Source organism: Athene noctua, chromosome 1 (assembly GCF_965140245.1).
Source record: "Athene noctua chromosome 1, bAthNoc1.hap1.1, whole genome shotgun sequence".
Classification (NCBI taxonomy): Eukaryota; Metazoa; Chordata; class Aves; order Strigiformes; family Strigidae; genus Athene; species Athene noctua.
The window spans coordinates 47,441,291-47,513,379 of NC_134037.1; the positions used below are offsets into that span (position 1 = coordinate 47,441,291).

The 72,089-nt window shown below is 38.2% G+C and overlaps 1 protein-coding gene across 1 annotated transcript; it reads right to left on the bottom strand.

The window, feature by feature from the left end:
- Nucleotides 1-31,421: 31,421 nt before the first annotated feature.
- MCHR2 (melanin concentrating hormone receptor 2) lies at nucleotides 31,422-53,164 on the bottom strand. Its single transcript, XM_074895061.1, is given in 7 exon segments — nucleotides 31,422-31,633; nucleotides 31,636-31,742; nucleotides 32,827-32,946; nucleotides 34,897-35,091; nucleotides 40,217-40,314; nucleotides 44,845-45,052; nucleotides 52,983-53,164. Coding segments are annotated over 7 exon segments (1,122 nt in total).
- Nucleotides 53,165-72,089: the final 18,925 nt, after the last annotated feature.

Here is a 72,089-nt window from a genome sequence, read left to right on the forward strand (position 1 = left end):
GGTCTGTTGAATACATATTCAACATGATATCTCACTGACAAAAAATTGCTCGCTCTTCCTATTTTGGTGTTTAAATGACAATGTAATAAAAATATTAAGGGAAAAAGGTGTAAGTTAAGCAAGAAAAGAAGTAGCAAGAGTACTCTGGCTTGGAAGCCTTGGGAGCCTAAATGTCTCCTTCCAAATTCTGCTATTGATCTGATGCACATACACACAGCCATATACCACTTGGTAAGACTGGTGTGCCACTTTCTGTCTCTCACACACACATGCACACACACAAAGACATGTGTACTTACCCTCTATTATCTGTAATGATACAACAATCTTTTCCAGTCTTGCCTGAGTACTCTTGGTGTTTCTCTAACACCAATGTAACATAATGTAATAAGAGCTATATGAGAAAAGGTTCTTACATTTTGATGTCTTGTTTTACTGTGGTTCTGAAGGCTCCTAACACTCCAGAAGAGCTGTTCACCTAATTCTAGAGCAAGTTGATGAAGGTTGATTTAGGATCATGTCTTTTTCCTTCAGCGCATGGAGAAGCACAACACAGTTTGTTTTCCTTCACACTTTCTTGTCCACAGAACTTATGACAAAATAATAAATCATTACCCATAGTAATGGCAGAGCATATATGCATGCTTGCAGAAATTATTACCAGTATAATGGTAGATATAATTGTTCTCATTCCTCATGTAGCTGTCTGCACAATAAAATAGATACCTTCACTGTTGTTCACATAACAGTAAAAGAGTGATTATGTAAAGTTGCTGACATGATGATTCACGTCGAGTTGGTGGGCCAAACTACCACCTTCAGCTAAACTCTACCACCTCTGCATGGATGCTTGCTAGTGAAATGGTCTCTGATCTGTTTGACTTATCATGCCAGGCTTTAAACTTCATCAGTTCAGGAGTTGTTTCAAAAGAGGATCAGTAGTTCAGTCAGTTGGAGGATAATGCACAACAAAATGGATTAAGCTTGCCAGCTATCCCCTACTTAGACGTGCATGGAAAACAAAACAAATTTGTTCTCTTCCTCAGTGCTTAAATGATACAGAGCATTTATCTCAATGTATCATTTAAATATATCAGATAAAATAAATGCATCTGATTTTTACAGAAGTTCCGGATATCTCCTTTATAAAAATAGGCTTTAAATGGTAATGACTTAGTTAAAATGACAGATTTATGCTGAAGTTTAGTTATCGGTCTTTTATGGAACAAGGTGTTTTTTAAGGTTTCAGCAATCAATAGGCACACATTGAGACTGAGACTCTATTTAAGCACAACATTAAGGGCATAATGAGAGTTGTCTAGCTGAAATCAGTGGGATTGCTGGTGTTTTTTAAGTGAATGTCTAGTGAGGAGTCTGACACACAGCCCATTCAAATTCAGGGTGAGCATTTAATAGATTTTTTTAATAAGTGCTTTGCTAAACAGGAGGTTTTAGCAGTTCTGTACTAAGTACAGGAGGGAAGAAAAGCTTTATTTGAAAAGGCTTGGGGGAAGCATTGTGTTGCTATAAGGGAGGCCAACATAAGCTGTATACCAGCCGTAAACAAGTTAACTTCTCTGATCCCACTGCCAGGAAAAGGGTTATAAGAGCTTTAAATCAACTCAGAATTTATAAGAAGGACACCAAGAGATTGGGTAGACTGCCTGACAACGGCATCATTCTTCTTCCCCTGTACAAACCTGTGGGATAATTGACCCTTTTCTCTTTTGTATGTAGATAGATATATAAACAATTGCTCTTCTGAGAATTCAGTATCAACAAAGTCTCTAAAACTGCTTTTTGAAGCTTTTCTCTTACCTTTACTCCTACCTTTTCTCCTCCTCCTTCTCTCAGTACCTATAACCTGCTTTGCAACTCAGGAATAACTACTTGCGCCTATTAAATTCTTACTTGTCATCATGTTCTACCATTGATAACTCATTGGGAGATCATTATTGACATTCTATACCTATTTTTGCCCCATCTTGTCATGCTTTGCAAAATGTTCATCTAACTTCTGATTTTCCTGTTGCATCTGCAGTCCAACTCACTTTATTGAGAAGTGAGCCTTGCCAAAAGCTTGTCTGTACATGAAAAATTGCTTCCATAAAGTCTGAAATAATTACCATCTGTGTATTCTGAAATTCACACAAGCTACGATTAATAATTATTTAAACTGGACTTTGGATTCTTGTACTTTGTATTTTTATACCAAACATATATTTTTCTAAGTCTTTAAAAGTTCAAGTTCTTTTGCGAGACATTGGATTTTCTGAAAATGATGAAAATCAAATAATCTTTTTGAAGTGAGTTTGATTTATTTGTGTTTCCTGATCAAAAACTACTGGTCTGGATACATACTTGTGGCATACAAATTCTTTTAAACTTCTCGTATCCTCAAGTTACAGAGCACAGTAGGGAATACTCTTCAGTTTTCAACAGAAAACTAATATAACATTCTTATTTTTACATATGTATTAAAAGTTATGCAGACTGAATATGAAATGAAGCAGCTAGCTTGCTTCATTTATACATATCAATGTGAATTCGATATTAAATGCAAACAATGCTTGTAATGCTTTCTAGATAATCTTAAATGAGTTGGACAAAAATTTCTCAGCCATTTATGTCAGGATAGCTTCTTGCAATTTTTGAATCACTCCCTCCCCAGATAGCATGCACTTCCAGTCTTTTAAGAACACATTCGCTCTAAGTCATTGCACAGTGATTTATATCCATAAATACATATATTTTTATATATATAATATCCCCCAGATAATAAGCAGAAAACAAATGTGGAAATAATCAGAAGCTGTAAGTTATGAAATACAGAAAATTGATAAGGGAAGCCGCAGAGCTCAGGAAACATACACGGTCAGCAGGGTTCCTGGCAGTGAAAGAGTAGGGATATGAGTTGAAATGGCCATGAAAGGTAAAACAAAGTTCTGCAGTTCGTTAGAAGAGATAAGAGACACTAACTATAGGGGGGAAAACTGCTGCTGAGAGTGCTTAAGAGCAGAGATTTCAATTACTGCAGATTCATCTCTAACTTTGTAGAAAACAAAAGTCTGTCTAGATTTGCCATTACCTTTGCAATACAGTTCATCCTGTTCTTAATGTTAAGCTTAAAAAGTTTTTAATTCGATCTAGCTCTCCATCCACTGTTCTCAGAGGGGAGAGCCATCACTCTGACACTGCTCAGACATGCAGATACAAAAGGCAACGTTGATCCACAAGTTCTATGCAGACTTGAAGGAGGCTGACAGGGAAACTGAAGATAGGTGAGGGCATATTATGTGAAGGAGACATCTCATGTCAGAAAGCTTAAACTATTAATTCTGGGAAGTGTAATTTTAGGTCTTCCATGAATTTACAGGGACACTGATGGTTGGGTTAAAATAGTATGTCATCATCATCTAATAAAAATGGCAAGTAAACCAAAAAAGACCCATGGGTAACTCACAATTTTAAGGGGGTGACACAAATGACATGAAATTTACTTTTCTCCTTTTCAGATATTTTTTTAAAGCTAGCAGGAAAGAAACTGCATGTATTGGGCTCTGTCATTGTTTGGAGCTATATGAATACAGATACATAAATTGTATCTCAGCTTCTAACAACAACCAGAGGGATTATCTTATCTCATAAATAACTTTGGAGTGTTGTAAAATGAGAGACCATATTCAACTTTTCATCTTTTTTCTTATGCTACATTCCTTTACCCTTTTCTATTTGCACCTGCCTTTTCCTTTAAAATCTTGACGAGAAACCAGTTACTGAATGGCATGGGAAGATTTCCCTATCCTACAGCAGCATTTTAATGCAGTAAGTGCATTAAAAATGGGGAAGGTGTTCCAGTGCTGTTGAAGTATGGATCTGAGCAAAGATCTAAGGTGGAAAGCCTTTAGCATGGATCTAAATGTCTGAGATAAGTTTGTCTAGTTAAAAATAACGGATGACATAATTAAAGAGGGATGTTTGCAGCAGATGTCTGCATTTCAGATGCCACTGGGGATGCTATGAAAATAGATGGTCAAAACCTTTTTTTTGGTTTCAAGTAAAACACTTCTAGCTTTTCAGTCAACCTTTTCCAGTTCTCCCCTGGCCCTTTTTTTTTTTTTTTTTTTTTTTGTATATGAAACCAGCTGGGTATTTCTGTCTATTCTTTTGAAACCTGAAAATTGAGATCTTTTTATTTAAAAATCCTCCTCTCTTCCTCCTGCAGAAAGTGATAATAATAGAGATTTTTCTTTTGTCTAACAAGTTACAAAAACTTCCCATAGATGTTTAGAAAAAAATAATTTTATACTGAAAGACGTCTTAACAAGAATGTTTCAACCATTTCTGTATCGTAAAAATACAATAGAACTAATTTGCAGGTGTAAGACTGAACCAAGGCAAGACCTAAAAAGTAGGTGTCTAGTGGACACAGATAGCTCTAAAGTCTTACACTTGTTTCCTGCTGCCACAGAAATTCCTTCTTTGATTTTACTCAGCAGCATACAGAGCTGTAGGAAAGAATCACTACCATAAAATTGGCAAGATTTTTCTCAGCTGTATTACAAAGATTACAAGGTATGTTCCACACCTGTAATTTTCAGTCATAGAGATTTTAATCATATAAGATTTAATTGTTTTGGCTTCCAGAAAAAAGAGTTTTCAAATCTACTTTGTTAAGGCTGCTATGCAGGCTTATATAATAAATCCTTCAAATCTTCTGCACCGACCCAGGTCCGTGGTTTGCTCTTTGAAGCTGAAGATGTCTTCAATGCAAGTGTTCAAAAGGATTGTTCATATAGAGATGTCTGTTTTAGAGACCGCAGGATGCATTGTTACTAGATTTATGCTTTATTGCAAGAGACCGCAGGATGCATTGTTACTAGATTTATGCTTTATTGCAATACAGATTTGTCCAAAGGTATGACATCAGTTTTTAAGCACATTGGAGAAGTTGTAGCAGATCCTGAAATTCCTTCAAGGGGACTTTTTTCTCAACGTTAACCTTGATTTGGCATTTATTTAATCTAGATAACCATTTAATTGCATTTGATAATTGAAAGGATTCTGTCATATCTCTGTATGATGCACTGTTCTTAGTGGGTGAATAGGGAGGCCTCCAGAGAAGCTATCACAATTTGTGGCAGAGTGATTTAAGAAATTATGAGTGTGACAAATGCACTTGAACATTAACTGAACTAGCAGTAGTTTGGTACAGGGTCCAAAGGAGGTAAACGCCTGAGCCATAGCCAGGCCAAGAACTCCTCTAGGAAACCCACAATGGAGCAGAGTGACAAGGAGTCTCATGCATACGTCTCTCATTGTATGCAATTTGATTATGAGCCAAAAACTTTATCCCATAAATATGACAGTGAGCCTTATCTGAGCCTTATCCAAGTGAGCCTTATCTCAGATTTCCCTGCTAGTGTGGCTACATGGTGGCAATCTCCTTTGAGCTGGGACACCTCACGGTTGCTCCTCAAGTCGAGATTTTTCTCAATGACAGATTGTTGGATGAGCCCAATTTGAGTTCTCCCTAACTGCATGCCAGGCAATTCTCCCCTTGAGCAGGGACACCTCTCAATGTTGAGATATTAGTTGTTTAGCTTAAATAAGTAGGTTTTAAATAGAATGAATCACTTAGAGTTATAATGTTGTGTGATTTAGTGTGCTGTTTGCTTAGCTTCACTCAGCATGAGTAGCTAGATTTGCTGAAGCCTTAGGTCACAAGCTTTAAACTTTCACTTAGATTTACTGAAGTTGTACCTACTTAGTCAAAACAGTGGCCTCCAGAGCCAGCGTGAATCAGAAGATAAGGAGTCTTCAAGGCTACAACTTTCAACAACAGCTGCAACTTGACAAGATAATGAATGGCCTGTCTGGAGACAGTGAAGGAATCCAATAAGGTGTCAGAAGAAGCTCCGACAAGAATCACTATTGGACCAAAAGGGCAGGTGAATAGTCTGTAGGGGTGTAATTGCCCAGGGATTTCTTTTTTCAGTCTCTCTTTTCTCCCCTCCTGCCTCTCTCTCTGGAAGCACCCAACTCAAGCTGATCCTGCTGCTGTACCACTCTATTAAATTATTTATTTTTATGAGATTTGGTGCCTGATACTCTATTTTTGGGAAAGCTAGGATTCAAACTTTGGAGTGAACTAACAGCAAATGCCTGAATGAAAGTTAAGTCATTAATAGCATGCTAAACTTTAAAATCCTAACTAAGTGATATAAAGCGTTGATTTAGCCATACACCATTGACCAAGTCTGGGACTGAGTCTGGATCCAGCTGCACCTAGACTCCTCTCTGAGAAAGAGTTTAGAAAGCAAGGGGGTCCATTCTGAACCTCATGACTCAATGGGAGGTTTTCCTTTCCTTTTGAATCTCTTAGACATAAACCATTGACCAAGTCTGAGACTAGGTGCGGATCTAGCTGCACCTAAGCTCCATCAGGAGTATAAAAAGCAAGAGGGTCCATTCTGAACCTCATGACTCAATAGGAGGGTCTCCTATACTGTCTTGAATCTCTGATCTCTGTGTAAATAATTCTAAATAGATTCTAACTCAACATTACTTGGTATGTTTCTTCCATGTAGCAAATAATAGAGTGAACTTTGCCACTGAACTCTGTTAAGTTGCACTTTTACAAATCATTCTTTGCTAATACCTTTGACCAGGGTTCTTTAAGAATCCTAAAACAGGATCCGCCACAATGATACTCCAGTTTGCCTCCCTTTGCAGAGTGAATAGAAGCAGATAAATGTACAAATGTCTAATGCTCCATGAGTCTCAGCCTGACAGTGATTTGAGTTTAATGAACACTAGGAAGTGTGGCAATAGAGGACTGAACACAGGTCTGGTTTTGATGGTTCTGAGATGGCTGAGGAAAAAAACTTTGGCAGAAGAGTAATAGATACCACCTTGGAGGATCTTCTTTAATTAGCCCAACTCGTCAGGTGGCACTTGAAGTGTTTGAGCAGTTTTAGCTGCCAAAGAAAATATCCAAAAATCAGGGTAAATAAAACCTCAATTATCATAAGCAGAATCTCTGATTTGCCTACAGAAGTTTGGCACGGGGACTTCCCACAGCTTTCATGAAAGTAGTGCTGGCAGCTTCTGTGGATTGAGAAATAACCCAGATGTATTTGTTTATGGATGATATGTTCTCCTGTTGGGTCACAATCCTCAATAGGAACAATTTTGATATCTTTTTACATTTAGAGCTCAATTTTTATTTTTTTGTCTTTAAATGTTTGATTGACTTATCAGAAAACACATCATCTTGCCAACTTCCGCTATTTGTCTTGCATAGGATTGTCATATGTTATCTATGATATTTACACTAATACATATCAGTCGTATAATAAAAGACTATCTCACAGGGCCTGGTAGTTATTGCATGGATTATGAGTTCAACTTCTGATCTCATTATGGGTAAGAATCTTCAGACATAATGTTTTACTCTTGGAAAGTGCTGATTCAACAAAACTAAAAAAGATCTTGCAGGAACTTAATGACGGGATAAGTGTTATCTCAGAGAAACTCTATAGATATGCTGTTCCTGTTGGACAGAAATTGTAACTTTCAGATGTTCTAGAGCTGCTTTTCCTAAGATTATCTATATTGCTTTTGACAATTTATTTTGGCTAATATTTTCAAAAAATTCAGGCAACTTTGCCTAATTTCAGACAGATAAAAGTTTAAAACTGAAGTGTGTTGAGTCCAGAAAACAGAGACACCAAACTAAGTGGAACAGTTTTGAAAATTAAATCATGCCTCTTTTTGTATATAAAAGTGGAGTATGGACTTTGACATTTCAAAGAAAGGAAATATGCATTTTTGAACATTTACTGTTTTGTTAATGTTGTTAGCCCATTATTTTTTAATTATTTAGCTTAGGAGAAAAAGAAAGAAAAGCAATTTGGATTATTTCTTAGGCACTGATGTCTGGCCTTTTTATTGTGCCTATGTGTATAAACCATTACATTAAAACCTGTATTTTAAAGAAGTGAAGACTCGCCATGTTCAGAAGCTAGCTGGAGTCTGACAGGTCCTTAAGTCACCGTTAGAATACTTATTTTAAACTTCTGTGTATTTCTATGCTTTGCACAGGAATGAGTTTTACCACTAAAGCAGTTTAGAGTGAGTGGGAAATAATTTTGCATTTGAAATCATATCATCATAAATACATGAAGAAGCATGATGTATATTAAAATACAAGTTTAATATTAATTTTCCCTAAACTTTGCATTGTTCCATGCAAGGTCAGAAAAACACACCCAGAGAAAATATTTTGCCAATTTCTGTCCTCATATGCTTTCAAGAAGGGCAGAGACATTTCAGATAAAATTGTCTTTCTGCCATTGGCAAAAAAATTGTTGCTGTTATGGGCTGACCTAAACCCACTTCTGCTGTAGTTTGAGTTCAGAGGGTAACTGAGAACCATGTAGATGCTCGCTCTCCCCTTCTCGGCCAGCACTGGGAAGGAGGAAAGCAAAAGGCCCAGAAAATTGAGATAAGGACAGGGAGGGATGATGTCATCCTTTAAGGCACAGGCAAACCCCAGACTAGTTAGGGAAAGAAAAAAAGAACATAAATTTAATACAACCACTAACAACAACAACAGCAACAACGCTTAATGGAGACAGTAGGACTGTGAGAAGCATTACCACATATTGAAAACTTCTTTCCCCATCCCTCCTTCCTCCTGGGCTCAGCTTTGCTCCTGATATCACAGAATCACAGAATCATCTAGGTTGGAAAAGATCTTGAAGATCATCCAGTCCAACCATTAACCTAACACTAACAGTTTCCAACTACACCATATCCCTCAGCGCTATGTCGATCCTACTCTTAAACGCCTCCAGGGATGGGGACTCCACCACCTCCCTGGGCAGCCCATTCCAACACCTAACAACCCGTTCTGTAAAGAAATGCTTCCTGATATCCAGTCTAAACCTTCCCTGGTGCAACTTGAAGCCATTAACTCTTGTTCTATCGCTTACTACTTGGTTAAAGAGACTCATCCCCAGCTCTCTGCAACCTCCTTTCAGGGAGCTGTAGAGGGTGACGAGGTCTCCCCTCAGCCTCCTCTTCTCCAGACTAAACACCCCCAGTTCCCTCAGCCGCTCCTCGTATGACCTGTGCTCCAGACCCTGCACCAGCTTCGTTGCTCTTCTCTGGACACACTTGAGTCATTCAATGTCCTTTTTGGAGTGAGGGGCCCAAAACTGAACACAGGAATCGAGGGGCGGCCTCACCAGTGCCAAGTACAGGGGTAAGATCCCTTCCCTGTCCCTGCTGGCCACGCTATTGCTGACACAAGCCAGGATGCCATTGGCCTTCTTGGCCCCCTGGGCACACTGCTGGCTTCTGTTCAGCCAGCTGTCAATCAAACACCCCCAGGTCCCTCTCTGACTGGCAGCTCTCCAGCCACTCCTCCCCAAGCCTGTAGCACTGCTGGGGGTTGTTGTGGCCCAAGGGCAGCCCCCGGCATTTGGCCTTATTGAAACTCCTCCAGTTGGCCTCAGCCCATGGCTCCAGCCTGTCCAGGTCTCTCTGCAGAGCCTCCCTACCCTCGAGCAGATCAACACTCCCACCCAACTGGGTGTCATCTGAAAACTGACTGAGGGTGCACTCGATCCCCTTGTCTAGATCATCATCTAAAGATGTTGAACAGGAGTGGCCCCAAAACCAAGCCCTGGGGGACACCACTCGTGACTGGCCACCAACTGGATTTAACTCCATTCACCACAACTCTTTGGGCCGGGCCATCCAGCCATTTTTTTACCCAGCAAAGCGTGTGCCCATCCATGCCAGGAGCAGCCAGTTTTGCCAGGAGAATGTTGTGGGAAACAGTGTCAAAGGCCTTGCTAAAGTCAAGGTAGGCAACATCTGCAGCCTTTCCCTCATCCAACAAGCAGGTTGCCCTGTCGTAGAAGGAGATCAGGTTTTTCAAGCAGGACCTGCCTTTCATAAACCCATACTGACTGGGCCTGAGCATCTGGTTCTCCTGCATGTGTTGTGTGATGATACTCAGAATGAGCTGCTTCATCAGCTTCCCAGGTACCGAAGTCAAGCTGACAGGCCTGTAGTTTCCCAGATCATCCTTCTGACCCTTCTTATATATGGGTGTCACATTGGCCAATTTCCAATCTGTCGGGACCTCCCTGGTCAGCCAGCACTGCTGGTAAATGATGGAAAGCAGCTTGGCGAGCACCCAGCCAGCTCCTTCAGCACCCTTGGGTGTATCCCTTCTGGTCCCATAGACTTGTGTGTGTCTGTGTGATGCAGCAGGTCACTGACTGTCTCCTCCTGGATTGTGGGGGTTCGTTCTCCCAGTCTCTGTCATCTGGCTGAGGAGGCTGGATTCCCTCAGTACAACTAGTCTTGTTATTAAAGACTGAGGCAAAGAAGGCATTAGGCACCTCAGCCTTTTCCTCATCACACATTGCCATGTTTCTTCCTGTGTCTAGCAGGGGATGGAGGCTCTCCCTGGACTTTCTTTTGTTGTTGACATACTTATTGAAACATTTCTTGAACACAAACCCCAAATATTTAAAAACATTTAGTAAATGAATTAGCAGAACAAATAAGATACTGAGCATTAAATCAGTGTAGCAAACTCACCTCATCAAGATAAAAGTTGAATAGGTCCCTCCTTGTTTCCTCACCAATATGCTCTCTAGACATAAATTTGGAGAAATTGTCTGATCTAATATGATAGAGAGTACTACACTTATGCTGGATGATCAGCTACCCCAAAACACTGTCCTTTTATTTATAGAATTAAAGGAGTGTTTTTGGCTATATTACAGCCTTGATCACTGATTTAGGGCACATGGGATTATGAAGGACAACAAAATAATTTATCTCCGAATTGTACATCTTGCACAGATGTAGGGATGGAAATGGTGTAAAAATCTTACTGCATCTTGCTCTACTGGTGGACATGGGGAAAGTGTCTAATTAGTAATTAATATCCTAGAATACAATGGTCTTATTTGAATAATAATATAAGAAAATAATAAGAAAAACATATCTTCTTCTTTAGGTGCATTCTTAAGAATTAAGATCAAAATACATGCATCTTTTCATCAAAAGCTCACAGGCTCTAGATACTGAAAGAAGTATAAATTTCTGAATTTAAATCTATTGTTCATTTTAGCATTATGCAGAGATACATCATTATTTAAGAGCTGTAGAAAGCCCCTGCAGTGATGATATTGATGATATAAAGCTGTTATGCAAAGATTAACCTGGGGTTTCTGAGAATGATAGATGTCCTATGGCCATTTTGGACCAGCTGTCATTTCCCATCTAACCTTGCAAATTGTTATTTATTCCCTTCACTGCTACACACCTTCTATAACCTGCATTCTTGAACTTGCTTGAAGTGAACTTAAAGGTTTCTGACACTGAGCACAGAAAATCCACAGTTGTCCAATTCCTACTCTTGCTATCCAGACTTTCTGAACCTCTTTTCTCCTCTGGGTACACTATTGGCCAAGAAACCTGCAGCTGGCATGAGTAAGAGCTATAGCATAAAGTAATTTATGACTGAACTCCTCCTAGACTTTTGTTAATAACCAGAAGAGTATCTGCCATTATATGATTTAAGATTCCTTAAGCAAACAGGATGAGATAAAGTGAACTCAGGAAAGTGTTTCTGGAAAGGCAAAAAGGAAATGTAACAGCTAAAAGTCAGGTGAATCGAAAGCTGAAAGAAATGTTTTATCAATGCCAAAAAGAAAACTGGAAGGACGATTAAAGGTGACCAGAATAAAGAAACTGTGATTATATGGAGACTTTGAGTGTAAATTAACTGAATATTCATGGAAAGCAGAAATACAATGTGTTCCTGAGGCCCAGCAAGCCTTGCCAACATGTTGCTGAAATTTTGTTATAGGGGATGGTTCTGTATATACCCAGCATGTCTTGCAGTCTGGAATATGGCCTCTTTTAATCTCAACTACTAAGACCTCACTGCCCATTGCTGTGAGAGACGAGAAACCAGGCCTGTGAGAAACTAAGACAAACAACCTGGGAAAGCAAAAGTTGAGGCTGATTGAAGAAATGCCTCAAACACTCGCAAGACAAAACTCTGAGTCACAGGGTGCATTCTGTGGAGGCTGAAGCTGATAACGCTGCCCGATGTAGCTGGGGGAGAGAGCCCTGTGGAGACAGGACGGCTCTGCCCTGGGGCACCTGGGCAAATTTCAAGGGCCATGTGTCCGGTGAATGAACTTTGCTTCATTATCCACAAAATGCATATTAAAGTTGACACCCCTCAATATGCTAACGAGGGCTGTCATGATCATGCTAATGACATCATCCCATGAAACACCTTACCCCTCCCTGTACATGGGATACGTAGCTATGTGGGTCGACCTAGGGGACGGACCCAAGGAAAATGGGTATAAATCAAAGGGGGGAAGAAAGGGCTCTCTCTCTCTCTCTGCCCTCCCCCCCCCCCCCCGACCATCTGGAGAAAGCAGTGAAGGGAAGAAGACGAATGCCAGCGAAGAAGACGGCCGCCTCCTGGAACCCTTGCCGGCAGGATCAGCGCAGGAACCCAGACCGGTGATCTGTATCCCCCCATTCCCTCTATCTCCCTCTTTTCCTTTTTCTATTAAGAAATGCAAAGCATATTATATTGCTCACCACAACTTGCTCTGTACTTGGCCAATTATCATGTGTTCAATTAGTGCATTGTAGGTAGTTAATAAATGCTTGAACTTGGAGACTTGTTGTCCGCTCCAATTGGGGATTTGTGAATCTGAGTCACTTGCCCCCCTCATCGGAGCGGGACGTGACAATTGCAAAGGTCTATCATTCTGGAAATTGCCTCATTCGATACTGAATCTCCGATTTTTCTCAGGGTCTATCCAGTTGTTTCTATCCTGTATTGTTATAATCACAGAATGGTTAAATGAACATTTGAAGGTCATCTGGTCCATCCCCCTGCTCAAGAAAGGCTACCCAGAGCAGTTTGCCTGGGTCCATGTCCATATGTTTTTTTAATATGTCCAAAGATGAAGACTCCACATGCTCTCTGGGCAATCTGTGCCAGTGCTTGGTCACCCTTGAAGGAAAAGAAGTGTTTCCTGAGGTTCAGATGGAACCTTGTGTGTTCTAGTTTGTGTACATTGCCTCTGGTCCTGTCACTAGGCACCACTGAAAAGAGCCTGGCTCTGCCTTCACACTCTCCTATCAGGTGTTTATATACATTGATCAGATCTTCCCTGAGCCTTCTCTTCCCTTGGCTAAACAGTCACAGCTCTCAACCTTTCCTCATACAGGTGATGGTCCAGTCCCTCAATCAACTGTGTGGGCTTTTACGGCACTGTCTCCAATACATCCATGTCTCTCTTGTACTGAGGAGCCCAGAACTGGAAAATGTACTCTAGATGAGGCCTCAACAGTGCTGAACAGAGGGGAAGGATCACCTCTTTGACTTGCTGGCAACACTGATAAAATTGAGTGTCGGAAACGTGATTGTTTAAGCCCCTTTTACATGTAGGAAGCACAAGTTTATCCTAATAAGAAATCAAGAAACAGTATTTCAAGACCCATGATGTCAACTTTAATGCAAAACCCATCTGCCACTCCTAGTGGGAATGGTGGGTCTGACAGATTAAAACTGAAAGACCAATGATTTTAAGGATAAGTGCAAAAATACTTTGCAGTGCTTCAGTGAACCATGGAATATATATTTTCTTTCTGGAAGATGTTGCTGTCATGCAATCTCAGTCCTGCTCAGTTATCTGCATATTCCAAGAGTATAAGCCAAATAGATTCTGTATTAATATTATGCTTTAAAAAGCAAACAGGGAGATCTATAACCCTATTCCTTTCCAAGAGAAGGATTCTGGAAAGCAGTTTCATGAAATTCCTTTTTGTTGGCACTTGTCCTATGGGATCTTCCTGGTAAAGATGACATGTTGGCAACATACACTGAAGAGGGCTGACATAATTCTCTTGTGGATGAACAAGGGTACAACTTGCAAGGCATCAGAAATAATTCTTTTGTTGCTCTCAGCACTGGAGACTGCCCTCCAAGAAAAACTGGAGCCAAATGGAAAGAGTCCTGAGGAAATCAGAATCAACAGAAGCCCAGAAAATGTAATTTTATGGTGTGCAGCCAAAGAAGAAAAGCCCAAGGGAGAACATGAGAGCAGTTTTAAATTATGTAGCACTGTTGTAAAGATGCAGGGAATAATCTGTTTTCCATGTTCAAGAGGGAGGTGACAAGAAGTAATGGTTTTAAATTGAAGCAGATTAGATTCTAGAAGTATGAACTAGCAGTAAGAATAATGAAGTAGTAAGTGGGTCTGCTTAAGAAGTTGTAGATTCTTCCTCATTACACGTCTCTCAAGAAACACCTATGACATAAGCTATTACTTTATCCTGACTGAGGAGGGTGGTTGTGGTGATGCCTCAAGAAGTTTTTGAGTTTTGAAGTCTATGTCTACCATTCCGTGAATCTATGACACAAGTAAAATAATCTTAGAAATTTTCTCACTTCCATTTCATTTTTTTTTACAGCAATGGTATATTAATCATCCTCATCTGTATGATAAGGCTAAATATGTTGTTTTCTAGAATGATATTAGTATGTAAGAAACTTTGAGTAAGAGTAGAAGCAACAGGAAGGGAGTTAAAAATACGTAGCAGCTGACACATCTCAGAGAGCTCTAGCCGGTTAGCAAGTAGCTGACTTTAAATATTCATATTTATGCTGTGAAAGACTCCAACCAAGCAGGACTTTGCTCTCAATTTGTCTTCAGACAGATATCTGTGTTGCTAGTCATCCTGATGGATCACTGAAGTACAACTCACTCAAATGAAATGTAATCAGAACTTGGATGATGTAACGCTTGTGTTACCGTGATCACTGGAAAAAGAGTCAAAGTTCCTGTGTGCAGTGCCAAGTATCTACAAACCATTATATATAAATAAGTTTTGCTTGGAAGAAGGCCTTCCAAAATTGTAGGTGAGGGTTCAGTGTATGGCATGTGTTCCAGCACAGGTGGAGACCTTTGAAACAGAGACATGTTTTAGTAGATAATTGCGGGAGCTATGGACACGCACACGACCAGTATGATCAAGCAATGTCAGTTTATTGAAGGTAAACAAGCCCTTTTATAGGTTTCTCCTGTGCACGCGAACGGTACGTGGTGCAATCCTTATGACTGGACAGTTAGCTTTGTCCACGCGCTTCAAGCCTTCTCACGATTGGATCACTCAAATGTCTATCTCCGCCCAACCCATCTCCTGGAGTTGGTTGCTGAGTTCTTTGTTCTATGTCCTTGCCGAGCGTGCACATGTGTAGGATTGCTCACGTGTCCATTATCTCCCAACAGATAATGATTTGCACTTTGAGTGTGGTGGCTGTCACCATGTAGAGGTGACTGATTCACATGAGATAACAAAGTCTACCAAAATTAAGTACACTGGTCCCAGCTAAAAAACTGGTTCCAACTCATATAACTACTAAAGTCCAAGTAATTGGAATAGTGGTGTCAGGAGAATCTTAACTAAGTTCATCAATGGTGCAAGAGTCCTGGTATGTTAAAGAAGATACATGCCACTCAATTCCATTATGTGCACAATGTATCTAACCTCGAGGTTTTATTTAGTTGAAGAACAAAAAGAAATGCTAAAATTTTAAAGTTCCCTATGCAATTCTAATGGTGTCAGTCTGGAACATAAAGTTCATGTCACAGTTTGGCTATGGATAAACACCGGGGCAAATACACATCTGGCAAAAGTGACAACCTTAGGCTTGTTAAAAGGACAGTCACATCACTGCCATTTACAGTAGTAATACACTCATGTAGCTGCTCTCAGCATGTGGTGGAGACAAAGTGATGGTTCAGTTCTAGCCATGGAGCAGTTCTGGCAATTTCTGATCATGCTGGTATTATACACAGAAATGGTTCTGGTTGTGCAGATTCTGTTCCCATGTGACTATTGGTGGGTTGGAAGAATTAATCAATGTGCGCTACTAAAACCAGAGTAGCCTTTAAGCACAGTTTGGTTTTAGAAATATTTCTTGGTCACAGTGTTACAGACATAAATTGCCGTTCTTTCTTCCACGTGTTTTCTTCCCACCCTGTTTTTATAACAACTTCTGGAAGTATATAACTACTCTTATCACCAGAAAAGAATAATCTGCTACCCGCTTCATCTTTCTATTAAGCTGTCATCAGGAGGAATGGTTCATTCATTTTTTTTAAAAGCAGTTTCATTTTCAAAACACATTTCCATATCTAAAAAGTCATGCGGCTCTTAATGTTAACACTTTGGCCCTGGGGGTAGGACTAAGAAGTAAATATGCTGTTTTGCTGCAGCTGATTTCAGGGCAGTCATTTTAGGTTATGACTACTCTGGCACATAGCAGATGGATGTCTTCCCTCAGGCTGTGAAAAAACTTCTCTGTAACTTTGTCAAACTAAGCTGGAAGAAAACAATTTAACTATGCCACATCTTCAGTGCAAAACTCACACTAGCTGAGGTCTTGACATCAAACCTCTCCCTTTGTATGTATTTACAATGTTTCAAACTTTTTCTTTCATTTGCCCCTCTGAAATGCTGGTATGTGCTGCAGAATAATTTTTCAAAAAATGAGTTATTCTGGGAGAATTGATCATGATTAAGTAGTGTTGAGATGTACCACTTGTCACTAATTACTTGCAGCACTGTTTGGTTGAGGCTAAGGGGCATTACATATGTCATCAAACTGGGCCAAACAACACATTGCCAAAATTTCTGTATTCTAATTAAACTTTCTCTGATCACTATGGAAAACCCCCATCATATAGTGATAACCAGACAAGGTGACATTTCATTATGAGCTTTCTTTAAAAAAAAAAAGTGTCAGCAAATGCTATTTCGACTCTAGAAGACATTCTTACTCACATCAAACATGGGAGACAGGAACTGAAGTTTATTTGTTTGATATTAGTCAAACTTCCCTCAAAGAGAATGTTCTAACCATGAAGTTGTAGATTGCTTTGGGTGGGATTTGGTGTGTGGAGGAAAATGGAGTTTCAGAAGTATTAAGGTCAGAGATAAAGAGAAAATGAGCACAAGCACCAAATCTGGTGCCTTCAGAACAAATTAGGGCTGATGAATTTCTGCATCTGTATACACTGACAGTCCTAGAAGGTTCCCCTTCCAATGCAGGTCCATAAACACCTGGCCACACATTTTCTTTGGCCAAGATCAGCTTGAAGTGTTCCATGCAAGTGGAAGATCTTCAGTAGGAGTGACAGAGTCAGCTGCTTCCTCATCTCCTTTTTTCACATGGAAATTTCCAGATGTCTCTTCTGTGCATGCCCAGAAGTGCTTGATTCCTAAGCAAGCTGAGCAGTGCAGAACTTGCCTTTTACTTCATCACCCTAGGCAAATTTAGGGCACTATCCAGAAGTACTGCTGGTGACCCCTGTATTCCTGTCAATGGAACATTCTTCATGGGAAATATGAAGAAAATTAAATTCCTCTGGGAGCTAAGACACACGCCGGGAAGGGGAAACTATAACTCCATTCCCTCGGACAGAAAGACCATGTTCATCTAGCAGTAAACATCTCTAAGAGTGTGCTAATGAGTATAGTGTCAGTATTTTAATAGGAGAGAATGTTCGCTGATAAATATGCAAAAGCCCTTGAATGTTTCCAAAATGACATCCTTGGATATGATACACAGCAATATGCCTGAAGATACTCATGCTGGTTGGACAAGAGCCATACTCTTTTCCCTCAAGCATAGAATACTTCTGAGCACATGATTTTAAGAGTGCAGGAACTTAGTATAAAAACCAAAGGTGTTTATTACAGTCAGACATACTCTGATTCTGATAGGAATGGAGTGTGCATTTTCAAGATCACACTTTTGAGGGTAAATGCCTAAATACTGCCTAAATCCTCCATCAGGTCTTCCTAGATCTGATCACATTAGTGCTCTCAGCTGCATGTTTTTTCAAAAATGTTGAAAAATAATTTAAGAAGACACAGGAAAAAAAAAAAAAAAAGAATGATGGAAGGAGGTCTTTGCAGGGAGAGTGTTAAAGAGCTTTCAAACAGTATATGAAGAAGTAACTTGATGAAATTTGTAAATACCCTCATAGACAGAAAATGCCAGTCAAAGAAAGACTCTGTCAGTGTCATAGAAAGCTGACAAAGGCGAATTACCAAAATCAGAATCAGATGCATGCAAATGATAGATTTGGGATACATTTTTGATACTGAATGTGTTTATTGATTGGACAGTCTACAGAGGCACTTTCTTTTCCATCTCTTGACATCTCCATATTAATGCTATTTACCTTTTGGAAAAATGTTTTAGTTGAACACAGCTTATATTTTGTCAAACACAAGGTATAGAAGTAACTGGAAGTAATTAAAAAATACCAGTCTAATGGTCTATTCTGGTTTTAAATTTTAGGAATCCCTCATCTTCTCTGTGTTTTCCTCATTTTATACTGAAAAGCTCTAAGCCTATGCAGTACAGAGGATTAATAACAGTATAAAATCATTAGCAAAAGCCATATATAGTAGTTTTGTGCACTCATCAAATTACTCTGAAGTAAATCTCTTTCCACTCTGACAACATAATATTTAGTGAAGAGATATCCTGTCCCCAGTATCCCACTGATATGTCACTGAGTGTGGATTCAGAGAATGGGAATTTAGATTTGCCCTGAATGAGGCCCAGAGCACTAGGAAAATTAGAAAAGTTTTTCCTCAGATTCATAATACCTCGTATACTTTTTATATATGCAGATTGTGCAGTTGTGAAGATGACACTGCAGTGCAGATCTCGAATTCAGGTTTCCGGTGCTGAACAATGATAAATTTAATTTGAGCAATGGCAGTCCATCTGATCAAATTTAGTTAAAGGAGTAGAAGATGCAATAAACCTTTGAAAGCCGAATAACTATTCTCAGTACTCAGTCTGGACTTGGGTATTATGATCTAAATCCTGTAACCGTTATTCAGGACATTGATGAAGGTGGTTTGGGTTATTAATGGAGCAGTTGGTTCTCAAGACACCTGTGAAGAAACAGCTTCTGGAAAGCTGCTGCCCATGCTCCTAGGGTCTTGGCTGTCGTCATGTGGCAGGTGGCTCCTTTCCTTTCTCCTCACCTGTTGGAAGTCCAATGCTAAAGTCTCAGTGCCCATGCCTGGCCAGCCCTCATCCCTGCCCCCACTTCTGCGTGCCCTGCTCTCAGAGCCACTTTTGCTTGCTTGAACAATCTGTTTTCCTAAACCAAGACTGACTGTCAGGTATCTTTGAGACCTCATTTATAAATCCATCCTCTTTTTCTCACCATAATGATCGTATTTTGATGTATTAGTTGTTCTGGACTGGAGATAAATCACTCGAACAAATAAAGACTCGCCTTTCATTCAAAAGCTCTGGGGTCAGTCTGCACACAACTGGTGTGTCTGTCACAGTGTTGTCTTGACAGGAAAGCTCTTTAATAGATCTGTGGCTTATACACAAAATTTCACTAATTTTCCAGTACATCTAATGGTCACTCCAAGCAGCATAACCCAGGAAGGCAGAAAGACCTTTTTGCTGCTGTAAATCATGTCCATGTGGAGTTTTTGTCAGCTTAGTGGTGTATCAGTAGGGCAGCTAGTCAACCTGTGCGGAGGGGTCCTGGGCAGTCATGTACAACACCTGGTTCAGGGTGTCAAAAGTCTACTCTTAAAATGATAAGGTTAATCTGCCCTTGCAAACTTGGGTATGCTTTAAATACCTTTACATCCTTTATTTACAGCCTCTCATGGAATTTTTCTGAGGTAAAACATTTGCCAGGTTGAATGATCAGGATGCAGGAACAATTTTCCTGGGTTCAAATCGCACAAATTATCTCTGTTCCAGACTTGTGGTTTTACAGAGAAAGGTTTCCCTGGCTATTTATCATCCAATGTCAAGTTGAAATACTCACATCTAACTGATTTATGACAATCCTGTTCTGCAAGTTTGGCTATAGATTTCAGGAAACTCACAAAGCATGATAGCAAACGGACACCACAAAAAATGGGTATGGTAGAAAATGACAGTTAAAAAGGACAAGTGCATAATGACCTACAATTTCAGCCTGTGGGCTTTGCCAGGGCATTCTGATAACAGAAGGCAGCTCCAGACATGACCAGTTGTTTAGTGACTAGTTGTGGTTTAACTACATCTGGCAGCTAAGCCCACAGTTCAAATGGGGTTCCGTTTCCTTAGTGGAAGAAATCAAATTTAAATACATGAAGGAGAGGTGGCAGAAACACTTCTGGGCATACATACATATTGTCCATGTGAACTGGTCTAAGCCAACTTGAGAGGAAGATATTTCTAGGTATTTTTTCCTTAATATTGTCCTGGGTTTTGGCAGGGATAGAGTTAATTTTCTTCCTAGTAGCTGGTAGAGTGCTGTGGTCATTAAGTGGGATGAAATATAGCAATGTATGATCCAATGTGCATCGTTCTTTGCAGCTGCAAGACAAGCATCCCTTGAAGCTTAAGACTCACAGGGAAGTATAAATGAGGTTTTTCTATATACTGCATATCCCACTGCCAATAAATATCCTTTTTCTTTTAAATATCTTACAGGTTTATCACAACAATCTGCTCAAATCTAAATGCTCATTTCAAAGAGTTATAGAAACCATTACTAGTCCTTTCCGATATTTACTTTCCCATATTTTTTAGGAACACTGAGGTAAATCTTCTGATCTTCCGCAGTGTAGATTAGTTTATTCTGGCAACACTTGTTCCATCTGTCACTGAATACAGCTTGCTTTTCATAAGGTCTGAATTAGCATTAGGTTTTCTATTCAGTTCACCAACTTACACTTTTTAACTGGTTGTATATATTAGCACAAATTATTTTTTTAAAGTGTCTTTCTTTGGGTAATGTGTTTTACCTCATAAATCCGTAATGCTGCACCTCATTTGCTCCATGGTACAAACAGCTCAGCTCCCTTTACAGAAGTCTAGGTGCAGTGCCTGGGCAGCACCACCTGCCACAGGAGAGACCCTGCAGAACTTGTGGGCTCTGAAACACATTGAACAGCTCCACTGAAGCCATCTGTGTAACAGTAAACATATGTTTAGATTTTTTTTTTTTTGAATTGTCCCAGAAAGTTCAGTACTTTGGAAGACCAAGTCCAGAGCATTTTGGTTTACACCACACAGCTGAAGGGAAACACTTGTGGGGTAGCAGCATGCACAAGTGGTTGAAGCATTGATCTTGGCTCTTGGAGGCATTTGCACTTTCTGTAGGGAGCCTGGGTGGCAAATAGAGGCAGGGAGGGCAAGACTTTTTATCCTGGCTGCCAGTAACACAGAGTCAGAGAAGCCACTGTCATTGCCACCACTGCAGTCATGAGAAGGGACCCTAAATGGTTATCATCTGGACCTTAAAATGACCTCCCGCCCAACCTAGCAATCATTAAACCTAATGCTGGATCGTGCATAGCAAGGAAGAGGAGAAGATATTCTTGTATTTTCTCTCAAAAAGCTGCAGAGAAGTGACAGTAGATTTTTGTCACCCAAAAAACATTTCAGTGTTCACTGCAATACATGTAAATCTGATATGCTGGGTTGCTCCATTGACTCAAGATATTTTTCTGGACCAAGAAGAGGGAAGAATATCTCTTCTCATATTCATTGCTGTGATCATGCAATGGGGAGGAGGCAAAGGCAAGAAGTGTCTGACTTCCACAGGCTCAGTGTGCCTAATATTGGACCTCCAGAAAATGTGGATTGATTTTCAGGTGAGTTGTGGTGCTGAAACTACTGCTTACCATGTGATCTAATATCTTCTCATTAATCATTTATTTCTTAGTCTATGAATGGCTGGCTCTTTTTTTTTTGTTTGTTTGGGTTTTTTTTGGGTAGGTCCTGAACCACAGCATAATCTCTTAGAGATCACCATAAATAGTAACATATAGTAGTGTAAAATATCAGCTCTTAAAAATCAAGCTATTTTAACTTAGATAGCCAATTTAAAAGTACGTGCCTATTTCTAGGTGTCCAGATGAAAAGGACTGACATATGCCCTTTCTTCTGTTACACTTCCATGCACCTAACAATCCAAGCATATAATAATATACAAAAGATTTTAAATGTACTTCCTAAATTTGCATTTCATTTGATCCATTTTCTCAATTAAACCAAGTTATTTTATGCTAGACAGTACAGAAGTTCATCTGAACCACTGAATTTTGTATAGACTCTTCAAAGCTATTTACTTGATATTTTTACATCCGTGAGCAAATGCATTTCACAAAGTGACAGGCAATGTTATAAGAACTGCTTTCCCAAGCTTACTTCCAATCCCAGACTTAAAGGATCAAATGTTTCAAACATAGTAAGTCAGGTTTTATTTTGTTAACTATATTTTTTCAGAACCCAAAAATTTGCTTAAAAAAATGTTGAATCACCATAGCCATTGTATGATCATAACTGCATATTTAGTATAAATTCTCTTCTATTGTATGCTATTCTATTCTGATATCAGTGTCATCAAGATAGCATATGAATGCTAACAGTGCAGTAAATGGCATAATATTTAGTACATATGGGTAGTTACACATGTTTTGCTCATAAAATAGACATATCAGGTGTGTTTCATCTAATCAAATGCTGCATTTGTGATGCATGTGTATAATCTGAACAGGGCCCTTAGACTTGTTTTACAATCAGTGAAAGAACAGTAAATGGGCATGATTCATCTCATTCTAATTCAGATGTCTACAATAAATCATACGAATTGCTCCAGACATAGATTTTTCCCTCCTTAGTGCTAAAAGGTTAGAAGGATGATGACAAAACCTTATTGCCCATTTCACCACAAATCTTCTGCTATAGTATGTTCTATTACATGTTGGTGAGGCATGAAATAGCAAATGGTGGCTTGATTCAAAATGCAGTGATGCATTTCAATACCAGTCCTAGTGATAGAAGCAAACAATTATTTCTCAGTGTTACTGACTTTGAGTAGTAGTTTAAATAGGATCATTATGCAATAGAGTATGAATTGACTTACAGCCAGGTATTACATCAGGTAGCTCATAAAATATTGCTGAGCTGCAGTTAAGAATAAGCTACGTACTTGCACTCATTATTGTTGGTTTAGTCACCCTTTTATGGGAGATGACAGCCTGGATCAAGTGTGCTGTGTAATGGTACTCACAAGCTAAGGATGGCTTTCCCATACCCGCAGGGGAATTTTAGGCACTGAATTACACATTCAGGTTTCCCTGGGGGAAATTAAGTGTTTAAATAATGTTTAAACAGAAAGTAAAAGAGGCAGACTCCCTTGCTCAATCACTTAAGCCCATTACAACTGATCTTCTACCTGCTTGAAGACTGGGATTGAACCAAGGTATTTCACAAACCTACTGAGTGCTCATCACCAGATTGTTCATTATTGTTTGTAGCTTGTACTCACAGCAAATTTCATTACAGCTTGTTTCTTTCCCAAGAAAGATGGTATTTTTCAACAGAAAATAATTAGCAAAATTTTTGGAATGTGTTCTAGTAAAACAGAACAGTTCTTCAAGCTACAGGAACTTTTCACTTTATTGGAGTATTGAGCTGACTCACTGAAAATACTCTAGTTTTTGAAATGTTTTCATTCATGTTGATTTTTGGAGAAAATGGCTGATAACTTGGAGTGGGGGTGCACCGTGAGTTTTGCCCATGTGAAAATGCAGAATATGAATGCTCAGAAACTTGCAATAACAATCTCCGTTAAAATGGATAACTGGGGGCTAAACTCACAACATTTAGATCTGCAAAGAGTCTCTAAAAATGTATTTTTGCTGCTTTTCTATTTATTTAGATGCAGCTCTGGTAAGTTTCTAGTTATCTTACTAAAGGTGAATTAAATGTACTGCCACAGTGATTTATTTTCAAAAGGTCATATTTCAGAATTCATTAATAAAAGATTGAAACTTAGAAAAAGAGTTACTAGGACATTTTCATTTGTGCTTTGGGAAGGAAGTAGTTGGGTAAATTCACAAAGTTATCCCCTACTGTAAAAATACAGTGAAAAGGAGGTGTTCCTGCTAGAATAGAAAAGTCATATGATTTTTGCCCAATATGCTCTACTTGTAGTACAAATCAAAGTATAGGCAAACTCTAGTGAATGTGCTGCTCACAAGGATGTGTGAGGAAATGCCAAGCAGTGTGTAGATTTTTTTTTAACCGGCAATTAATTTTTTTCTCTTCTAAAATCAGATGACAAAATTGCAAGGTTAAATAGTTTATTGATGTACCTGTAGATTTATAAGTATTTAGGCCTTTAAGCCCAAATCCTTACAGGTTTCTTGTACAGCAGAATCCTGAATGAGATATCATTGCAAAAAAGTAAATGGATTTCTCTTTCTGATTGTATAGCTCTACTTCCAAAGCAGGTATATCACTATTTCAGTAGTTAATTTTTTTTTTTTTTTCCACACAAATCAGAAGGTATAGAAACCAGTGCTAAAAAAAGCCAGACCCTCTCCTCCTCACAATTTTCTTTATGCCATTAATGCTTACTGAATTTTTAGACTATACATATAAACTTTAGAGAAAATGGCTTATGTCCCAGGAATGTAACTGCTAGTTCTCTCTCCAGCTAACAGCAAGGATTTAATTTAATTTTCCTTTTCTTTTTTTTTCTGAGACGTTACTCCAATTTATTTAAATAGAGCAGATTATGAGGCTATTCAAGTTACTTTTGTTCTCTTCTGCTGCTGGTCTAATGAATGGCAGCAGTTAAAAACACCACTAATGAAAAAGATGGAAAAAACTGCTCCTCAAGTTTAAATGAATACATTTGCTATTAATTATTTTCTCTCTGCGTTTTCCCTCTTCCTTACCGAAAATGCTTTCAAGAAGACCATGTTCTGATTCTTCAAATTCCAAAGAATTTCATTTTCCTCCTTACTTTGCCTTATCTGCTCTCTCCTGTCCTGTATGATTTCTGAATCACGGAAAGGGAGAGGGTGATGAATTTTAGGGGCTGAAGCTAAAAAGAAGAGGGCTGAACTGGATGAAAAGGCTTTTCCCTCTGCTCCCTTCTCAGAGCCCAGGGAAGGTGCCAGCCCCCAGCTCTTTCCCTGCCCAGCCTTGCCAAATGTTGGCACTTCTGCCCATCACCAAATTCCCAGCCCAGAAACCCTTCACCACCCCTTGGGGCCTGGAGGAAATACTGGGAATGGTTGTCTGCTTTGGACACTTATTATTGCTCGTCTTCACTTGTGCTCATCTCCCTACCTCTCAGGGACATTGTTTTTAACTTCTTGACAGTGGTCCCTATTTCAAAATTTTCTTTCTCTGTGAGGCGTTTGCATGCTCACACTCAAGACTCCTCTTTTGATTCCACATCTCAAGTCAGAGAAAAGGCTTGAAATCTCGTGAGGTGCATCTTTGCTCAAATTTTAGCTTTATCCAATTAATTTGCTGAAGTGATCAGTGCAGGTTTAAGTGTCCTCATTCTTCCCTCTTAGCATGTGGCTCCAAAGCTGGCCAAAGCCTCTCCACATCTCAAACCATGCAGGAGGTAAAGCAGTACATCGTATCACAAAGCCAAGATAAAGTTTCATTGTCTTCAAGGAATGATTTACCAAAAGCTAGGGAAATATCTCTGATATTCTCATTTATCTACAGGATACCACAAGATAGACCTGTCAAAATATTCAAACATACTCCTAAACCCAGATGAACTGAATAGGCAGAAGCAGGTGCAGAAGTATCTTACTGAATCAGAGCTGCAAGTACAGTATATTTAGAACAGACAATATTTGCTATATACAAAGATCTACTTTTCTGAAATGACTGTGTCCACACAAAGGTAAAGAACATCGATATTCAGTCTGTAACATGATTTATTAGTCACTGAGAATATTCCCCCAGCGGAGTTTGTTGCACTGCTCAAGAAAACAAGGAAGAGACATTGTTACGTTAATCCCTTGTGGAAAGAATTCTTTAAAATGAAAACCTCATTGAACAAAAGTGTCAGAAATACTTATCATAAACAGAAGAAACCATTACTTTTGTCCTAAAAACCTTATTAAAAATACCTTTACTAAGGCTTTCAGTAATTTTGACTTTTCAGTACAAATGACCTAAATAAAACACAAGCATGCTAGCTAGCTTTTACATCCCTCCTGTTAAATATTGTACAAAAAAGACATATTGATGAAGTTTAAAGTTTAAGCTGAGACTGAAGTTATTGACCCAAACAGTTCATACAGCTATGGTATTACTTTCAAAGGTGCTTCCTTTCAGTTTGTAGAGTAGGACACCCAATATAGAAATATGTTTTATTATCTCACAGCCAACCAAACAGAGAAAAAAGTTATTACTTTTTAAATTTGTTGTCAGGAACAGGCCTGGGTCATCGTTAGCAACACCATAAATGTTCAGCAGCATGAAGTCAGTCTGCATAAGGACAAAAATAGAGCTTCCTTCAGTATCAGGGGCCTTCTCTATAATAACTAGATAATAACTATAATAACTATAATAACTAGAGGTCTTGGTGGTTAATTCCAGTTACATCTTTTGAAATGGGAAAGTGCAATTGTAACTAATAGTCCCCTCAACTTCATTGCCTTCCCTAGAGCAATGGAGAAGGTAGCCACCCATAATAGTGTTGTATGGTCCATGTTAGAAGGCATCTTCTCTCTCTCTCTCTCTCTTTCTGGTGAGACAGTTCATACTTGGACATAGCTTGTCCTCTCCCAGTGTGTGTGCAAAGAACTCCTGGCACAGCAGTGTGCACACCAGCAAACAACATGCGGGAAAAATGAGGACTGTCCAGTTCCTCCTGTGTGGGAAGGCAAGAGAACATTGAAACTTAGAAAAAACCCACAAAGAAAAACAAAAACCACAACAAAAAATAGTTATTTTATGAAACTTATGGCCTTTTTGGAATGAACAATTTAAGAAAGCTCATGCAACATGTTAGTTCCTTTTATTTTTCCAGTTTTGACAGTGATGACAGAAACTAATTGTCTTTTCTACACAGTCCTGCAAAACTGAAGATGAAAGATTAAAAAGCCTGATACGAGCCATAATGTGATTGCAACCTAAGCAATTTGAATGTTGGGGTCCAGGCATTGGACCTGTGGTAACATATTCTTGGACCTGTAGACTCCCTCAAGTACAAATACAATGTCCTTTGGCAGTTTATGTATTTCTACTAAAAGTCTAGGAGTAGACTTTCCTTTTTTCTGCTTTTTTTCAAGAACTCTGAAGGCTCTAAAACAGGTTTTCATAACACCTTTTAGGAGTGAAGGAGAAATGAGAGTGTACATTAGCAGAAGCTTCTCTGAAGCAGTGTGATCCCAAGCTCCGTCCGTCAAGCAACTCTCAAGTCTAATGTTTAAAATAATAATAATGTACCTGCAAGACTGTTTAAATGATTGTGGTGATTGTCGTTACTATTAGATCAATGCTACATCACACATAGTTTAAACAAATTACTGAACAGTAAACGCACTTCTAGCTTTATATAATACACTTAACGGTGTGGAAAATTTCCCCGCAATCATGCAAATATGTTATATGCACAAACAAACAGGGAATCACTGCATTATTGAAATTGCTGTTCATTTGGATGGTGCTGTTTCCCTTTGAAGAGCCACCCAGATGATGCTGATTTTCTTTCAAGGCAGGTGGGAGATGACAGAGAGCACAAGGGGCAGAAGACGCTAATGCTCTGCAGCAGCATGGCCAAGACAGGGGATCTTGGCCCAAATACATACATGGGTATAAACTCAGCCCTTTGAAATCCAGCTTCAAGAAATATTTCTGAAGGTAAGAATAATCTTCTTATTGTATTCCTCAGCAAGATCACCCCTGGCATGCTAATTATGTCTGTAGCTATTTCCAAATACTTACCTGCTAGGAACTGTGCACAAACATCCCCTCTCTCTCTTTTACCTCTGCACATACCTTTAAGTTGGGTATGTCATGTAAATTCATCTCCAGATGGTAGTGGTATTTGGACAGAAGGTTTGGGCCCCAGTGTGGCAAATCACAGTCACATGCCTACATTGACTTTTGTGAGACTATCTACATGCTTAAAATGCAATAAATCTGTTAAGTGCTTTTACTGGATAGGGAATGCTGCATATATCATACCATTACCAACTCCTAAACTATCCAGTTTCACTTAGGCATCCAGTTTGCTCATGCAGTCAGTGTTTTAGACTGGATGATGGGATTACAGTAGTCATCACAATGTATGTAACAGGTGATACATTATTAAATCCCAGAGCTTTGACATTTAATTTTCTGGAAGCAGTTTCAGGTCCACAGTGCTCTGGAGTACAGTCAGGGCTGGCTTCCTGATGGTTTGGAAACTCTCAGCTGGAACGCTCTGATTTAATGACTGAATATTTTCCCCCTTAACCTATTACCATAAGTTCAAATACAATAAAATCTTGAAATGCTGAACCGGATGGTAGTTACAGCACAATGTTAATAGTCCTGATCAAAAATGCTGCATTTTAAACAAGAGTGACATGCCAAATAAATAATTAAAAAAATTATCCATAGGTATGAGTGTACGCCTTATCTGTACACAGATATTACTCACCAGATTGCAACTATCTTCAAAGAAACTTTTTGAAATTTTAGGTTTTGTGTGGCTTATAGTTACATGTGATGATGCAGTGGCAAAACTACACAAAAAATATGTATCATCAGCAGCAAAGGGACTCAATGTTCCAGTTTGATTCCAGCAATACTTCGTCTTTACATGGACTTCTATAGTTTTTTCCTAGACTCACTATAGATTCTTCCTTCAGATCCAGATTTTCTTCATCTGTACTATTCCAACTGAAAGACATACTAAATCACCTACTTTTCAGCCTTTAGAGCTATTTAAATTCAATAGGCTTGCAATATCTTCATTTTTTCCCCTACATTTATAGGCCGTTTTTATTTTCCAGTGAACTGCTTATTCTAGCCGTGTAGGAAACAATATAATCAAGATCAGATGCTCCAAAACATTAAAGAAAAAATTATTTCTATCGTATTCCTTTATGGGCTTTGATTAACATAGAAAATTTAGTAACTAGTAAATAAGAAGTCTGAATATTTTAGAAACATTTCTTCAAAATACATCCATTTATTTTCAGATACAGAGAATTAAAGCAATATGGAAAAGGTGAGAAAAACACTGAACTGTAAACTATTTTGTTAGTGTCCCACACAAGAAGACATTCAATGCCCTGTCAACCTTGCTGTTGTTAGGATAATTTAATGAAGTTGTGCTTCTGTGGTTCTGTTTCACTGCTATGATTTCAGAAGCCTAGAAACTTTAAAAGTGGAGTTGTGACAGGCAAAGAGAAAAACACCAAGGCTACTAAAAAGACTATTTTATCATGTTATAAATGTTAAATATCATAACCTGAGTTACTGAGTAACTGATGTAACTCACTGAACAGGTAAACAAGTCCCAGAAAATTCTTTGAGGGGCAAAACTTGCACCTAATAATCTGCTTTGATTCGAAAGGCCAGTCAAAGGAAAAAAGAAAGGAAAAAAAGAAGAAGAAAAAGAGCTGAAACCTATGAAGTCACAGTAGTAACTCAGAAGCAAAGGTGACACATGCAGGCACAGACTGGAACAGTGAGCTAAACAACTTGCACTTACCAGGGCCATATTTTGTAATACTTGATAAGCCAACTTGTGTGCTGACTGTTAATGAATTAATTATTTTTAAATGACAAGGTCAGTGGGTAGAGATAAGACGTTTAATAGACTAATTTGACTAATTCATACAGCTGGGAAAAGTAGACAACCTTTTCAGATCTGAACAAACCCTTATATGTTGAAATCTTACAGTTTTGCGGCTATTCTGTAGGGTTTAATGACAATATTTCCTCCACTCGTAAAGTTTATCTTGAGTATTCCCTTAGACTACTATGGTTAAAATAACACCATCATAAATGTTTTATGAATATTTTTCTATGTAAAGTGTTACATTATGACTAGTGATTCCAAACACCTTAAACTCCTTTTTCTGTATGTGTGAGACCCTATGGGACTGGCAGATGCCACGTGATAGCAGGAAAAGACAGGGCAGTCCTTCAATCCACAGTTTGGGAATGTGCAGCTCAGCCCTCCCCCAATGAAACATGTTCTCTTCTTTCCTGTGTCATGGATTCTGCTGTAGATTAGCATATCATGGAGTGGGATCACAAAACAGACCTCCACAGGGCTGCAAATAAATAGATAAAAGGCCAATTTGGGCTCGGAAAACAAGATGGGAGCTAATAGCAGGTGTGAGGAAGTGTATCCTAAATGTTTTAGGTTCATCAGATCTCTGAATAACAAGAGTATTGTAGCCATAAAACCTCTGGTCCTAGTGAAATATTATCTTCACCCAATAAAGTGATAAGTGAAGTCTTGAGATAAGACAAAGTGGTCGAGAAGAGAACATGATGCAGATAAATCTGCAGTGTGGTGAACACAAAAACTGTGAACATCTCTCAAGAACACTGGATTTTTCAACAGAATTATTTTTCACCAGTCTTCTGTATTAGCTGGCAAAGTCCTTATAATATTGCTTGATTACATCCTGCTACTAGAAATCTTGTAGATTAAGTGTGGACAACAAGCAGTCATTCTCCTACCCCTCTTGAAATGAGTGAGAGTGGATCCCTAGCAAGCACAAAGTTCTTCTTGGCACTCATAGTGAGACCAGCACTGAGCTCTTTCAGGACTGAACATCCTTCTTGGGGCTGTCTTGGAAGCAGGAATTTTGAGAAAAAGTCATATCCCTGAAACATATAGCTCTTTTAAAAACAAGTTTAGTAATTTCCAGTGATGCACACTGTGAATTCACTTGTTTGTTTGCAAGAATATGTACAAAGGTTAATTCAAAAGTAGTTTTCCTCCAAAAGGACCTTTTATGTATCTCTCCTGACTGTAACAGCTGCAGAAGTGAGTGCCTGATCAGACATCTGTAGATAGGATAAAAATCAGTAGTTATCCCCGAGTCATCAGTAAGTCAGTCTATTTTGGTCATTAACTTACAGTTTCCATGAATTCACACACAGTGTCAGATCCCCAAAGCCTGCCACAGTCATTCTATCTTCTAAGTACCAGAGGACTACATTTTTTAAAAAACTACTTTTGTCTCCACACATTTGGTTCATCTATGTACAAATCATCATAAAAAAAGCCAATGGCACAGTAATGAAGAATATTTTTTCAGAGAATCCCTCCTCTACAAGCTCTAACCTTTCAAAGAGTGGTGCAGATCTTCCTCTTATATTAGCTTGACACTGGTGCAATTCCAAAACAAAGCCACTTCTGAGTTGTACTTTCACAAAGGAAGTGAAATCAGGCCCATCTATTACAACCAATAAAATCTGTGCATAGATAATACATTTTTCTTGGGAGAAGACCCTCCCTTCAAAAACTTGTCTTGAGCGTGTTCTCAATGACATTGACATCCCATTCTGCCACTCTGACTTCCACGTTTGTGCACCATTGGAGATGCTTCTGGGAGTTCCCACTCATCAGGTTGTAGAGAAAGGGATTAATGTTGCTGCTGGTAGAGCGGGGGCAGATGGAGATGTAGTAGCTCACGTAGAAGGTCAGGGCTGGCTGAGAAACCTGAAGATGAGCTGGATAACATGGAATGGGGCAATGCTTACCGCAGACATGATGATCAGGGCAAGCACTGTCATAGTGAGCCTCATGACTCTTTGCCTGGGGATACTGGTGGTGTAACTACAAAACAAGGGAGGATCCCTAGCATGGAAAGTCAAAGTGGGATAATGATGGCATGGACTGAGTGTACTAATGAATGGCAGTTATTTGAGACCAAATTCACCTACACTGCAAGCAAAGGCCATCTCTCAACGGCTTCAGTTTTTTGTTGTTCGCACCTTATTGTTTCTTCTGCTTAGGCTGAATTTGATCCTATGCCACACACACACATGAGCCACTGAGAGTTGTTTACATATGTCTGATGAAATATTGACAATTATTTTCATTAGAAATGCTTACTTTTTTTCAACATGAGAGCTATATTGGTTTGCATCCCTTTTCATCTATGACTATATTTTTTTGCTAACAGCTGGAACAGAAATATCCAGTTAAAACATTACTGTTATGAGCTTAAAGGAGACTTAGAGCAAAGAAGCATGGGAAGTAAAAAACACACTAAAATGGAAATCAAGTTCCTTTTTCACAGAAAATTGATACAAGATGAAATCCAAAGCACATAGTCCTAGAACTAAAATAAACTGATCAGGACATGCCATCACGGAAACTGGGAAATTGTATTTTATCCATTTCATGTGTCAAATTTTTTATTGCCTAGACTTCCCTGGGCTGTGAACAGTGGCTAGGGATCCTTGTGGGGCCTGAAGTCCCCTTCCCACAGGAGGGCCAATGCAGTCTGGAGGTACCCGAACCAACTGCTCCCTGTTACATGGCAGCTGGCACCAGACCTGGCACCCACGTTCTCCTGGGGTTTCCTAATCCTTGAACTGAGAGCTTGGAGCCTTCCCACAGCCACAAGTGCAGGGCTGGGTTGGGGATTTTTTATTGTGCTCAGATAAGCTGAGGACTTTAGCCATAACTTTCTCCACAGTGTTTCTTTCTTATTTTGGGTTATTTTGCTCCCTCCCCTGAATCCCATCCATAGTCTCTTTCCTGGCAACATAATGCAATGTCTGAAGCACTGAAAGTTAGATGATTCAGTGCCTAAATGTTGTTTTAGGACTGTTCCTTTTGGCCTGTTACATATAAAACCTTTACAGTCTGCGCAGAGCATGTGAAATAGGAGGAAACATGACTAACACTTTACCTTCTTGCTTTCTTGTTTTGCTGATACATGTTGAACATGTAGCACAAAATAAAAATATAACAAGTAAGTATCAGAGGTAGAGGAAAAAAGAAAGTTGTTATAGTAAGATAACGTGTATACCTGTAAAACAAAAATGCAGAAAGAACAAACAAGGTGATTACACAAAGACCATCTCATAACTGTAAAAAAATATAAATGACATTTTTCATAAAGTGGTCTCTGATTTGCAATTCTTGATTAGAGATACACAGATCCTGTTTTAGGTAGCAGCAAGTACCTAGAACTGCAAGTACTTTTAAGTACTGAAGTCTGTGTTCAGCACTTCTAGGAATACTGTTGACTACAAGAAGATAACTACAAAATATACCTCTCGGCTGTCCAAATTCTGTAGGTATGTGCTTCTTCCATTACCTGTATAATTAGCGAAAATTCTTGTAAAAGTTTATGCAGGACACAGTCTAATTAGTCATCTGATATTTTGCTACTCTGATAGTAGACCAGTGATGACCACCTCCTGAGCACAGTTTTTTCAAACATTCTTGTGTCATTAGTGTAATCTAATCTACACCATCTTTCTGAGTTGCTGATATTTTGTTATAATTCAAGTTATTTTGTTTCTATTTATTCTTTATCAAGTGGAAAACTTCTATCAAAGAAGGAAATTATATTGGTTTGCTATAATTTGTTCCTGACAAATAGAGGTTTTTTTATCACTTTACAGATTGAGACCTTAATAATCTGTTAAACTTTCTGGTTATTGAAGTTCATTGTTTTTTACTTTATCTACCAGAGTCTCCTTTTACTTGTCTTCATACTTTTCTGTGTTAAATCATCTAATGTGAAATTAAACAAGCCTCTGACAATTGATCAGTCCACCTGAGAGAGGATGGACTAGACTGAATTCCCCAAATCATTTCAAACCTGTTTTTCTCATATTTTTTTCTCACAAATTCAAGCTATTGGGGGTCTCATGTCCTTCACAAGTTATTGAAAATAATCAGTCATATTTCAGGAATTGTTTTCACTAATAATTTAATTCTTCAGCAGTGAATTTGAACAAGCTTTGCTGATATTAAAATATTTAACTTCTGTACTGTTACACATTTTGTCTCTTTTTCTGGTGCTCCAGAGCTAATTAATTCCATTAAAAATCTGGTTGCAATTGAATTGGAGAAGGGCAGGGGAAGGGAGGCTGGAGCAGAAATTATTCAAATACACTCTTTTAGGCTTTGTCTGCATTAATAGGTAGTACAAATGAGTAGTGAAAATCTGCAGAGTGAATTGCTTGGTGCTTAGGACATGACACATTATGCTCATGTTAGCGTGTTTAACTTCAAATTTTCTCTAATTGGAACCTGTGGATTGAGGACACAACAGTGGTTGGAGTCCATTCATTGAGTGCCTGGAGCACTTCTTCCAGTCTTAGTTCAGAATACAGATTATGTGCTCTGAGACTGCTGAACTCAACTGTGGTAACTGGAGACAATTGGAATACTCACTCCAAAAATACCTTCCTTATCCAGATGAACATGTTAGTATAAAAACACCTGGTATCAGCCAAAATTTGCTCTCTGTTACACAAGTTTATAGAATTTTCTTTTATGTCCCTTGCTAGTCATCACTCAACAAGCTAGTTTGAATTCAACAAATAGGCAAAAATCTGCTTGGCCAAGAGATACTGGAAAGTCATGTATGCAGTTTGAGGAGTGTTTAATCTTTTCTGTGATCTATATGTTCCAGACATGGTAGTATGCCAGGTCAGAAAGAGCAATGACATTCCATCTGTGAACAACAGTTAACCTAGATGCTACAAGAGAAGAGAAACAAGAGGTCCTTCACTGTTACATTCGCTATGTGGAAGCCATCTTGCTGAACTTGATTGTGCTGGGACTGCCTCTATATTACCAATACAATCTGAGATGCAGTGATTTGAATGAAACAAGCCTCAGTTTTAGCCTTTAATTTTATTCCATCCATGCATCCATCCATCCATCTGCCTGTCATGCATGTCAAAGACAAAATAGGTGGTATCCTCAACACCAGCTGAAGACATGAGCTTTGAAAGCTTACCAGAGAACATCATCAGGTGAGGTTAGATCAAAAGGGCAACTCTTCAAACCACCTTTGAACTTTATTACTTTTGAGTAGACCCACACAGGGAACATCAGAATAAGTGATGTAACCTATAAACATAAATTGGCTTGAATTGTCTTTGATCATGTTCTCAGGTGGGTTAGGCCAATTGGCTGGACAAGAGTAAGGTACCTGTAAAAGCAGGTAACAGACCAATATAGTAGAAAAATAATAAAATATTTAGGTTAATATTGTTGACTGCAAAATAAAAATTCTAAGACTAGCCATTGCAAAGGAAGGAAACTGCAGTACTTATAGGTTGTCTAGTACAACATGTCAGAATGGTTTTTATTCAAGCAATTCCCTAAACATTCAGCAAGTGTTGCTATATCTGATTATGCTTTTGGTCACACAACATTATTTAATTAATATGATAAGAGTTTTAAATAAATCATAGTAATTTATCATGTAGGAGATAGAATTTAAAAACTCAGACATACAAGAAACAACCAGAGATAAAATCGGTCCTGAAGTTAGTTATGGAAAAAGACTGGAGATCATTTATTATAGGCAAGAAAACTGTTATTAAAAAAAAAAAAAAAAGGAACATTCTAATATATTTGAGCTCTAGGAGAGGTCAAGTCTTTTAAAGTTCTAATTTAAATGTTTAGTCTCCACATAACTGAAGATAAAAGTGAAAGACTTTTCTACCTTTGAAGTAACCTCCAGTTATCAGTGGCTTATGATACAAAACAAATTCAACTTCTGTTTCATGACCTTCACATTTTGTAAAATGTTAGGGTGAACATTAATCTATCAGATCAAAATGGATTAAAGTGGGCAATATTTAATATGCTTGACAGCAGCATATTAAATGTAATAATTCACATATAAAAAGAAGGGAATGTTAAAGGGAGGTGTATTTACACTCTATTTTTTTAATGACTCAGTAAGGTAGGTACAAAGTCCCCTGCATTTGGTACACCTTTTCATTTCCTGGTAAGATCAGACTACCTACTAACATGACCACTATTTCAGAGTTTAACAACTTTTTTTTTTTTTTTAGGAAGAATAGTGTCAAATCATCTTAGAAGAAATTCTACAAAGGTAAAGAAACCTAGCAATGAATTTCTTCCTTTTTCTTTCCATCCTTTGCATACACAGAATCTGGCACACTGGGACCAGCCACATGCCTGGCCAAAAGGCACTTGATGCAGACAGTATGTGACAGAGGCTGAAAATTTTCATTGCCCTGGGTCTTGGTACTCACTTGTGGCTGTCAAACTCCCTGCGCAATGCGAAGGAGTTTGAAGGGAGCTGCAGCACTGCCCTGCGATGACAGTGATATCCGATGCGATGACAGGTGAGGTGATATAACCACATGAGACAACCAGAAACCAGCACCATCCGATGTCACTTTGGTGTTGCACAGGCCACCTGCCACAGATGCAGTTCTTGGGTGATGATTCTCATCACATTGCTGCCATCTTAAAGATATGATCAGTTATGGTTCCCTGATATGGGGTGAGAGGTCTACCACGGAGGTTCTAGCCCTGCATCTGTACCCAGAGTGTGGGTGATGAGACACATAGTTCTGCCTTGGCCCCACATCCACCAACTCACTCCCTACAACAGGGAAAAAGACAGGTGGAAGAACCCAAACTTTGACAGCAGGAGATGGTAAGTGGGTGAGGAAATATAATGCTGGAGAGAAATATGGGAGATGTAACTTATGGAGAAAATTCAGTTCATCCATTTATCAGTTCATAATTCTGCAATTAATAACAAGCAATACAGTTAAATGAAAGCTCTGAAAGTCAACATTTTACACAAAAAGAAGGGAAGAAGTTTTAAGGCTTTTTTTTTTTAGAAAATACCTGTTTTATGACCAGCCTCTACAAAATGGATCATTCTGTCCTCTTCAACTTTTTCATGTAAAATGCTGGAAGAGTTTTAGGTAGTAGCAATGAAACACAGCTCTCTCGTGGGAGTTAGACTGACTCAGTTTCTTTTAAAGAGATTGAAAACTCTGATTCATAGTCATAGAAATCTTTTAAAAACTGTAATTTTCTGAAATTAACTGAAAATGAGTGATTTACTAGCTGTTATGAGAAAGAAAAATTATTAGGAACTTAAACAACACTTGGAAATAATTTTCTTAGTGACTGATTATAAGCAGCTTCTCTACAAAATTTCATCCTGTAGTCTTCATGTCAGAGTACTGAAAACCTATACAAATTGAAAGAATAAAAAGGAGAAATATTTAATTACTGGTCAAATTTTCACAGAATTTTAGTGCTTATAGAGCAGAAAGAAATGACAGCCCAACAAAAAAACCCCAGTCCAATTTAGTGTCATATGAATGTTAAGATTGTTTCAGGTACTAAGAAGGCACCCTTATTCTAATGGGTGACCATCTACACATGGAATTCTACAGCACTTGTGTTCAGCTGTATAAGAAAGCTGATTTAGAAAGTACATTATCCTTGCAGAAGACTTTTTTCCTCCAGAAACTAGTATTTTTGGTGTGTTCTGAACAAGGGCCATTAAATAGGTATTAACATAAGAGACTAATTCTCTATCACTCTTAACATACCTTAGCTAGAAATGACTCTGTAAGTGAACTGTAGCCATATTTGTATAATTTATACCCTGTAAATATTTGATACAAGTCAGAGGATCCTTGTCTGTAGGTGCTGACAACATGTTGCCTGCAAGACCCTGGGATGTCGCTCAAGGTCCTGTACTTGTTTTTCACAGATCAGGTTCACCAACCTGTCAGAATAAGATGCCTGCAACACCTCGGTTGCTTGGTATTGTTGTCCTTGGGCCAATGAAGATCAGTAACCATTGCATAAGATCAAGAAAGATTCATATTTTGTGTGTTAATAAATTATTTTCAGTCTTGCTTGATTATGAGTATGAAATAAATGTCTTCCATTATTCAAGCTTTGCAACCATCAAGTTGTTTTCACTAAATGAGGTTAAAGTGATGGCCATTATTGCTAGAATCAGCAAAAGGCTCTTGTGGCATATGATATTTTAAAAAGCTATGTCTAATTTCATGCAGTTATTCTCAATCCTCATGATGATGACAGAAAGAACAGAAATCCTCTACATTTGCAATGGTAGAACTACTTTGTACCGTTGGTACAGCTACCTCTCCTGTTTCACTGGCTGCCTCAGGGAAATAGCTTCTGACACTGATACCGCTTACAGGATCTGTGCAATTGAGAGTAATTTACAGGCTTCTCAGGTTCTTAAAACTTGTGATTACTCCTGCTCTATGCAGAATTTGACCTCAGGCTCCATGCAAGCATGGTGTACTACTTTGAGCTTGCTTTCACTTTTCAAGTGGTGGAAACAACATCTCTATCCAACTCTTTTTAAAATAAGCAGCAATTTTTCCAAAGAATGAATGCTGAAGAAAGTTACAATGGACATTACAAAAAAACCCAGAAAATAAACTGTTTACTAGAGAAAGTATTTGTGAGAAAATGAAAGTGTATAAGGTGGAAATAGGATGTGTGTGGGAAGCACAGAAAAGAGACATTAGTAGCTGACAGAAAAGTGACATTAGTAGCTGACATGGAGTAAGAAGTGCACCTAACCAGGCCCCCCTCTTCCCACTGGCTGCAAGAAAGGTGACAGGACATAATGTTCCATCCTGTGCTGTGCTCTCCATACTTGCTGTGAACGACTCTTAGACATACCTGCTACCTGCCATTAATGAGAGACTGAACTTTAGCTGGTGCATACAGTTGGGTGATACAAAAACTCCTTAATGCTGATATCTGCTTCTCCTTAGCAGGAAGGTTTCAGTGAGATCTCCCTTTTGTTTCAATATGCTTAACCTCACAAGGTACCTAACCATAAAAACATTGATTATTTGGTCTTTCATTGAGTGTATAACAGTGCATTGCACAAAGGTTTTTGAGACAGGTTCACATGCACAGAGAGTTATCAGCAGGGTATGTAGCTGACTGCATGTAGTTAGTTGAAGGGAAAAATCAAAACGAAAGGAGAGAGAATGGAAAAGAAGGAATGGGGAGGCTCCAGGCAAGCATCCTTCTCTGGGTTTCTTATCCAGTGCAGTATGTGGTTCCCCCACTAATGCTTTTTCCCCAGTATTGGTAGTTTTCATCAGGACTCACTTCTTGCCAGTTGCTCTGCCGATGAAGCTGTTGATGTTGCTGAGAGCACGCTTTGCTGAGGCTGCATGCTGACTTGCTGCGAAGTTTGGGGCATGCATGTTTTTGGGTCCACTAATGTCAACCAGAAGCTTTGACCACAGGGTAGGAAAAGGGAGGGTAAGAAGGGGTGATTCTCACGCTGGTGTCAGTCGCTTCCCATGAGAACCCCCTGTAACAGTGCTGTTGGGTTCGCAGGTGCAGGGCCGGGAGGATAACAGTGCAAGATCTGCAGCGTGGGAACAAGGAGAAAGTGCTGCCCCAGAGACTCTGGGAAAGGCTGCCACGGTAGCTTGGGTGACAGGGTGCAGAGCTGCCAGCAGAAAGCCAGCTACAGAGCTTCAGACAGAAGGCTGTTAGCAATGCAAAAGGCTGAGGCTCTTAAGGCACCATGTGATGTGTGGCTTAACGGATGATATTGCCTTTGCTCAAAGGACCAGAGCCCAGTGCAGCTCGAAACTTATCATCGGTGAATGTAACTCATTTTGATAGCAGCTGCAGTCTAACAGTTATCAGACTAATGTAATTTGTAATACAACTGTGTTAATGGACATTGAAGATCATTAAGGGAAAGAATGGCATGTGCAAAGGAGCATGGGATGGGTACTGAATCCATGTCTTCCAGCTCCAGAGGTGCCCATCACTGCCTACATGTTGGCTGACCCTGACTCCTTTTGTTGTGTGGACACTGTTTTCCTGGATACACCGCTGAATTTTCGTAGTTCTCACAAAAGTATAGGGCAGGTTACTAATGATGCCTTAAAATCTGGCCTGCATGTAAGTGTATTTTCCTAAGTATTGTAAAATAACTTTTTACACTTTCTGGATCAATTATTTTGCTGGACATTTTCATATACTGTTATATGACTATAAAGGATAATTTCCCTAGGTTTCTAATTCTCATTTTTAACATTAATCTGAGTAAAGGGAAAAAAGTCATTTAATGAACTTAAAGATGAAAAGGAAATCACTAGGCTAGATGGAATGAAAACATCACCAAAAATTCAATTGAATGTAAATGTAAATTATTCTTTTTCTTGATAGAACTCAAACTTAGTCCAGCCTGATGGTATTCTGATTTATCCCTCCCCAGACAATAAGAAATTAATCTTACCCTAAACACTTACCAAGCAGCTTTGTCTCCCTTCTTTTGCAGCAGTGGGTTTCTATTGGTTGTTTCAGTTTGGATGTAATTTTCAATCTTGTCTGGTGTCCGATGATAAATCTGTGAAATCAAATGTGAGTGGTGCATTTGGGAAAACATGCTCTTTTGAAAATAAGGGGTATTTCCACTTCAAAGAGAGTGGAACTTAAAGGCAAACATGTGCCCTCATCTGACAAAGTAATTATCAGTAATAGAAGTCTTTTGCTGGAAAAAGTCTGAAGAATACTTACCTGAAACAAATGATAATGGGAGTATCTGACACAGAGAAGGGGCAGTGATGGACCCTGCAGAACTCCCAAAAAGTAAAAGGCACCTGGTATGCGGTGCTTGTTATCCATGCTTATTACCACGTTTCTTTTTACCTTTCTGCCAAACTTGTGCTTACAATGCTGCCTGGAGGAACGTCTGTGAGACCAACCATCACCAAAGTATATGGTATGATCATGAAAGCCAAGGTGACACTTTGAAACAGAAAATATTTCATGACAGCATGCATTCTTAGTTAATGTTGTAGCTAACTGAATGTCATCTTCTCTGACTTTTAGCAAAGCCATAAGCATGTGGTCATACTTCTGTGATGTATATAGGACAAGGAAAGGGGAAACGTGTCTTAGACGTTTCCCCTCTCCTTGTCCTCACTTTTTTCCTTCCTGCCTCTGGACACAGCTTAACCTATCAGTTTTGACGTCCTGTGGTCTAACATTATTACTGTGTATTGCATATTGTCACAATATAGTATACTGATGCTATTATTATTATTATTACTAATTAGTACAAATTATCTGATTAATGCTAATTATTAATATATTATCTGTATTGCTTTAAAATGTACTGCTGTTAGCATTGCCCCAAGAGGCAGCAAAGTGTACTACACTTCAAAGGCAAATTGGCTGCTCAGCTGTCTGAGGTTTTTTTTACCTTTTCCTCTGGCTAGGGTGTTTGTGACTGCATGTGAAGTGAAGTGAGAAGCGACAGTAAAAGGAGTGTGAAGAATGAGTAAATGGATTAGTCCATGGCAAATCAAGTGGTTCTGGTTTTAAATAACTGAAAGCCCATGACTTTCGTAGAGATATGGCCCCACCCTACCAGTGATACTCCCTTGGTAAATATTTCTTAGAGCAACATTACAACAGTGGGCAAACCAGGAACACATTTCTCATGCCTGTCAGTCTCGGCTGCTGCACACACTTGGAACACCTGCCTGTTTCTTCTCAGCCATCATAGAGCTACTTACTCCAGATTTATCTTCCCAGCTTCACTTCTCCATTTATGTGCCTGAAGCCTTAAGGGGATAGGCTAAATAAATGTTTATGCAGCCCTCAAAATTGACTGGTACTCTATGAAACTCTCAGACTTCAGGAACTTGCTCAGGGAACTTTTCCTATGCACAGAGACACTTTGCAAACAGGATTTTCACAAAAGGCAATTATTTACTGGATATTACACTAGACAACAGACAGCTAGGACTGGCAACCTTCCAGACTAAGTATTAGTATTCTTACCGTATGGCACCCTTGAGTCTTTGCTGGACAGCTGTCAATGAGAGTGAAGGGGCATCTTCAGAATCCTTGATTTTCATTAGTATTTTATACCTCCTCGTGCCAGCGTTTCTCTTCTTGAACCCTTGAGCTGCTGTCACCACCTCAGAAATCTTGCCTGTCTTTCAATCTATCTTACCTTTCTTTGTACACATGGTTCTACTCTAGGTACTTTTGCACAGTTTAGCATTTAGCAAGTTTCTCAGGAGGCTGAGACAAGATTATACAGCTGTGCCATCCCAAAAGCATGCCTTGGATCACAGGCAACAGAACCCTATCAAGTAGATCACACCTTTTCATATAAATAAAATTATAAGAAACATGTGCACTCTGTCAGAAGCGACCCAGACAGTGGTGTTTTCTTGTGACATGCTCCAGGGGATTCATGCTACAGGGAATGAGGTGTACCTCACAGCCTCCTGTCACAGAAAGAAGGTCTGGCATAGCCTTTACCAGCTGCGTCTTGTGTTCCATGAAGGAATAAGGAATATTTCTGAATTTGCATCAGTTATTTTGAACCTGTAAGTCTTGGCTCTTTTTTAAAAATGTCATAGCCCAAAGGGTTCCTTTGTCATTTTAAAGAAGTTACTAACATTTCTAATTGCAGTGTGCATCTTCAGTTTAAGTCAAGTGGTTTACTGGAATGTTCTAAGTAAAAATGTTAGTGTAGGACGTCATACTGGACCTCCTTTGAGCCCATCTCACCATCTCTCCTGTCTCACCAGAGACTGAAGAGTGTATCAATACTTGAGCTTGAGGAGCATACACAGTTCTGATTTCACTTAGGCCAGATTTGCATAGTGATATTCTTGCTGAACGGTCAGATTCACTTTGCATGTACGTGGCGGTAAATTATATTAGGATTGCTGTCTATGTGGGTATATGTGCATCCTTGTCCAGAAAACAGGTGCTGTGAATTGCTTCTTACAAAATTTTCTTTTAACCAATATACAAAAGTTCTGCTACCAAGGTTTCATCCAGGTTTAATTTATCTAATGTCTGCCTGTGGCATAAACATGAATCTGTATTAAAAAAATGTGTTTGATGTCAGTTTAGGAAACTTTCTCATAAATTTTAATATGGATACTCAACTTGCATATTTTTCACAGCTTTTCTTAATGATTTTTTTTTTTTCATATTAAAGTGAGTAATGAAAAGCAAACTTTTATACATTGTACCCCTCATAAATTGACCCCTAAAGCTCCATGGAGAGAACAGCTGTTTTTGCCACTTCTTAAGATCATACAAATAAATTCGATTTGCAAAAAAGAAATGCTGAAATACTAAAGTCTCTGTTGGACCATTGCGTGACATAGTTCACTCCTATTCTGAAACAGAGGATTTCTGGGAATAAAAACATTATCCAGCAATACAACAGATATTAATTTGCATGTGGTAGTCATTTTGTTCAGCTGAGGCTTCTTCTGGAGGTGCCTTACCAGGTCTGACCTGCTTTTGGTTTCCTTTAGAAGTGCTTTTATTTTTGAGAAATGTGAAAGAGAACATGAAGCTGTCCGATGTTGCGTTAGTCATAGCATTTACTAAGGTGTAATTACATTTGTTGCTTTTATTGTAAATGTGAGATGATTTTACAGTCAAAGTCTGATAAACTCTGCTGATTTTTTGCAAAATAGCTGGTTTAATTATTTTGCTTAATGAAAGCTCCCAGGTAGATTCAGAGGTGCTTTACTGAAACTATCAAACACTAAACAGGGAGCTTGTTGTCTGAAAAACCTTTGTCTCTTTTGGCTGTAGTATCATAACTGGTATTAGTAGTGATAAAACAAATGGGAGAGAAGGAATTTGAAGAGCTTTCCGTATCAAGTGTATTTGGGATGGAAAATCTTGCTTCAAAATAGAAAAGTAAACACAGGCTTACCCTCAGTAATTTGGAAAAACCCAAACATCTGTCTTAAGATATGGCTTTACTTGGGACATAAACTATTTTTATACCAGGTTTTGATATTCTGTCTTTCCTCGTTAGGATGTCATGTCTTTTTCCTGACTTTAATACTTACTGTCTTTTGTGAAAAAATTTTTCTCTAAACAGCAAGATTAAAGATACAGCTATATGTAAATTCTTTAGAAATATAGGAAAAGACTGTCATTTGTCACATTACTCATATGCAAATATAAGAACAGAGATTTTAAAATCGAACTTCAAAGGAATGAATAATTTCTTGACTCTTTTAACTGCGTGTCAACCAAATAAGACTACTAATGTCATACATTAGTGTAGCCTCTTTATGACAGCCATACTTTATTAATTTCAAAATTATTTATAACTTTAAATTTTCTACTGTCCGCTTTCCGTTTTCTGATAATTTTTCTCTCCCTCTCTGTAGTGACTACATTCCACTTCCATGGAAGGATGCTGTTTCATAGGCTACAAGATCAGTAGAAACTGTCCTTCCCATTTGCTCTGTTTATTTATCCTAGAGTCTTAATGATTGACCAGTGCTTTGTGCAATGCAGGAGAGCCTGTCTTTTTGTTTTCCTTCATGCTCTCTCTGACATATGAAAGAAGACTTCTTTGGTCCAAAGTAGCTGTTTCTTTCCCGAATTTGGTCACTATTTCCTTAAGATCAAGAACATATAGAAGCTAGTTCTGAAATCTGTAGTTATGATAAAAGCTAAAATTCTCATGGTACTCTTATTGCATTTTAATGAAGGTTTTAAAAAATAGCAGATACAGTAGGTTTCTGCAGTCTGCTTGGAAAATAATTTTTTATCTTAAACAAGAATGATTAAAACAAATCTAGTTTTAGTGATGCTAAGCCTTTACTAGAAGCTGCACATCTAAAGATAAGCCCCAGAACAGTAACACTGGTGGTGACTAGCTTCCCTTAAGGCTTTGTGCGTAGCATGATGCTACAGCAGGACTTAAAATACTTCTGCTACCTCCACAAACATCAGAAAAGGATTCCTGCAGTTTGCAAAAAATCATTAACCATGACTGATGGCATTTCTCATTCTTGAATTATTAAAACTGTATAAACACTTTCAGATACTATTGTGCTGTGGTACAGGATGAAAATGTGAAACCACATACCTGTCTAAACATTGCAGTTATAATAACTATGCATATAAACTGGTTGCATGTGTCCAGGAAGGTACTGATGGTATGAAGAGGTCTGATAAAACCCCACTTGCCTCCATGTGCCCACTGGTGAATGAGAAAGGGCATGCCAGTGATAGGAGCAATATCTGCTATAGCCAAATTGCAGATGCAGGTATCTGGGAGAGTTTTCTTCTGGGTTCTGATATAAATTGGAAGACATGAAGATGATTACTTGACATAGTTACTGTACTGTTTTCCAACTACACTGATAGAGGAGACCTCAAAACTGAACTGCACACAAATAAGTACACTGTCAGAACCACTCTTTCAGAGTCAGGGGAAGTTTGTCAGCCTAAAGATATTTCAGACTAGACATTTTAGGCTCAACAAAAATATTTTTCATAATTTTGCTTTCCAGTGAGTTTGAAAGTGCTATTTATGTATTAACTTCAGCACAATTATCCGTATTCTCCTTTGAAAACTATAAAGTGTTCAAAATAAACACAGGTCTGATGGACACAGGAACTCTAGAAATATCAGCCTAGCATAAATAAGAGAGATCAGAGCTCCTCTGCAATGCAGGTGACCCAGGGCTCAATCTCACTTAAGGATGCAGACGGGACATTCTTGAATGCTCAAGATGAAGAGGGAACTGCTGAAAGAGGAATGATCCTCTGGGAAAAAATAGCATGCAATTAAATATTTGAAGATAGTCTTACAAAATTTATACACACCTGAGTTAAAACTGTATGCAGAGTCTTCATCTAAGTACTGAGAGTTTGGCTTTGCCAGTTTCATAATGTCTATATTGCATAGCTTTTGTGTGATATATATGCTCTTCTAGATTGCTTTACCAAAATGTTATCTTAGTATACTCCCTGATTTAGGCTTGGAGGAATGTTATACATGCAGCTGAAAGAATTCATGACTTTAAATTGCCTTATTGTGTACAAATCAAGGAAAGAAGCACAAAGCATCTTTGAAAAGCACTGATATTTATAAAATATTTTTTAATTACAGGATTTTATTAAAATGGTCCTTATCCATAGTTTCCATATAGAAATCACCTTACCTAAATTCACCTACAAATTACAGGTTTAGTCTAAGCTATTTAGGCTCCCTCTCAGTATCTTTAATCTTTTTTTTTTTTTTTTTCAGTCTACTGCAAAGTATCAGTTTGTTTGTCATTCTTACTGTAAGACACAGAAAAACATGCAGCTGGGATAACTCCACCTGGCCACCCACAAACCACATTCAGAAGTCCAACTATATGACCACCATTTCCTAAAAGGACCTGTGTGAGAAGAGTTCCTAATTTCATATTTTTAATGTTGCCTTTACTGCATGCTACTAGCTATGAAACAACTTTGTTTCAAAGAAACAAATTTAAACTAAAGGGAATGAGCCAGACAAAAGTATTTTTTAAAACATTTTTAATAAGTTAAGAATTATGATTCACTGTCATCTGGTTATGATACTGGAATCAAAGCCAGACATCTATAAAGTATATCTGCTGGCATTAATGACTGGAGTTTGTGGAGAGAATGACGCATATGAGATCTTTTTCCTCCAGTGCCTTTAGCTTTGTGAACATTGAAGGATGTGAAATCTTTAGGAAAAGTCCCAAACTGTGTTTCCTGCAAGGCATCAAATGGTACCATTATGCTCAAACACACAGGTTTTAAAGTGTCTGAAAGCTGTCATTTTATGAAAAAGCTAAAATGTTTTTTTTCTGCTTTATTTCAATCACATTAACAGGATAAATCATACTAAATTTGAAATTACTTTTGTATTCAGAATGAGAATCTCAAATTCTAAATTTGCACACTTTATGCTTGTTTTGGTTTAACCCCAGCTGGCAACGAAGCACCACGCAGCCGCTCTCTCACTCCCTGCCCCATCAGTACTGGGAGAACTGGAAGGGTAAAAGTGAGAAGACTCATGGATTGAGACAAGAACAGTTTAATAATTGAAATTAAAAAAAAAAAAAAGGAAATAACAAGAGAGAAATAAACTCCAAGAAAGACAAGTGCTGCGAATGAAAACAGTTGCTCACCACCAACTGACTGATGCCCAGCCAGTCCCCAAACTTCAGCCTCCCAGCCAGCCTTTCCCCTAGTTTATTGTTGATCATGATGTCACATGGTCTGGAATATCCCTTGGGTCAGTTGGGGTCAGCTGTCCCAGCTGTGTCCCTTTCCCAACTGCTTGTGCACCCCCAGTCCACTTGCTGGTGGAGTGGTGCGAGAAGCAGAAAGGCCTTGACTCTGTGTAAGCACTTCTCAGCAATAACAAAAACATCTTTACATTAACAACACTGTTTTCAGCACAAATCCAGAACATAGCCCCATACTAGCTACTATGAAGAAAACTCTACCCCAGCCCAAACCAACACAATGTTAAATTTGATCAACAAAGAATACACATTGAAAAGCTCTCCTATGATTCATGGAAAGGGAAGTGTAATATCCACTGTCTCATACGTTACTGAAGTTCAGAAAATGATGCCTTTTAGATCAGTGTCCAGAGACACATGTATTTTCATACAGATTTTCATACAGTTTCCTGTGGTGGCTCAGAGCCACAATATTTAAATGGTAATTTATGAAGTAAACTTTATAATCTCAAATAATTCTGGTCGTATTTTATATTTTATAACTTTCTTGTGTTTTATTAAGGCAGAGATGCTTGCCTTCTGCTAAAACTATCACTTTACAACATTAAAAAAAAAAAGCCAGGAAAATAATAGTGATAGTCTCATTTTCAAACTTCTTTCTTTTCATCCTTTCAGTGTCTTCTATCTTCTTACCACAGATTTTAAAACTTCTCAGCAGTTTCTTAAGCCACAGAATTAGTTGGTCAATTTTTCCTTCCACCCATGCCAGGTTAACTTCCATCTCTGAAACACCCTATGAAAAATGTACTAAAGCACAATTGCTGTTCTGCAAAACCTGTGAATATGTCAAGTTTGTGGTTAGTCTTACCTTCTCTTCAGTTCTACTTCTACAGATTAAACTCATTAAAAAATTGATTTCAATGATCCAAATACATTAAAAAAAGGTGTTGAGCAGATACGACAATGTGATAATCCATATTCTGGCTGTCACTCCAGTAACAACTTCAAGGAACATGACAAGTGTATTATGTGTTGTCATCAGTCATTATTTATCCCCTCTGATTGCATTATGTGTTGTCATCAGAATTTATTTATACCCTCCTGGACAAAGAGACTTTATTAACTAGAAGCTTAAGTGTTAATTTGGAAGTGATCTTTGGAAGATGATATAAGGGTATCATGCATTTAAAAACACAAGCACATACCTTTTCTTCAAATAGGAAAGGTAAAAATGATATCCCTTATGGGCTACATCAGCAATGGCAAGTAGCACCAGCTTTAAAGTCATCCTCCCCCCTAGGCCTGTCTTCCTCTACAAAATCTCAGTGTTCCCAGCAAATTTGCTTGACTTGGAGGAAACATTTTAAAATTTCCAACTCTGACGCGATCATAGTCCGCTTACTTTCTGCTCTCTTGTGGAGTTTACCTAGATCCTCAGTCCCTGAGAAGAGCAGGTCCAACAGCATCAGTCCTATACCTAACGCTATCTTGTAGCCCTTTTGTGCTCGTAAGCATGCACTGTGCTCCCTCTTGGATCATTTCTGTATGTGTTATTTTCCCCTAGTGGCTGAAAAAACATCCCACTATTTATCAGGACAGACTTGCACTATCTTTTCTCCTTTTAATTGAGGGTGGGATTCTTCTAAGCTAATCTTCTCAGTTAGAAATTTAGACCTTTAATGTCTCCAAGTGATCTTGGCTTCTGTAACCACTGCAGAGAAACAGAACTCTGGGGGCAATTTATCCTGTCTTAGGTATGACAAAGATGATATGTATTACTTTCACTAGTGCCTCTTCATGGAGAAACCCAGATGACTGGCTTGGGCAATCAAAGTTAGACTGAAAAAAATTTGCTCTCATCTGTGCAATTGTATAAGGCCTATAAAATCTTGGGAGACTGAATCTTGCTCAGTACCTGTTATGAAAAACTGCACGAAGAAATGGCAGCCATTTCTGTTCTTCATCTCTGCCTCCGTTCCTTCCCTAGTTTAACCATATCTAGCCATCAATACTTACAAGTAATTTAACTACCTAATTTGTTGTTGGATAACACTATTATCTAATGTTTAGCATTAGATTAACAATAGCTACAGAATTTTGTCCAAGATATTCCTGGTCCAAAAATATATTACTGTTTAACTGAATCTCACAGTCAAGCCAGATAACATCACTTAGAGACATGTATCAATTACTGTGCCAAATGCCATCATGGGAAGTCCCACATTGCTAACATTAGCTCGTTTCTTATTTCTGAAACAGATCTAAACCAGAATCATAGAGATCAGAGTAAACTGACAGCATGCTGTCTCAGTGAGGAGACGCTTCTCTTTCCATCCTAGTGAGGAACAAAGAACAAAACAGATGAGGTATGTTGGGCACTGGGTATGTTGTTTAACATGTTGGGATTTTTTTGCTGGACTTGGAAAATCAGGAACCTTAGATTGAAAGAGATAACCCTTGTCACAGAACTGAGTCATTGGCTATCACAGGCAACATGATCAGAAAAGACCTCATAACAGAGTAATTTAAGCTCAGAAATAATGATTTTTACTTCCACTACTCCTACTGAAGGCTATCACAGGACATCACTGTTCTGGAAGGTAAAAATCACCTTCCAGTTATCAGCGTATAATACCTTCTGACTGCAGGCTACCCAATTGCTCTTGTATCAGTTTCAGCCTTTAATCAGTCCTCTATCCTTTCTGCTGTATTTGATCCTGATTTATAGAAAGCAAGCATACACCTCTGAGCCTTTTCTTTTAAAAACAAATTTAGGTGAATTTTCATAGTTCTCTATTCTTCTGGTTCTAATAATTGTTCTTTTCTGTTCTTATTCCAGTTTGAATATCTTCTCTTTCCTGGAAACAGCTGGTGAGAGTTGTATTTCAGGCCTTGTTATGAGCCTGGAGAATGGCATTAGCATTTCCCTCTTTCCTCCGGAAAGGCAGAGCCTTACATGTATTACAGCTGTGTGTGCTTCTCACGCAGCTTTAGCCTACTGACAGCCCACAGCAATCCCAGGAGTTTTTCCTGTTGTTTTCTAACTGACAGCAGTGCTTCCTACTTACAAAAAATACCAATAAGAAAAAAATTCTATGGCTTTCTGCTATTAAATGTTACCACATTTCTATCGTTCTAGTTCCTCCTCTATTCCTTATCAGGTTCTTTCTGTATGTCAGTCTTACAGTCCTTCACATCAGCCACATCTCTCTAGTGTATGTCATTAAGAATACTATTAGCACACTCCTACACTTTGCTCCAGGTCTCAGGAAAAATATGAAATCTGTCTGGCCCCGCAAAAACTCACTGAAAGTTTCACATTAAGCTATTTTCTCCTGAAAATCTTTCCAGGAAAGTTGTTTCTTATCAACATCACCTAGAATTCACACTTTAGCTAATTTTTTCTCATGTTGTAATTCTTGAACTCATGAGATTGTTCTTTAGCTGACTTAATATAAAATCTGATTATAAAATCTGATAACATATCTGAGCTGGATAGACTAGCTGTATGTAGTAGTTTCAAAAATTTTCTGCTGGTAACTTTACATCCAGTTGCAAAAACACCTTCTCCAGGTGAAGACTCAGAATGTAAGTAATAAGTGTTGTGACATTTATTTGCAATTTCTATTTTAGGAAATACTATTTTACCACTTGCTATTAGTTACCTTATTAAAACTCAATCTGAAAAGATGTAGTTATAGATAATTGAAATTCTATTTGATTCCCTTTTCTCTTCTGTAACATATTCCTTCTTAAAAATATAAAGTCACACTAATGCAGCTAATTGGGTTCGTCTGGATCCCATTTTCCCCCTTCACACAAAAACACAGCCATTATCCCAGCAGCTGGTTCATTGAAGTCAGTAGGTTTACATAAAATACTTGCTCACAGAGCTGCAGTTTAAAGACCAGCTATTCTAGGTTGCTAAGGATTATTGAGTACTTCTGGCTGACACTGAACTCTTGAAGGATTTTCTTCACCGTTTTCTTTCTAATTAAATAGCAACATATCTCAACTCTCTCTATTATTCCCTAGGGATGAAAATTGTTCACACAAGGGGGACCAGACAAAAGTAATTGAGTTAGTAATTTTTAAATTAAATCTCACTGCATAGGCATATACTACTATATCACTGCATAGCTGTGTATTACAAGCAGTGTTCCTTAGGACTTTTAGTTATTTTCTCCCAGTAAGTTGCAGATAATACCATTTTAATTCACACTTAAAAATGTTTGTCCCTACCTGGCAAACTTGCAGATGAAATTGGGGGGCTGAAATTCCAAGGTTCATTCTTTATTACATTCTACCATCAGTAAAGTGTTTGCTATTGGAAAATAACTAACTTTCTACTCAATTAGAGAGATCGCCTAGCTTCTTTCTCTCTTAAAAGAATTGACACTGTAAAGCTAACAAAATTATAATGTATGAATGAGAAATTATGTTCAATAACGAGAGAAACTCTGAAGCAGAGACATTGAGTACAATTATATCTGTTTAGTGGAAGGTGAGAATTTGGCATGGTTATTTTTCAAAATACAACTACTCCGTAAACAGACATTCATCTAAAGAATCTGAGGTTTGTGGCTATCTTTTTTGGTGTTGGTAACTACTGCATTAACTTTTTAACATGTTATTTCCAGGCTATTTTCCTGTGTATAAATCTTCATGCCCATAAATTTGAATGCTTTTAATTTTCTCAAGCAAATATGGTTTAAATTATGTTCTTTTTTTCCCCCAAGTCATTGTCTGTGTCTATTCCCTTTGTCTTTCATATTTTTATTTACATTAGACAAAGGCTTTTCACCAAGGAAAATAAAATCTTTGTTCCTTCTCAGTTTCCTTCCATTCTATTATTTTAGAGACTCTGTAATTAATTTTTAGAAATTAAATTATTGTTTTCCTTTCTATTCACTCATGTTTAAAAAGTCATATTGCCATTATATTCACTTCAGACATACTGTTTCCATGTTTGTTCCCTTCTGTGTTCAGACTAGGAGCTACAACATTGGATTTCTGGTAGTTTCAAGGGAAGTTTACTAAAGCTCAGGGTCTGACAGACACTTAGCCCTAGGCTGCCCTTTGGAAATCTTTCCTTTACAAGGACAGTATGAAAGGGTGGAGTCCATCTATTAATCCTTGTAGAGTGTGACACATACTAGCTTTATGCTGCCATATTTGTGTTAAATTTGCATCACAGATAAAAGCCAATTTTTCAAGATACATGCTTATGGATTTTGAGTTCATGGTAGCATCAGACAGTTGAGAGCAAATTCTTTATTATGTGGAAAAAGAAACCTCCTGTAAAATTAAGAGACTAGAAGGTATTTTCTTGCATAAAATAATTTTTTGAGAATTTTCAGATTTTATGACCCAAAAAACTTCATCAACTTCAGCAATTTTACCTTCTTGTATACAACAAAAATATCTTGAGGTATTCGTTCCTGCCATGTGAGAATCCTTGGCTGGTACTAAGACCCTGTTTTTGTAAGTGAGGTGATTCTGGAAAAAGCAATGAGTTTTAGGAAGCTGCTGCAAATGGGCAAAAGTTAGACAGAGTTCTGTTATTAAAATAATCTGAGATAGAAGTTTTCAAAGGAGAAAAAGACTACATTTCAACTGATCTTAAAAGAATTCTATCTGACATTATATGCCTGGCTAGTACCGTAATTAAAGCTTAAAGTTTAGTCTAGCTTTTATGTGTGCTAGTGGGAAGATTGCTGCCGATTATAACAGAAACCAGGGAAGAAGGCATGTATTTAGGTTTCCTTGAATAAGTTAGAAGTCAATCAGGCACTTAAGTGCTTTCTCATAACAGAAAAGACTAAGCAGGCATACATTACTGCTATCTATAGTCATGATTTAATTATTTTTTAATGAGAAGTAAATGTCAATGACTAAACAGAACATGAAAATCTTGCTTTCCCTGTCTTTGCTGGGCAATTCGCTTCCTTAGTGCAGTCATAATTTATTTTTCAGCAGTAAGTCTTATTGAAAAATTTATTCAATTCCATACCTTATTACTGTGAACACTATGAGGATATTTCCACCTAAGCCTGTTGAACAGATAGCCCAAATCAGAGAGGGAAGGATGATTGTCTCTGCAGCACTGATCACCTGGTAGAGGTGCCATCCACTCCAAGAGTTGTTAAACAAGCCTGGTGTACTGTTCTGACAAGAAGGCTGAAATTCACTCATTCTTCAATGACTTTAGGACTTAGTTCTGTAGTAGCAAGAGAAAATAAATAATTCATAGACTATTAATTTGCATATCATTAGTTAAATCTGATATCTAAGTGTACGTTTCTCTTTAATATTTATTTGAATTTCATAAAAACCTTTCATCAAAGGATTTTGTACATTCAGGATTGTACATAACAGGATGATGTTTTCAAAATGAAATCTGTGATGTAATAACTCCATTATAATTTAAGCAAATTTGTAATCATCCAAGATACACCAGAAACTTGAATACGCACATTCTTATAGCATTTCATCCTTATTAATACCTACATTTTGTCTAAGCTACATCTTTCACTATTGACTAGTAAGCCTATATATTTCTTCAAGGAGTTGCAATTACTGTTACCATTTTCTCTTTTAAGAGTTGACAACTGTAGTGCATTTTGTCCTGTTGCAGTAGCAAACATTACCCATACATTCCGCTTAAATGATCAGCTGAAGAGACTGCAAACTGTCAGCACAGGGGCATCCTCAGTTTATTAAAGAGCATTATTTTACCACTTCTCTTCCAAATGACTGACATCAATCACCCTTTAGATTTCAGCTGGGGAGTGGAAAAAAGCCATATAATTTAATCAACATCCTCCCTGAAAAGATAGACTATTCAAAAGTGTATCGTCAACATTTTTTCAGTGACAGTGTAAAAGCTAAAAGACACTCTCTGAAACATCAAGACTTTAATACATCTATTCTGAGTCTGCACTTCCTCTGACAAGCTATTACCATACAAAAATGGAAGTCTGAGTCAATAAGGAAAACATCTTAGAACACTAATTACACAAATGAAACGCATATAGTCAACATTGTGAAGATAAGCAATGGGATGTCCTCTCACAGGCCTTACTGATCTAGTTGCTTAACTCTTTCTTGTACCTCACTTCCCATAAACTTCCTATAAACACTTCCTATAAGCTCCTGCAAGTGCAGCAAGACCTCTGAAGGCTCTATAATTCAGGATCACATGCTGAATTATGGTACAATCCATCCTGTTGTTCCTCTACGACATGGCAAGAAACTATCTGCAGTAAAATCAACAAAACTCATTACATGAAGAACTAGAATTGTGGGGGCAATTCAGACCAGTAATTTTTCATCACTTAAGGTCACAGAAATCAGCTGCACATAAATTCACCATGACAGTGAATTTTATTTAAAAAAAAAAAACCCACACCCCAAAAACTGTGAAAATAAATTGGTTCCCTGGTTGCATCAGTACCAAAGAACAGATATTTATGACATGAAGCAGGGCTTCTTCTTGAGGTCTGGATCAAAGTGGTTAACGAAACTGAGTGCAGATTTGAACAGAACAGTTGTGACTCTTAATGAGGGTCTTTAAGATTTCTCTTGTATATATTAAACAGTTAAACTATTGAAATGTTTATACAAGTTGTCTAATTTAACTTCTTGTATATAGATGTGTTTCTTATTAAATATTTTATCTGTTACTAGGGAGTTCAGACACTTAAAACAGATGGAATTTGTAGTATGAATTTATTCCTCCTCATAACTGCCAGGGAGTATTATAGGGATGAGTGCATACTAACCCTGATTTATTTTTAGTAACACTACACACTTTTACTAGAGGCAAAATCAGTCAAGAAGAGTGGTTTCTTTTATCTCTAATTTATGCATTCTGAAGGAATAATTCTTGGCAATAGCTTAATCAAATAGCAAAAAAAAAAATCACATTTCATTCAATTCTATCCAGTTGTAGACTGACTCCTACTCCTATGGAAGAAGTCAGGTGTAGAATTTAAATACTGCTTGACTTAGTTTTGGTGTCATTTACAATGATTCTCACTTTCTCTGCTCAGGTTTTGTCTGAAGGCATGCTCACATCTTTCATTGCAAGGTTCTGCAGTTTGGTACCAATTTTAGCATTAACTTGCAATGATTTGAGTCAGAAGCTTATCTTTTTTGATTAGGGAAAGGCATCTTTTGTCTCATTGCTTTTGATCCTTTGTCTTGCCCTTTTCCCCACTGCCTATATTCTAGAAAAACTAGATGTGGATTTAATTCTTGCTTCTGCCACTGATTCAGGGCCTGACCTCAGACATGTTTATTATGTCTTTTGTTGCTCAACTAGTCCATCTGCAAAATGCAGAACTTAGGAAGTTTTTCTTACCACAGTAAAGTAATAAAATATCCAGACACAGAAAATATTCTCTATACTGGTATTCAATCTGCATTTTGCAAATACACTGTAGGCTCAATTACAATGCTACATAGTCATAAGGGCTCTAAAAAGAGTGAGAAAAGCAGAGAGCAATGGGTGCAACTCATGCTTGTACAGGGCAACCATAAACTCTGACTTGGGCTGTTGTCAGCAGGAGTTTTTAGAGTGCCTTTAACAGCTTTTAGGCACTTCGTTTGTATAGTCATACACTGCAAATTCTTAAGTGGTTATTTGGTTCTGATTCCTTATTAAAATAAATAAATACCTACATGACTATTTATACTATCTGCTTGATAAAATAGCACATACAGCTTTGAGTATATTTATAATTAGGGCATTCACTGATTCTTCTTCACACAGAACAGTAAACTTCACTTTCTCTTAACTGAGAGCCAATTTCTTATAAATTTTCATTACAAACTTTATTACTTATTGGACATTCCTGATTATCCGTTTCTTAAAAGAAGTGTAAGATTAAATTCCAGGCAGCTTCTAAGGCATTTGAGTGAATGTCTCCCTTTTACACACGCAACAGTACCTCAGTTCTTGAAAATGAGATCTATGTGCTTGAACACACTTAATATTAAAAAGAAGACAATAGAAGAAACTCTGGTGTTTTCTACAGCTTGACGGAGGAATGTGGCACAGTTTCTGGCACAAAAAAGTGTATGTCCAGGAAAAGATGGAGCTAACCCTATCAAAGAACTCATTAGTTTTCCACCAGATGTGAATATAGTGTAAGTAGCTTGGTTTAGATAATTTCTTTTGTGTGTGGCAGATTATCTCCTCTCCATTACATTCTATCTCTCTAGAAATAGCTATGTACAATTTGAATTGACTCTCTTTAAATCAATATATGACTACGTTTGAAAGTATTCCCATCAGAGTGTAGAGGAAAAAAATAGCAACAATATATTGGAAGAGGACAGCCTGTAATTAGATCAAAATATATTTGGGATGTTTGGAATAAGGGCAAACTTCTTGATATTCGATATCTTAGGGGAGTATCTTGTAAGAATCTATTTAAAACTAGATATAATTCCAGTTGAATTCTTAGATTTGTTTTCTTTGTTCATCTATAAAGGTCTCATAAGAACTAATAGTTTGATGTTTATTGAAAAAAATGCTATTGCTTTTAGAGTGACCTCGTTTGTTAATTAATTTTTCACAGCTAGGAATTACTGTCAGTCATTTAGAAACCTGTTTGAAGTACAGGATGCTGTATATAAGCAGGTAGAGAATGATATACAAAATGTTTTGGGAAGCTGGAAATGGAACATAGTTATTCTGGTTTTGAAGCACGTGATCAAAGTTTGGGAATAATAATCTGTGAAATTATTCCTTTGCTAAAATTACTTTTCCGGTGTTGAAGTGTGCTTTGAGCCCCAATCAGTAAAGTCAAGAATTCTGCAAATGACTGATACATTTTCATCCTTTTTTGTTGTCATGGAAAGAAATTATTTTACTCAGTACAAAACAAAACTTACAAGAGAAAAAATAAAGAAGAAAGGAGGAAGAGAGTTTTGGGAAAAGATAGGATCCCTGAGCTGACAAGTCTGAACACCATAATTCAGAGTAGAAATTTGAAATTTATGCAAGCTTGTTTGAAGCAGTTACATAAGAATGTAGGGCATCCAGAAATCCTCTGGGTTTCTGAGTCCATTCAGAAACCTGCCCAATAGAGTGAGTGAGAACACTGATGACATTTACTATATCTATTTCAAAATGAGATTGCTAAACTCTGACTTTACAAAAGCTAAGAATTATCTTTCCCCCTTTTTTTTTTTTTTTTTTGGTGTGGCAATAAAGGCAGAAAAAACTTACCTCATTATTTGTCTAAGGTTGTTGTCCAAGGAAATGACTATGGTTTGTGCTGAAATATGCCATTCAACCTATTTTTGATGAACCTTTTTCATTATCTACTTCTGAAATACTGAAACACCTTAATTGCTTCCCCTTTTATGCTTCCTCTGGCATTTGCAAAGATTTCACTGTTAGAGCTCCTTAAAAAATCTGCCTACAAATTGGTTAAAATAAGTATGCTCTGAGCACTCTCTAACCTGTTCATCTTCCACCTATACAAAACTGTTATCTTGTATCATAAATCAGTTTGAAGGGATATTCTAGGACTCTTGTGATGCTGGGATGCTGCTATGTTAGCAAGAGTGTCCTGAACATGTTTCCCTTGGAAAATTTGCAGTCTGTTTGCTGTGAGCAGCATGCCATACATTACATGGCAAGGGGTTACTGTTTAAACAGTCAAAGTGAATAGCAGCTGTGGAATGGGTCAATTTAAATTGCTGACACACATGTGAAAGAAATACCAGTTTATCTGTGTTTCAACCATGCCCTTGCAAGTGATAGAATTTTGGTTTTTATTTCTAGGAAGAAATAAAATAAAATAAAATAAAATAAAATAAAATAAATGTATGATATTTTTCATAAACAGGGTTGGGGTCTACTAACAACTGTGTGAGGGTAGCTGTGTTCAAATGAAGAGAGGAAAAGTAATTAAACAGAGATTTACCTACTTGGCCCAAGAACTAAAGAAGAAATTTGGAGCACAGAATATCTGGTTCAGTTCTGTAAAGCATTGTTAAGACAGGCCCTTCCACTATCATGCAACAAGCCCTTCTGCACCATGATGACAAGACCAGTGCTGCAAGGTAAATATTACTGCTTAGGTTATTCATTTACATCCACTGAGGCTGAAGAACTCGAAGCAGCGCATGTATTTTAAAAGTTTGTGTGGCTTTTTATAAGCCTGGGTACAGAGTACTTCCCATTACTTGGACATAGTACCAAGTTTGAGAATGAGCAATGAACTGGAAACTGAGTTAAATGAGAACACAGAAATATTAATCTCTGGGCCTGCTTAGGGTCTGTCCTGCTATTTTAACCCACTGGGTTGTTATCACAGAGCTGGGAGAATTGCTGCTTATGCTTCTTTTGTATTCTTCTGTTTCACTATACATACAGCTCCAGTGTATCTTTGCCCCGACATAACTAATCTGATGGACAAAAATTCAAGGCCAGGTCATAGCTCAGTGATATCACATTTCCTGATCAAGTATAATCTTCCTTGACTTTTGTGTGTAATGCACCACCTACCACCAGGAGACATAAGAAACCTTCTGGGTGTTCCTCCTATACTCACAACAGACTCAGCTTTTCCTCGGCTTCCCATGCAGTCTACTGCCTACTTGGCTGTATAAGAGATAACTGCAGATAATCTGGGTTTATGCTTTTCACAAATACTCACCTTAAAAGACAACTGTAACTTTCCAAAAGACTATTAAAATTTTTATGTTGTTAATAAGACTTCCTATCCAAAATAATAACCTTGAACTAACAAACTGCTGTGGTGTAGACATCTATCCCTTTGACAGATTTTTTTTTTTTTTTTTTTTGAGGGGGAAGAAATGACAACAGAAACCTATAAAATACTGAAAATGTTGCTCAGTATATTACATTTTCATTGAGTCATAGGATTTAAATGACATCATAGCAGAAACTCTGGTTGGAGATTTCTTTGTAAACACAATACAAATTCAATAAAATAATTGCTTCTATAGAATTTTTCCAAAAATCCCTAACTACTCTTTAGCTGATATTACAAAGCAGATGTTTACTGAACCTGAGTTAAACTGTTAAGGAAGTAATTTTTCTTCACATGGTATGACTTGACTTCACATGACTCTGATATCAAAATGCAAGAAAATAAGGTAAAGTGTCAGGAGATAAGAGTATTTAAACAATAGTCCAATCTGATAACCCTGATTTTAATGCTTAATAGTTATGCTGCAAAATAGTCTTTGAAAAACACCTGTTTCATTCTTGACTCAACTTCTGCTGCAAATTAAAGGTATTTGCATCTTCTTCAATAAATGTGAGGCACTGAATGACCATCAGAAAACGTCATTCGGTCTCATTCCAATGAGTAGGAACGAATGGGAAATTATAATTATTTTAAAAAATTGAATTGCTGACTTAAAACATAGGTGCTATATCACACAAACCTTTTCTTAGCCTTCCTATTTTCTTCTTTATAAAATCACCATCCTAAGCACTTTGCTTTAATACCACAGCATCTTTCTCTCCAAGACAGGCTTGGAGAGATACTGACTCTCACCATTTTCCCGGGCAGGCAACGCCCGTCAAGGTTTGCTGATGACACACGCACACCTTTCCACTAAAGACAAGCATCGATCCCAAAGTAGAATTTTTTTTTCCTTATTTTTCATTAAAAAACAAAAAAAAAAACCCACAACAAATCCCTCATGGCTGATAGCACACAGAGCATGAAAGTTCAGAGAATTGCACCATCCTCAGTTGCACCCCTCTTCGCCGCGGCGGCCGGGCCTCCCCACCGCCCCACTCCTGCAGAACTCAGGGACCCTGGCTTGTCACCACCTGAAAGCTCCCCCTTAGTGAGCAGCTGGCTGAAGCGGTGGGGTAAGTGCCACCCCCCCGGCCCTGGGAGGCTGCAGCTCTGCCCCCTCCACCCCTGAGCCCAGACCCGCCGCTGGGTCAGGCCATCTTCGGTGGAGCAGCCGGGGAGAGGGTGTTGTGCCCAGCACCCAACCTGCTGCTCTGCTCGTCTCTAAACGCTTACACAAATGTTAAATATAAAAACCCAGCACGATAGCCACCCTGGACAAAACAAACAAACCAACCCCCACTCTGTGAAAGAAGTTTAAAGATCACAGGAAAATACCATACCTATTTTACTGCCGACTCCAAGTTCCATGGCACTTTCATCCTCACAGTTTTAAACCTCCCTGACATTTCAGGGAATCCTTTTCACAAAATAGGAAAGAAGAACAGAGGGAAATGGCCATATCTGCATAACGTCATAATAACTGTCAAAGAACCCTGGCAGTTGCTGAACTGTATCGAAGCAGGGATGACCAGACAGCTCTGGTCCAGGCTTTTCAAATTATAACATCTGGTTCTGGTTCTGATATGCAAAGGTAGTAACCTAAATAATATTTTTATTTCTCCCTCTCATATAAGTATGCGATTGTTTTCATAGTGTGTTTGCAATAAATACCTGAATGGAAGACTTTTGAAGCCAAGACAAATCAGTATTGTAGTGATGACAGAAGATTATTGTCACAACTGCCTTTCACACCTAATTTGGGAAAAAATATTTCAAATTTGATGGAAAACTATTTTTGCTGAAACATTCCAAATTTCTCTCATTTCAAAGACACATCTCAGTTTTCTAGATTTGGAATCAAGATTACCATTTCAGCTTCTGTAGAAAAAAAATCTTGCCCAAAAGTTCTGAATTATCTTTAAAAAACAGACACTCCCCCTATACCCCCTCAGAGAACTGCAGTTCACGTAAGAGTATAAGAAACATGGAATGTTTCAGGAGAGTGGACACATGAGAAAGGCTACGAGGAAAAAATAATCAATCAGGGAAAGAAGGTTTACATCTAAAGGAAAGAGAAAGCCTCAGTGATATATTTCTTAGTGAAATGCCCTTTTTCAGGCCTGTGCTCTGGAGATGAAAGTTTCTTAGGCTGCTGCCAGCTGCCTTGCCTTGCACATGGCTGAGCCAGCCCACTTGCCTTTAGCTGCCCCAATACTCCTACCAGAGATTTTTGCATCTTCAGATGTGCCAACATAACTGCAGGTTTCATTCCTCCCTTACCTGCTGCTTCTCAAAGAACTTAAATGAATCCCTGTCAATCAGACAGAACCAGCCAACAGTGGTAATTAAACACATAATGCTTGCAGATCTGTGAAAAAAGTAACCTTTGTTAGGAGGGAGGTGACAGGCAGCCAAAGTGGTACCTGCTCCAGTGGAAAGGATCAGAGTACTTTCTCCTCCACATGTGCTGGAGGGATAAAGAAAGTGTTAGCCAGAGTCCTCTGTGGACTCTTAAATCCAGGTAAACCAGGCAAATGTAGTCAGGCAGCCAAAAGGATGATGGGTGGGGAGAGAGGAATGTGTGCCACTGTGGAAAATCAAATAAACACAGGCTCTTGGGTGAGACAGTTCAGATAGGTGGCAAATACAGTCCTTAGACATATAAACATTAATACCAATAGGAGGGACAGAAGGAGAGACACACTATATTTAGTACAGTGAGTAGTCTGCCTTGTTTTTACAACATAGCAGAAATCACAGAAGATTTAAAAGTAAGATGACAATTTTAAGACCGGCATGTAGAGAGAGAGACAAGGTGGGGGGGGGGGAGGGATACACATGACAATCTCTTTAGCAAAGGAGAGATTAGAAGGCTTTAATTTCGTCAGTTTATGCATATCAACATAAGCAAAAAAAATTTAGAAGAAAAGCTCTTTGTCTGGCAGATGGTAATACAATTAAACTCAAAATCTGAAAACTAAATTAGAGAAAAACCACAGTGGAAATAAGACATCAATTTCTAGCTAAGAGCTTGGTGGTTAGTAGCCGCTGGAACAGCTCACCAGGATGAAAGGTAGGTTCTGAAGCACTAGAACAATTCTTAAAGCAGTTCAGGTATTTTTCTGAAATACACATTCTTGCTGGAATGGGAAGTATTTGCAATTGGCATGTTTTGCAGTATTTTACAAGACAGCAGGCAACTCTCAAGGTTTCTTCACTAGCTTTCTAATCCATAAGAAAGTTGATGCAGTAGTCAGGAAGTATGATACTTATCCTTTTGGATGAAGCTTTGGGTATGGATTCATACGTTTGGACATTGAAGATAGTGGCAGAATGGAAATCCTGGAACTTTTGATAATTTTGATGTACCTTAAAGCAAGTAAGGTGGCAAATATGAAAATACCTACTGAGAGCTGAATTGAGGCCGGGCTACCAGACAGTTTCCATGTCTTATTGAAAACTATTACTGCTTTACTCTTTTCTCCAGGCATGGTATAACTAGAGCAATTCTAAAAAGGTTTTTCCTTTCAAAAGGAAGACTTAAACCTCTAGAAAATTGTTGCAAGGTAAAATTAAGATCTATCAGTCTGTAAAGGTTGTAAACACTGTTTATTGCTTACTGTGATAAAACTCAAAATCTGGCAGTTTATTTTTGGCTGTGAAAGCATTTATTTTCTTGTCTTAACCATTATGTGCCCATATATTACTCATTTCTTTATATTCTTAATCTTTAATGGAGACAATTGACATTTGTTTTTGATTCGTAACAGTTTTGACTCACAGTTGGTGACAATGCAAATTATCAAATCCTTAACTGATCTGAGCTGCACACAAAATATTGTACCTGATTTGGGACAAGTAATGAAAGAAAAAGACTGGCTCTCAGATTATTTGGGGTTGCTTACCTGGAACAGAGCACTAAAAGGAGTAATTATTTTGAATTAAGATTTAACTGGAGCAGAGACTGGTACTCTGGACTCTTTGTGTACTCATTCTTTCTCTTGCTCTCCTTTTGGTATATTGAATTTTAATAATTTCATGAGAAATTGAAGAGCATGAGGAGGAGATGGCAGAGTTCCTACCTCACAGTGCCCACATGGTTAGACCACGTTCATCACAAACTCCCTTGGGCAGCACAGATAAATTTATTTCAAGTCTACCAAATCCAGGAGAGTTATACAGCATCTCTATGATCACAGAAGTAATTTCATGATCATCATCTTTTTTTTCTAAGAAAACCAGAAATTATTGCAGAGGTGGGGTGGAGGAAGAGGAATGGATGGCACTAGAGATATGCGTCCTGGATGGAGGATGCTGCCTCCCTCCCACGGGTGCTGGGAACCTCATTTCCTTGGAGAAGCAGGTGATAAGTCCTTCTCTTTAGCATTTCTGTCTTCTGCAGTTTCTGGGTTTTGGCACAGAGCTCTCCTCAAGTGGTGCATCTAAAACTTACAGGACAGTCTGTGAGGGAGGTTGTGACTTTTTGTCAAAAATTCATTTTTCTGAATATATTAGCCTGATATTAAGAAGAAAGTAAATTAAAAAAAAAAAAAAAGAGTTTGACTTCGAATTTTCTTGATGTCTGAAGTTCAGCTAAAGGTTTTTTCCTTTCTCTAATGTAATCTATCAGTATATTGACATAACATCTTCATATTAATTTGTTTTCTCCCCTCAAAATATTTTCCCTTAAATTAACCTTTCTTTGAAAGAAAAGCAAGTTTCTGTGGATAATCTAGGGTTTTGGTCCTAACATCTAGTTCTCACTTACTGGCATTTTAGAAAATAGCAAACACCACATATAATTCACAAGAGTTTATCTTGCTTATATTTTTCTCCCAAGGTGCTGAAAGTCTCTGAAAACGTCATACCCTTTATGACCAGGATTTTTTAATCAGGTTGAAGAGGGCTGAAACATCTGTTTTTTCCTAAGGAATGACATTTGACACACTGTATCTTTGCAGACACATTTCTACATAGAAGGAGGCTCTGTTGTTTCATAGGACATTCAGTACAAAGTTTCAAATGCCTACAGTCTGCTTTCCCACTTCCCCATGAAGAGGGATTGCTAAGAGCTGTAATGCATCCCCACATTTTTTCCGTCTACTGTCCTGAAACAATTCCCTTCTTACCGGCGCAACGCAGGTAGGATGCTTTACAGGGCTGCACCAAATAACTACAGGAAGTCTATACCACCAGGTGGTGCTGCTAAACATCGTTTTCTACATCCTTTTTATCCCTGTGCGAAAATATCTACCCAACAACGAATTTGAGGGTGCTGTTTTATAAAAAAGTCATTCTCCTTGGAGAGGAAAGAGTAGGAGAACAACCTCTCTGTCTGGGCACCTAAGAAGAATCAATTTGCCAAATTGATAATGTGAGCATTTTTGAAAGATGGAAAGTACACACACATTATAATGACCACTCTCCCAGACAAAGTAAACACATTTCATTATTCTGCCAAGCTGAGCCAGTGTGCAGGGTTCAGCCATGGCAGAGAGTGAGGGGTAGCAATGAGTTTGAATACTGAGTTTGGAAAGAAGGATAATAAAATAAAATATTTGTTAATACATTTCCACTACTCAGATAGCAGTGTTCCAGGTAAATATGATTTGAAGGGAAAACTGGAGGAACTGGAATAAAGACAACAGTTGTCACCTCTAGAGGAAGCACAGATTGCACTTTTTTGACTGCATTCTGAAGTGATTCCTTCAGACACTCTTACTGCTCCAATGTGCCCAAGAGTGAAAAAAGAAATAAAATCCCAGTGTTACATAATAAATCTCAGGTTTACTCCCCAAGCTCTTTCTATCTGCAAAACATCTAATTGGAGGGAGCTATTAATAGGACTGAAGTGTGCACTAGTGTCATGAGGTGAGAAATATTTATTGAAATTATAGTGCCAAATGTTAATAAATTCCTCTGTGCCCTTAGCTTTTTATTGTTGTGGTTGCTGTTTAATTAATGAATTGGTACTTCAAGATGTCTTAGCTCATTTGTACATTTCTTGAGGTAATGTTTTCACAGCAAGCACTTGTTTATTGCTTGAGTCTGTATTTTTCTTATCACCGTTGACTAGAAGCAATAGCACATTCTGTAAAGAAATAATCTGTTTCTAGTGATCTTTTATCAAACAAAAAGTTTCAGAGACATTAAGAGAGATATTTTGATACCATCCTTAATATTTTGAGAGAAATATAAAATGTCATTCAGGCATTCATTATCCTGTTTGGTTCTTTTTTTCCTCTTTCAGGTTGACTTTCTTATTTATGCCTCAGATCATTTATGATTTTATACTAAAGAACTTGCAACAATGTGCATGGAAAGGCATGATTTGAGACTTAATGAGTCTATTTTCCTTGCTGACATGGAGTCAAAGATATACCCTCAGCATTTATTTACATGCTTTCCTGCACAGCAACAGTCATACGTAATATAACTTCAGAGCCAAGGATTCTGGTGCTGTGCCCAAGAAACGTCTCTTCCCCTTTGCCACTTTTCTTTTTGGAGTAATAAGTTTTTTTCATTATGTCTCTGTCTGGCAGTTTCATGGAAGTTCCTTCTGAGAAGTTCTTTATTTATTGCTGCTTTTTTTCTCTTACTATTGATTTTTATTTAAATTGGCAGCATGCTACTGCTTCATGTTAGGCAAATCAGAGCATCCCTGGAAAATAAAAAAGGCTCATGGAAAACAGGTCTACTTGCTCACACACTTTAGGAAAACAATCAGGGCACATTCTCTGTCTGGTCAGCTGGCTATAGGCTGTGGCAGCAAGCTACCATCTTCAGGTGAGCACACCCAGAATAACAATGCAAAAGCAAATTCTACCTGCTCACAAGCCTTATGAGACCCCATATGCCTCTATGACAGTATCGTCCTCGTAGTGAGAAGGTCTGATGAACAGTGCAAGTGTCATTGTCAATAAATTCTTTATGACCACATTTACAATCTGCCTTCTTAATTTTAACTTTTTGCAACATCAGGACATCTTTGGAGTGGGTTTCAGACTCTCAGCTCTGTCAACACCTGCCAATGGAAACCAGTATGACAACTGATCTGTGCTGATCTTTTTTAAAAAAAACAACCACCACCCCCCTGTCTGCTTTTAAACCCCTTAGTTGTATCCTTGGCCACATTATAAAAGAAGTATGTTTTGCTCTTTGCAGGCACACCAGTGTGGACTATGCTGCAGGTAAGTTCTTTTTCCCATGACCGATATAACAATCTCTGACATAGCAGAACTAGTACGGACTACAAATTTAAAACAGCTTTCCATTTGAACCAGTAGAGAGGCTAGAAAGCTATGCCAATTCAACCTTTTCAGCTGCATTTGTGTGGCTGCAACAATGTACAGCCTACCTCTAAGTCCTCCTTCTAGTGTGTGCACCTGACATCTGTAGACATGTGTTATTAAACCCCTGTTCCTCTTGTACAAATGTATCCTTCTAATTGTCCTGCACTTAGTTTTATGAATCTCCTTCTCCTTCTCCACATTCATCTGTCTTAATTATTTTTTTAATATTGAGAGATCTGAGGGTTGTGAAATTTTCTGACATGGTAAACGGTCTACACATTTTCACTTCTGCCAGCAGAAGTGTCTACATAACTGAGAGCTAATACCACTCTGCAGCTTTGGTTTGTGACAGCCACCTCTTCTCAAGCAAAGGAATAAAGTAAGAATCGGAGTTGCACAGGAATTCCAAGGATAAAAGGCTAGCACAAACTGAGATGAAAATCTAGGTGTCACTCAGGAGAAAAGAGTCCACAACAAAGTGTGCTTTACTGTCTTGTAGTGCAGTAGGAAAAATGAAAGATGTATACATAAAATGATGTGTATGCAAGTATGTATAGAGTTTGAGTTAGCTAGGCACTTTGTGATATACTTTTTTCTGCACTGAAAATGTAGGGAGATTGTTTCTCCTAACAGTTTCTTTTCCTTCTAGTCCACTGTTGTTCTTCAAAATATCAAGCTACCACTCCTATTTTAAGTTAGTCTCTAATGGAAGAGAATTGTGTTTGCCTATAATGAATGACAGCATGAGAACACACATATGACCTCATTAGTTAGAAGAAATAATCAGAAACTTTAGGCACCAGTAGCTATTTTTAAGCATTTAACAATGGGATTTTCAATCCTATGGAAAAATTTTGAAAGCATCTCCTGAATAATGAGGACAGGAAAAGTACTTCTTCATTAGAAAAGTTCAGTACTTGTAGTTCCTGAAACTACCATCAAAGTTAAGATGCAATCATAATCATAATTGAATTTCAAACTTCATCTTAATATAAGATCTGTAAGTCTCAGCAGTTAATAAGTTTTAGATTTTTGTCTGCAGGAAACTGGAAGGTATTTCTTTTGAGTTCAGTGGATATCTTCAAGCCCACGGTGAAAATTTATTTTAAGAACAGTGAAACAATTTTTAACAAGTAGTACATGCTTGGATAGCTCTGCAGTCATTTAGCTTTACTGATGGATATTAACTTCCTTGATAAGAAATTCAGATTATATATAAATCTGGTAATGATAATTCATATCACTTCCAGGAGAAGACAATTTATTTCAGTTCAGAAGCAAATTTTTTTCTTTAGACAACTTAAAATACAAATCTTTGGAAATCAGAAGTATTTTGAAGAAGATAGCACTGTAACTGAAATATTCAGCATAAATAGTTCTCACAGCTTTTCAGACTCTCCCTAGAAAGTTTAAAGAAATCTTAACATCCCCATTTCTTTATAACACCTCAGAAAAAATATAACTTTTTCATGGTCTAATGTTAAAATATAATGTAAAAATCACAATATCTCAAGTTCTTTTCAATGATATTGGTAGTTTAGATTGCAATGGTTACTTAGGTAAAACACTGAGATTACTAATAATTAGTTTTATTCAGTTCTTCAGCACAACCATTTTATTCTTATAACTACTACTATATCAAAATGGAACAGAATAAAATAGGAGAAACAAATTGGGAGAACAAATATGGTCGTTCAGCTGCTCAACTATTTTAGAAGACTGTGACAAATGCTGAAGGATACCTGCCTGTTAAGGCTTAAAGGTACATGGAAAGTTGTACATAGATTAAAAGAATTTCTGAAAAACAAAAGATTTGCTTCAGTAGCTTCCTCTACCTTCTGCAACACTGTGTTTTCCTGGTACATGGTAATACCTGCCTCCTGAGGAAAACAAATCTATTGAGAAACCTTTCATATATCTGGAAACTTGTATCAAGAATACTCTCTTTCATTGGTTGAACAAATCTAGTTCTTTCACTGAACTTTGTTGAGGTTTTCCAAATTTTTGTCACTCTTGCTATTCAATGAATTGCCCCCAGTGTATGCTGTCCCCTTACCAGCACAGAATGGAGTAGAAGGCCGTCTCTACTGAGAAAAGGAAAAAAATGCACTGTGCAAAATACACAATTTACAACAATCCTAGGGAGACTGTATTTCACTTCTCAAACAACCCATACTTTTATAAATTCTACACATTTTACTTGCAAAACAATTAAAAATAAACTAGAGTACTTTATTCTAAAATGAAATGCTCCAGTGCTGGCAATTAGGTGAGGGGTAAATGTTCTGCTCTAACACAAAGAATTTTTGATTTCCGAAGTGAATTATACTAAACTGAAGGTCCACTTACACCAAAATAAAGACAGTCTATACACAATGATTATTAGAAACAATTAATTACAAACAGTTTCTTATTTGGACAAGCTAAAGTCTTTTTTTTTATTGTGATATATGATGACAAATAATTGATGGACCTCTGATTGTCAGGAAAGAATGTAAGAAACCAAGGTCTGCTAGGTTACAAACAATCCCTGAACATTTTCCTTTGGAGATACAAGTTTCTTCAGTAACTAGTGTGACTGTGTAGTACACCAGCACTTCATGAGGGCTGCTTCATACTGGAGGGATTGTCCTATAACCAGTGTAATTCGGTCCAGCAGAAAAGTAGAAATACTAAGCTAGTTCTTCCATCAGCCCAAAGACATCCTGCCCTCAGGACAATACAGTATGTGTTCCAGAGATTTGTTGTTGGTTTGCTATTGAAAATGACAGTCTGCAACGTAAGTATCCCTGCAAACATAGGCAATATACAGTTAAACTTGTTCTTGTGCTGTCCTAGGAATACAGGGGAGTTTGTATTCTAACCCCACAATACAGTTCATGGTGAAGCTTTCACAGAATCATTCAGGTTGGCAAAGACCCTTGGGATGACTGAGTCCAACCATCAGCCCTACTCTACAAAGTTCTCCCCTACACCAAATCCCCCAACATCTCATTTAAACGACCCTTAAACACATCCAGGGATGGTGACTCCACCACCTCCCTGGGCAGCCTATTCCACTCTCTGACCACTCTGTCTGTGAAAATTTTTTTTCCTAATGTCCAGTCTAAACCTCCTCTGTTGCAGTTTAAAGCCATTCCCTCGTGTTCTATTGCTAATCACGTGTGAGAAGAGACCAGCACCAACCTCTCTACAATGTCCTTTCAGGTAGCTGCAGAGAGTGAGAGTGATGAGGTCTCCCTCCAGCCTTCTCCTCCTCAAACTAAACAGTCCCAGCTCCTTCAATCACTCCTCACAGGATTTGTTCTCCAGGCCCTTCATCAGCTTCGTTGCCCTCCTCTGCACTCGCTCCAGCACCTTGATATCTCTCTCGTATTGAGGTGCCCAAAACTGGACACAATACTCCAGGTGTGGCCTCACCAGTGCAGAGTACAGGGAGACTATCACCTCCCCACTTCTGCTGGTCACACTATTTCTAATACAAGCCAGGATGCCGTTGGCTTTCTTGGCCACCCAGGCACACTGCTCTCATGTTCAGCTGCTTGTCAATTAGAACCCCCAGATCCTTCTCTTCCAGACAGCTCTCCAGCCACACCTCCCCAAGCCTGTACCCATGCATGGGGTTGTTGTGGCCCAAGTGCAGGACCTGGCACTTGGCCTTGTTGAAGCTCATCCCATTAATGTTGTCCCACTGATCCAATCTATCCAAGTCTCTCTGTAGAGCCTCCCTATCCTTGTGCAGATCGACTGATGTCAGACTGACAGGTATATACTTTCCTGGATCATCCTTTCTGCCTCTCTTGTAGATGGGTGTCACATTTGCCACCCTCCAGTCCAATGGGACTTCCCCAGTTAGCCATGGCTTCAGGTAAATCATGGACAGCGGCTTGGCGATCTGCCAACTCTTTTGGCACCCTTGGGTGTAACCCATCCGGTCCCACAGACTTGTGGGCATCCAAGGGTTGTAGCAGGTCTCTGACCACTTCCTCTGTGATTGTGATGACCTTTCCTCCCTTTCTTCTGCTCCTGTCCCTCACATGCCAAGGGAGTCACTAGCAAAGGGTTTGAATGCTCTCAAATAAACAGCAGCAATGCACCCTAGTTCCCCACAGAAACATCTGCATTGTGTGTGGGACTTTGACAATGTTTGGTTTTATTTCTGGTTCTGAATTAAAAGAAAAGTATTGGCATTTTTCTGGCAATTTTGAGCCTTTCAGTGTATTAAACATCCATCCTCAGTGAATAATTACCAGAGGAGGTGTTTCCAGAAACTTAGTCAGAGGATTAGTTAGTTTTTTGGAGCTTGAGCCATGGCTGACCTTTGCCATGAGTACTTAGACATGTCTAAACTCTGTAGTTTCTGAGTATATTCAGAGTCACAGAGCACGAGATTTTAGAACTTCAAGTGGCACCAATTCTAAAGGCATTGATAAGGGAGGGTTTTCATGACTCTGATTTTAGCTTCAGTAGTCAACATTATAGTAATATTCTGAATTTCATTCAACCTGATCCTTACATGTGTGTTTTAGCAATGTAAAGAAAAGAACCATGAGGATAAAAGAGTATTAAAGAGTATAAGTATTGTTACAGAGGCTCTCAGATAACCAACCACCAAAAATTAAAAAATTATTGTCAACACAGTTAACTAGCCCTCCACAAATTACAGGTTTGAATGTCTGTGAGAGGAGAACAGAACAACTCCCTAGGGTTTAACGACAACCCAAAACACTCTATCACTCACCTAACAAGTGAGGACTCTCAGCCTCACGGACCTGCTCAGGGCAGCATCCCGACCCAAGGCACCTCGAGGAGTTTCCTTGGGCAGTGTCCCAACCCAAGGGGAGAGTTCTTGACCACAGGGTGCTGCTCCGGGGGATAAGTTCAAAATGGCTCCCCAGGGGATACCATTTATCCCCAGGCCGAATGTAACCTGTAGTCAATAGCAGCTCCCATTGGCCAAAGGCCCCAGCTACCGTGAAGCCCCGAGAGCAAAGGAATCAGGAGCTGCTACACTTCAGCAGCCAAGAAGCTCTATTTTCACTGGGCAGGTGCAGCTGTCACAGTATTTACTAATTTAATCTAGTGTCCTGACTTCAGCAATGGCTTAGAACAAGATGACATTTTGAAAGCTCTAGTACTCATCGTCTGTAAAAATGTAATTATTTGTTCAGTGCTGTCAATAAACAAGGGAATCTCTAGTGGTCATTGAATGAGCTGAAGTATGAGTCTGATGTATTTTATTATCTAGAGATAACAAACACACCTTGTCTCTTTCTTAATTTTAGATCATCAAAGCTCCAACTTTTCACTACCTTGCTTATTTCAAACTGCACATAGTGGCCACTGATATGTTTTGTTTAAATGAGATATCATATCCAAACTTTGTATAAAGCAATATATTTTCTGGCAGGAAAGGCCAGAGAGCTTAAGAAAAAATGGTGACATGAATTGTTACACAACAGACATCAATCGCATAAAGCATTTTTCAGACCCATCAAGTTTTCTTAGTGAATACTGAAATGTGTTTTTATGCAGACAAGTTCAGCCTGGCCATAACTTACTACAGTAAATTAATATATTCTGTGACACTACCTAATTAAATCAAACCTTGTGACCTTCTAATAATTAGGAATTGCAATAAGTTCAGTGGTTTATGAACCACTAAACATAGTTACAAAAATCAGGAAAGAGAATCTATTATAGACCTACCATATGATACATTACAATTTGATGAAACTTTTAATTGGAGTGTTCTAATTTCAGTTGCAAAGCTTAGCACAATTGTGGTAGCAGAAACTACAATCAGTTAATTGCAGCCAGGGCATTGAACATGGTTCAGAAGATACACTTACCATTCTAGGGCAAATAAAGCTAGACAAGTGAAATAACAAGATTATTACCGAAAACATTGTGATTTTTTAAAATTATCTTTAAAAAAATCACAAATAAAAAGACCTGATTTTTGAACACCACATGTACTATTTTATTCATTTAGAAAATGTGTGACAATATGATGTTTTGTCCCATGTT